Raw genomic sequence first — 72,089 nt, 5'->3', positions numbered from 1 at the left:
GTGTGTGTGTGTGTGTGTGTGTGTGTGTGTGTGTGTGTGTGTGTGTGGACTTGGAAGAGACTACCGGTACTGTGGAGATCTGTCATTTCGCTCGCTCTGATTCCAGTTGTCTGAGGTAACCCAGAGTAAACCACACATCTGAGAGGAAGGTGTGGGAGGAAGGACGTGACACTGGAGAATAGCCGATTGGGCCACGTATGACAGAAGACCTGAGACTTAGTTCATGCATCTGAACTTGGAATATTTTTTTTTTTTTTTCAACCAACTGCCCGTACGTAGCTCAGTGTCAGTATATGACAGTACTACGGATCCACATCCCTTCCATTGGACTTTTTCGTGACTGCCACCATATTCTAGTGCTAATCTCTTCTTACGGCTCAGTATTCAAGGTGAAGGGATGGCAGTTTGAGGTCGGGTTATACATGGACAACGTTTAGTAGGTCAGGGGAGGGTCTGAAGCAGGGAAGAAAAAAAATGATTAAAGAACAGAGTACATGAGGATGGGAGGAAGGAAAGCGTAAGGAAACAGTGGAAAACTTGAAGTGGAGAAAATGAACTATGGAAAAAAAGAATGATTAACCCCTTCAGTCCGATGACCTACTTCATATTTTGTTTTTGCTGTCCAGGTGATTTTATTTATTTTCGAAGATATTGTTGGGACTGTAGAGGTCAGACGTTGTCATTATTACCCCTACACCACTGAAGATCATCCTCAAGCTGAATCAGATACTCTAATGATGAGATTAAACTACTGAAGGTGCTAAAGGGAGGTATTAGGAATGAGGGAAGGGTAGTATCCTGTGGTGGTGGTGGTGGGACGTGACTGTGTGAAGGCTGTCCTACTACACCACGTCAGCCGTGTGTCCTCCCCTCACCCGACACCACCCTTCCCCTCCAGGCCTCCCATCTTCCTCCTCCCCCTCCAGGCCTCCCATCTTCCTCCTCTCCCTCCAGGCCTCCCATCTTCCTCCTCTCCCTCCAGGCCTCCCGTCTTCCTCCTCCTGTTGGACTTTTTCAATGATATACCGAACCTGTAGGACGAGACTAAATGTACTGATGTTGTCTGCCTTGTTTTTCAAAAGGCTTTTGACAAAGTTCCACACAAAAGACTCCTTCAGAAGCTAAAGGCACATGGTGGGTAGAAGACTGGCTCACTGGACGAGTTGTAATAAATGGAAAAGAGTCAGACCTGATAAACGTTACAAGTGGAGTGCCACAGGGTTCGATGTTAGGTCCTATTCATTTTTTAATATATATAAATGATACTGATGAAGGATTATATTGTAAGTTTTCAATATTGCTGATAATACTTTAATAGGTAACAGAGCATGTACAGCACTGCAGAGGCAGGCAGTTCAGAAGGATGTTGATCAACTGTTTAACTGGGCCCAAGCATGGCAAATGGATTTCGGTATTAATAAATGAATAGTGTTAAACATTGGCAGTCAAAATGTAAGAGCTACTTATAACTTGAACTATGCCCAACTTGATAGGATAAACCATGAAAATGATTTAGGAGTTATAATAACAAACGATTTGAAACCAAGCAAACATGGACAGAAGCTGTGAAAAAAGCCAGTAAATTTATTAGATTCGTAGGTTGAGCATTTGAATATAAATCCGGTAATAACATCCTCACTTTGTATAATTCCTTAGTACGCCTGCACTTGGAGTGTTGTGTTCAGTTTTGGTCACCGCATTATATAAAGGATATGGAGAAACTTGAAAGAATACAGTGAAGGATGAGAAAGATGATACCTAGCTTGAGAAATAAACCATACGAGGAACGTTTAGAAGCCCTGAATATCTTTACCCCAACTAAACGGAAGTTACGAGGGGATTTAATTCAAGTATTCACAATATTCAAAGGACTTGATAACATGGCTGTCGATAAATACTTCACAGTTGATCACGCAAATTATACTAGAGGCAATAGGCATAAAATAATTGGCAAACAATTCCAGTTGCATGAAGCTAAGCATTTCTTCTTTAATAGAGTTGTAAACATATGGAACAAATTGCCCTCCAGTAGTAAATTTTAATACAGTACTAACCTTTACAGGTCGCTTGGATGAGTATCTGTCGTCTGATCCCTAGCTTAATATGTTTACTTCGGAATAAGACACTTGTGTATACGTATACCCTGAGATGCGATGCATTACCCAGGCTTAGAGATGGGAGTGGAAATACCGCCATACCCCGCCTAACGATGCCCAGATCCCGGTTTAACGATGGGTTGTGATTTTTTGTTTTGTTTTACCGATTTTGATGATAATTAGACTTAAATTTTGTGTGTAGGCTGATTTATAAACTGTTTTTAGCAATACATCAACGTGATTTTGTCATGGGTGGGGTGAACATTGTCAGTTTACTAAGTCTGATTTTTTTCCAGACTTACAGTATATATGACAATTTTCAGATTTTTTTGGGGGGCTTTGGGTGAGTTATAAACTGCTTCTAGGCTTAGTTGAGCTTGTTTTAAAGCTATTTGGGGGTTTATGTTAGCTAGAAACTTGTTACTGGACTCATTTGGGTGGGTTGAAGACTTGGTTGGGGGGGAAATTTTAGGACTTGCTTGGGAGGGAAATCCATGGCTCAAAAATGCATCCCTATACTTTACATGTTAAATCTACCCTGAGATACAGTGCCCTGCCTGGCGATGGGATTTTCCTTAACCAGGTGTATCATTAAACCGGGGTATACCTGTATTATATATATTTTTTCAGAGCCTGGATCAGTTTATTAATTGCACATCTAGTATAAGCACAGACTAGGATATGTAGAGATAGCCCAGAGTTAACGGTCACTACTCTTACTTTCGACCTGTGATGGGCTGTGGATCACTGAGGGTCCCTGTTAATTAAGTGACCACCATCAGGTTTCTTTATTGTACCAGGGGTCACTGCCTCAGGAGGCAACTTGTGTACTTGTCCCGCATGGGAAAGTTCCTTGTCTCAGTGGAGTGAACGGAGCTGGGGCCTGATTGGCTGCTGCCTACTTTAAAAATACCAGGCAAGGCCGCCACACCACCCTTGAACATCCACACTGTGCACTGTGCAATTTTGATGCTGTGTCTACAGACGCCCCGTTAACTCAACGTAACCATACATAATGTCATGCGCTAGTTATTTATTTATTCGATCATTCATTTTACTTTACTACTTTCTCGTTCGTGTTATTCAAACGGGTAGCCTATCTATCTGTATATATTCCTAGGCTGCTTCCCCCAAAGAGAGGTAGCTTATAGATAAAGTAATATAGAATGTAACTGTTCCTGTTCAGTCTTTCCTATGAAATTTCCATGTCAGTTTTTCCATGCTGCATGGTGTTTTCTCACTTTTTCCTGCCAGCTTTAACTGGAGGGTTTGGAGGCGAGGGGAGCCTTCTTGTTTTATTATCCTTATCCTTTAGCATTTAGAATTAGATCTCGTAGTCATAGTCTACTCTGTAACAAACAGCCTCGAGAGAACTATAAGGTTTGTTGCTGTTTGCTTTCCTTTGTACTCCTTTGTACTCCCTTCCCAGGCTTTACATTTTTCCCCTCCCCCTCCAGGCCTCCCATGTTCCTCCCCTCCCTCCAGGCCTCCCATGTTCCTCCCCCCCCTCCAGGCCTCCCATGTTCCTCCCCTTCCTCCAGGCCTCCCATGTTCCTCACCTCACTCTAGGTCTCCCATCTCCCTGCCTCCCTCATTCATTCTCTCCCTCCTTCCCTCGTGCCTCCCTTTTCTCTTCCGTCCATTTTGCCTGCCATTTCACTCCATCTTTCCTTCTCTTTGTCCCTGCATCCATCCTGTCTACCTCCGTTCTCTGCATCCTTCCTTCCTGCTTCCATTCTCTCCCCCCTTTCCACCCTGCCTGCCTCGCTTCTCTTCTCCCTCCCTCCTTCCCGTCTGTGTCCCTCCTTTCTCCGCCTCCCTCTTTCCTGCTTCCTTTCTCTCCTTCCCCCATTCTTACCTCCATCCTTGTCTCCTTTCTTTCTTTCTTCCTTCCTGCCTCCATGTTCACTTTCTCTCCTTCATGCCTCATTTCTCTTCCCGCCTCCATTCTCTCCCATCTGCCAACATTATCTCTCCCTCCTTCTCTCTTTTCTGATTTCTTTCTCACTTTCCTTCCAGCCTGCCTCCTCCTGTGTTCCATTATCGCCTCATGTCATCCTCTCTCCCTTCCCCCCCTCCCTTCCTCCCGCCTTTTCTTTTTATGCTTTTTTCCCTCTTTCCCTTGGTCTTTCTCTGCCTCCACAGCTTTCCGTTTCTCAGGCCCCCTTCCGTGTCATTTTCTCTTCTCCCTCTCTTTTCTGCTGTTCTTCCATGCTTTTTTCACCTTCCTTTTCTTCTAGTCTTTTTCTTTCCTCTCCCCTCTCCCTGTGTCATCAGTATTGTCTTCGCACATCACGCGTACATCCATCTTTTCCCCACTTCCTTTCTTTCCATGTCTCCGTATCCCTTCTCACTCCTTTTTTGTTTTTTCTCTCTCTTTCTTACTCTCTCTCTTTCTCTCCCCTTTCCGTACCTCCCCTTTCTAAGTCTTTCTCCCCTCCTTCGTCCTTGATCTCTCCTTGCCTTCCATATTCCCTACCCTCAGACGGTATATCCCTACGTATAATATCTAGCATTCTTCCCCTGCTGTTTTCTTTTCCCACCTCAGTGTTTTCCATGCTCTGTTTAAAAAATTTCCCCTACTCGTTTTTTACATTTTTTTTTACCGTCTTTTCCTGTTAATCTTTTTATCGGTGTCGTCTTTCAACATGTCTTCCCTCCTTACCCATTGATTGAAACACCATGCAGTAGAATTGACTGGCAACACAAGTTAAGATTATTTTGGTTCTAGTACTGGGGAAATATATAACACATGTATTTAGAAATATGTATATAAATATATCAGTTTTGAAGAGTCTCTCCGAAAGATTCTAGGCTCCGTTAAAGTAATCACGGTAATGAATGTTAATCCATACCAATGGCAGATTCTTCAGGCTCAAAGTCAGGCCAGGGTAACCGAAGAGAAGCACTTTCAAGAGACCGGGATTGTTCGCAATCCGTTCTCAGATCCTCTGGCAGAGTTCATAGCGCTTGTTTTTGTTAGCCTGGCTTTGAACCTGAAGAATCTGCGCTTTGTATGGAAACAATTTCAGGTCACTATGAATGATTCTCATCAAAGAACTCCTGGAAATCCCTACTTCCTGTGACAGCCGTCTTGTGGACTTCCGTGGTGACCGTTCCAAACGAGTCCTAACGTCCTGTACGTGTGCTGGTGTTCTGGCAGTCAAATGTGCATCACTGTGGGTCATGTTGTTGTTAGCCACACTATCGATGTCTCTCAACTTCTGTATCAGGCTTTTGGTGGTGTTGCGATATAGGATTTTCTTCCTTGGAAATTCACGACGAAACTGCCTCTGGGTGAGAACTGATTTTGTTGCAAAGTACAGTTCACCGATTTTGGTCCGCTGCTGAACTGAGAGCTGTTTCTCAGTGTCGGTCTTGCTGTCAGATTAAACTTGTAGCATTACTCTATGCTCCATATGAAAAAGAAAAGAAACTGTTAAGTTTCTGGGAAATACAAGTTTTTAAAAAGTGTCAGTTTTTTCTGGACCATCCTGTAGTTTTTCTGTCATTTATCTCCATTCTTTATTGAATTCTTTTGTCCTCTTTTATTTTGTGTCTGCCTTCTCTCCTTGTCTTCGACTCTCCCTGTAGCTTCCCTTGTTTTATCGTACATATTATCCCTTCACCCCACCATTTTCGAGGTCCCTCAACCATTCTCCCTTATTCTCCAATGTCTAACCTCTTACCTTATGTCCGTTTCTACCTGTTATTCTTTATTGTTTTTCCTTCGCCATAACTTCACCTCGTTGTCACACTGTATTTCTCTTCACCGTACGTTTCTCATCTTCGTCGCCGTTGTGACCCCCTCTCCCACCGAAAGATGAGTACCATAGCATCCAGAAACAAAGAAAAAGAAGTTATAAAATTGGGAGAACCATCAATAGCATGTCAGGTGAAGGGAGAAACCTGTACTGAACACAGGAAAAATCATCTGGTAAATTACCAATATGCTGGGAATCGAACCAGGGACTCTCAGATGAGAGCCAGGCAGCATACCACTACACCACGACCAGGTAAAAGTTAACTCACGTTGTCACAATCTTGTAACCAACGTCCCTCCGCCCCCACTGTGGGCATCAAGAGGATGAGTTAACCCCCTGGCACTCGGGCAAGTAGATGCTTTTAATCTATCCCAAACACTTACGGCCCGAGTGCCAGGGGGTTAACTCATCCTCTTGATGCCCACAGTGGGGGCGGAGGGACGTTGGTTACAAGATTGTGACAACGTGAGTTAACTTTTACCTGGTCGTGGTGTAGTGGTATGCTGCCTGGCTCTCATCTGAGAGTCCCTGGTTCGATTCCCAGCATATTGGTAATTTACCAGATGTCAGGTGAATTGGGGCAGATTCACACATCATTCAAACCCCAGGAATCCTCGCTCCACGTCACAGCCCAAACCATTTGCAATTTTCTTTCGTCTTCTTCTTCATTTTGAGGGGGGAATTTCTTCATACTGTAGATTTGTTTCCCATACATCAGCCATATAGAGTCAGTTCGTCGACTTTTTGTGCCATATGCAGTGAATGTACATATACTTCCGTACTGTTCATCTTTTACTTCTTGCATCCATTTATTCGTCTGATTCCCCTCTCTTTTACTTTTAATTCTCCTCACTTTCACGGCTGCTTTTCTTGTCTGTTCGTCAGCTTCGTCTCCCTTCAACCCTCATATTCCTCACTGGCTTCCTTTGCCACACCGTTCATTTAATCTTCAGCTTCCTCTGTAGCTCTCCCTTCTCTTCCCATTACCTCCGCCAACGAAGTTGGAGGTGGCTATGTATTCACCTGTGTTTGTCTGTTTGTTTGTCTGGACGAGATCACCAAAAGTTCTCGATGAATTTCAATGAGATTTTGTGGAGGGATGGGCCATGGACCAAGGAAGAAATGATTAACTTTTGGGACGAATCCGGTTCCGGATCCGGAGTATCCCGCACAATATCTCAAAAAGTTCTCAATGAATTTCGGTAAAATTTTGTGGAAGGATGGGCATTGGCCAACAAAGAATTGATTAAATTTGGGGGCGGATCCGGATCCTTTTTAATGACATTGGCATTGGCGGAGGTATGCTCTGTCTGAGTGCTTTCTAGTTTTTTATGTGTTCTTTGTTCTGTGGATTCTCCTCTCCCCATTTTTCATGTAATTTCATCTCCACTTGCCCCTTCTCCCATGCTGCGTCTCTCCCACTCTCAGTTTTTGAACTCATTCTTTCCCTGTTATTGCCTTATTACTCTTGTCCCCCACTAAATCCCATGCGTTTATCAGGATGTATCCTTATCTTTTTCTAAACTCCGGTTATTCTTTCCTGCCTGCCGGTCATCTTGCTGCCGTAGTATACTTTATTATTGGCCTCTGTGTCTCTTCCCCCCACGTTCAATAATTCTTACTGTACAAGCTCTTACCGGCCATCTCTTCACATCTTCCCCTCGCTTTATTTTCTTTACCCCTTTGCATTTCTGTTCCCTGTTTTCGTTTCCCGTGGTGTTGATGCGTGTTGCTCTATACATCAATACTTAGGACTCATTTACACATCTTTGTTTTGGTTGGGTCTTGAGGTGCGTTAGTTTTCATGCCTTTTTCGTCTCTACTTGGGTTTGATCCCCCGTTCTGAGGCAGCTCGTCTTCTTTTTCTTTTTCTTCTTCTTCGTCTTCTCTTTTTTTTTTTTTTTTTTTTTGAGTTGTAATCGGATTTGCCTGCATCCTCTTTTCTCCCTCCATCCCCCATTTTCTTTCTCCATTCTTTCCTTAGTTTTTTCTTCTTTCCTTTTTAACTCTCTCTCTCTCTCTCTCTCTCTCTCTCTCTCTCACACACACACACACACACACACACACACACACACACACACACACACACACACACACACACACACACACACACACACACACACACGCATTGTCCTCTGTGTGCTATTTCTGTCGTTGCGTGAGATCCATTCGGACGAACGCTCCTTTAAGGCTCTGATTGATTTTTGTGTTGTATGACTGGCTTCAACAACACGCACCTCCTACTCTCTTGGCCGCCGTGTGTTGGCGTTGTCAGTGGCGTGGCTGTGTGTGCCGTGATTGACGCTGTTTTCAAGGTCGTGTCTTATGCGGTGCGTGGTGGAGGATGTCAGACTTGTGTGAGAGTCGTGGTTACTGACGTATTCTGTTACAGATATTGATGTTGTTGGTGATGTGTTGTTCAGTGGGAGAACTTTGGGTGTTGACGTCTTGTGTTGTAAAAAAATGCGTGTTGATGTTCCCGGTGACGTGTTGTTAAGTATGACGGATGTTGTGTTAGGTATTGTGGAGGAGAGTGTTGGTAATACTGCTTGGTTATCTGTGAGTGCATTGGTTACTGGCGTATTGCGTTTTGTAGGAGGGTGTTTGTATGGCTAATGAAGGCATTCTTTTTGGTGCTCTGTTTTGTGGGTGTTGCAGTTTTCAGTGTGGGGACATGCGTGGTTAAGTGTTGTGGTGGCGTGTTGTTATCTTGATATCGTGTATCGTGAGTGTTGAAGGGTGTTTACGTTGGCAGTCAGCCGATGATGGCGTTTCGTGAGATGTGTGTTGTGGCTGTTGATTTTTTTTTTTTATTTCACATTTGTGTGCTGAAAACTGATTTATGAAACTGTACTTTGTCTGGGGTATTACTGATTGTATTGGACCTGGTTTCTTGTAACTGCCCTAGGTTTGGAGTTTGTCCGCTAGTACTGAAACTTGCGTAGCTAATGTTGCGATGATCTGACCTTTTGAGTATCAAGTCAAATCACACAGGACGTGTGTAGTATTGTAGCGTGTTGGGAGTGTGTCGGCACTAGCATAGTGGTTACTGTGATTGCAATGAATGTTTGAGTGGAATTGTCTTTTCATCTTAGGGTTTACACACACACACACACACACACACACACACACACACACACACACACACACACACACACACACACACACACACACACACACACACACACACACACACACACACACACACACACACACACACACACACACGGTGGAAAGAGAGAGAGAGAGAGAGAGAGAGTCCTGATATCGTGTAGCAAATGCTGTTTACAATAAATTGCGACTTACAGGTGTGTGTGTGTGTGTGTGTGTGTGTGTGTGTGTGTGTGTGTGTATATATATATATATATATATATATATATATATATATATATATATATATATATATATATATATATATATATTATCTTCTCACGTTCTGCTGTTCCGTCTCTCCGTATTCTTCCTCCCTCCTTTACCAGTATTTTTTTTTTTCATCATGTTGCGTCATTTCCCATCTCATCACTTGTCATCCGTCTTCTCCATCTCGGTATGTCAGTCACCCTCGCATCCCCATTTCCATTATTTCAGCATAACTCGTCTCCACTTTGGTCCCAGTAGTCCAGTGACCCATTTTTACTTTAACCCCCCCCCCCTTTTTTTCACACGATTTTATTCAGCCGAGGAAAAACCTTATGTATAGAAGAGGTCCCAGAAGGTTATATCAAATTAATCCAGCTCGAAAACATCACCAGCTGAACAAAATTGTTTGTAGGTAACGACAGTAAAATGATGCTGGGTGTGCTCTAGCCGGAGTTGTTACATATCCCCTGGTTCCATCATTTCAGTCGTCCCCTATTTCCATCATCTCAGCAGCCCCCCCCCCCCACTTCCTCCCCAGCGTTCCCTGGGGTATGTAAATTCCGGGCGGGTCATGGAATTCATAAAAGGCAATTTCCCCCGGCCAGTCATGCAAATTTCTCGAAAAGTCTTGGAAGGTCATGAAATAATATTAAGATTTTTTGTTTCTTAGGGACAAAAATTAAGTTCTTTGACAGTAATAAGATTCTGTGTATACAATTTATTTGCGTCTGAGGATTGTAGACTTATCAGTGACTTAATTCATCTTATTGAAAAACCTCATGTATAGAAGGGTTCCCAGAAGGTTTTATCAGCGCCCTCTAGGGAGAGGGAGCAGCAGTACGTGGGAGAGATAAAATGACGGCGAAGCTGCCGGCCCTTTAGTGCCAGGGTTCGAATCCTGGTGCGGGCAGTTGGCGTCACTCGACTCAGGTGTCTGTCCACCATTTGTGATTTGTATGTGGAATTAATACCTAGGGTGACACCTAGGGGAGGTACCTGTCGTAACCTGGATGATGTAGGGGCCTTGTACCCCAGGATATCGGGTGAATAACTTGTCACAGGTTCAGTGGCTCATGTTAGGGAGATGAGCATCGTGGCTAAGCTTCTCATGGCGTCTGCCCCCACCCTTACCCTTTTACCACAGCCATTCATTTCAGGTTGCTTATACTCAGGTTTCCTGTTTTGTGCTCTTACTTATTGCCCATTGATTATGACCGAGCGAACAAAGCGAGCGAGCGATGTTTACTCACAGTTAAGTTTGTATATGAGCGGCCCGACCAGTCACTTTAATCAAAAGCTAATAACTTTACTCCAATCTGAAGTAGAGTTGAAATTCTTTCTGCTTGTGATACATTCATTCAGTAAGTTTTGTTATCAACAAAAAACTCAATCATAAACGCGTAGGAACCCCTTGGAATCTCGTGTTTTCCACGGGAGTGTGTGTGTTTGTTTCTGTATCTGTGTGGGTGTGTATGAGAAAATGTCTTTCTTTCCAGTATATTTTTGATTGTTCAGCTACCATCATGAAGAAGTAATGTCCATCCATCCTTCCATCATTCAGTCCTATGTTGCTCCATGAGTGTAGGACCCTGGGGCTAGGCAAGTTGGTCCTGACATTTAAAATGAGAGTTACCAGCCTCACTACTCTCTGAGTGGCATTACATAAGCAATAAACCCCAACCACCCCTTGGATATAACCCTACACAGGCTCAGTCTGACTGGAGCACATTAAGTGCCCACTGAACTACCAGGTGCCATAATTTGCTATATGGTTACCACCCAGCGTAGTTAATGGTTTCCTGGTGTACAGGAAACCATTTGGCTTATCACTCAGTGTAGAATCACCCATAGGCAGAAGGAAGAGGAAAGAATGAAGGAAAGAGAGACAGAAGAGGGAGTTTAATATCACCTGTAGGCAGAAGAAGAGGAAAGAATGAATGAAAGGCAGAAAGGGAAGGAAGAAAGAAAAAGTAGACACCCAACACAGCACTGCATCAAGTGGGTGGATGGTGAGCACCCCCACCTTTTAGTATGTTGGTATGTGTTTGCGAAGTCCTTAATAGAGAGATGTGTGGAGGAACTCGGTATGTATACATCATCATCATCCGGACCTCCTTTCCCACCCAAGGGCAGGGTGAGGAGGTATACACAAACGTTATTTGCGTTTGTACCTGTGTAGAATAATTATATATACACAAATGTTAAATGAACGTGCAGTTGATGAGTGTGCATGTGATTTGTTTATATGAATAGTATGCAGTATATATATATATATATATATATATATATATATATATATATATATATATATATATATATATATATATATGTGTGTGTGTGTGTGTGTGTGTGTGTGTGTGTGTGTGTGTGTGTGTGTATGTGTAAATGAGTTATTTGAGAGGAGCATGTGGAGTCACATGGAGAGACAGACTGACAAAATTAATGAGGATGCGAAGGAGCGTTGTAGTGTGGATGTGGATGTGATAGGAAGCGTTAGGAGAAAGACACTGAGGTGGTTTGGCCATGTGGAGAGGATGGAGAGTGAGAGACTGACGAGGAGAGTGTATGTGACTGAGGTGGAGAGGGAGAGAGGGAGGGGGAGGCCAAGGATGAGATGGAGGGATGGGGTGGAGAGGTATATGATAGAGAGGGGTGTCATAGGAGCAGGGCAGTGAAATGGCGGGGTGGGCGACATGGAGGCGATTTTTTTTTTTTTTTTTTGGGCACCCCTTACGGGATTAAGGCGTCTGGCAGTAGATAGATAGATAGATGTGTGTGTGTGTGTGTGTGTGTGTGTGTGTGTGTGTCTTATAATTTTTTCCATACGATGGTTGTGTAAGTTTGTGCGTGACTTGAATACATTAATGTGTACATGAGTCTAACAGCTCTTTGTTACTTAGTTTCTCTCTCTCTCTCTCTCTCTCTCTCTCTGTAATGGTGTTATCTTGCAGTTTTACTGTTATTCTTTATTCTTGGTGAGACATGCTGGATGTTACTGTGCCGCATAATGTCTGAATTATTGTAGTATAATATCCAATATTGTTGATGTTCAGTATTATTAATACCCTCGTTGGACAGGTGAAGCATATATATATATATCGTTCTATAGGGTGGTTAGGGAAAATACAGGTGAGAGGCTGGAGTTTATACTCTAACGTTTCGACCAGAGGCCATTATCAAAGCGAATGCTACATTCGGACTGACGTGAGCTGCTTAAGTACCTGTGGAATCACCTCTTCTTGCTGGCTGTCCCCTCCCCCCCACGACCTGACCTGACTTGGCCCCCCCCCCTCCTGATTGCTATTTCCGGGCTCGACCTCGCCCAGCACAGAAAGCCGTCACGATGGTTAGTTGTGCTACCCATGTTTGCATATATGTGAGCTCCTGCCATTGTCCTCCTTACACATGTATTTAAACCCTTGTGTATTACGTGTGCCTCCTCCCAGTTGGGCAAGTGATTTTACACATCAATGTGAACAACTAAAGACTGATGTTCTGTGACACTTTACATGGTTGTTATGCTCATATAATCTCTTATTCACCATACTATACGGAAGAACAGTTTCTACAAGGTATTGTATAGACCACACTATTCTCGATGTTATTCCTCTCCTTGTTTCTCATCTTCACGACATCACTTATTTTCTTTTCTGATGATGTTGCAATCCTTATCCCAGTTCCTCTGAAGAATGTCTCCAAACATGTCGACTCTATGGAGTTTGCATGGGACCACTATGTACAGTACCTTGTCTTTTCAAACTTGCTATCCTTGCATCTGGTCCTTCTGTTTATAGCTTTGCCTTTTTGAGCCTCATTAATAACCCTACTGGATAAACTTAATTCTGTGATTCTTTCAATGATATAGTGAAAGCCCTCTTCCAGAAACTCAGTGCTGCATATTCTTAACGCTATAGGAAAAAATCCGATCACAACACCTAACTTTGTTCTCAAACTTCGTGCCGATAGAAAATGGATGAAATCGTCCTTGTTTGTGGGTTTGCGGTGTACCGAGAAACTTACTTCCTGTTCTTTCCTCCATATCAGTGTATCTAGAAATGGTAATCTCTCGTTCATTTCCTCCTCCACTGTAAAGTCTATATGAGTACTGAGTTTAACATTCTCAGTTTATTCACGATTTTTGTTTTCTCGGGGACTAGTTCCAGGACATCATCCACATACCTATACCATTCACAGTTCCTGCCAATAATTTTCTTGTAGTGGTCTTGCTCCATGGTTTCCATGTACAGACACGCCATGACTGCACTGAGGGGCACAGGGCTATACCCCTATGTTGCATGTACTCCTCCCCGTTGAAAACAATAGCGCCGAACTTGACACACAACGATACGAGTTTCAGGAAATCACATTGTGGGACCGATAGTTCCTTGTCATTGACTCCATCCAAAGCTGTGCTAACAGCATGTATGGCTCCTCCCAATGGCACACTGGTAAACAGAGCCTTGACGTCGAAGTTCACTAGTTTCCTTTCATATTCACGTTTTTCACTTTATCTGTCAAGTCCGAAGAATTCCTCAGATGAGTATCACTTATAGAACCTAAGAGAACGGAGAATGGTGTGGCCGGACACTTAGCCAGTCGGTGTGGGGCACTCCCTATCCCTGATGCTACAGGACGCATGGGTATGCCCTGTTTGTGCGTCTTGGGTAGTCTTCTCATTCGCGATGGGCATGGGGCTTCTTCTAATAGACTGAACATGGGCTTCTTCTAATAGACTGAACAACTTCTTTCCCATCTCAAACCTTCGTAGTATTTTCCTCACTTCCCTTTCAAATCTTAAGCAGCTCACGTCAGTCCGAATGTAGCATTCTCTTTGATGAAGGCCTCTGGTCAAAACGTTAGAGAATAAACTCCAGCCTCTCACCTTTGTTTTTCTTAACCTCCCGATAGAATCCACTTGTCACTATGGAACATTCATATATATATATATATATATATATATATATATATATATATATATATATCCTTATTCTGACATAAATATCTTGCTGAGCTCCGTCATTCAAGTTGAACTGACGGTTGTTTTTGGTGAAGTAGTGTACAGTGCAATATTTCCACTGAACTTATTTCTGTTGTATATTTTTCTTTTTATCATGCCATTATAACATTGATGTTATCGTGGAGAATGTAAATAATTAAATAAACTGTTAGTTGGGACTATTTAGGTCATAGTTGGCAATGGTAATGTTGAAGACGTGGTATGAGGCAGACGTCGAGGATTACTTTAGTGAGCGACTTGACTGTACCAGTCTACCCCCAGTCAGGTGGCGCTGCACAGTGTTACGTCTGCCGCCTCACTAACAAGTTGCTACCCGAATCCCTCCTGCCTCTTGCTCAAATGTTGCCTGCGGAGCTGTGCTGCTGTATGAGCCACCGATGCCTACCATGGTTGATAAAGTGTGGTCCTCATGACAGCTGACCACCTGGTTTTAAAAATTAACTGGTATTCGAAGTTATTACAAAATTTGTGACAGTGGAAGTTATGTTTTTTGTTGAGTATTGAACAATTTTGAACTGTTATGTTTATGGTGGTTACCTGGGTTGTGATAAACTGACGATGTGATGTTGGCAGAACTTATGGTAGCCCTTTGGGGCGTGACGCTGATGATGGTAGTGATAATTGGTTTACTTAATTAGTGATACCGGTATTTAAAGGAAGCTGAATTCTGAGTGCAGTGGTATTACGGACATAGTGAACACCTAGTTCATCCACCTTAACGTGGCGGATATTTTCATCCTTGTGCAGCTTAATGTCGCCTAGCTGTGTCAGAATAAGTATGACAGTACGACAGCCCTGCATCATTTTCATAGCACATCGTCGTGGCTAACATATTTTATGTCAGTCACTTGTTACAACGCAGCATTTAGTGTGGAGAAATGGCAGATATACTCCATGTTAGTTAACAGGGGAGTGGCATCATTGTCGTTAAGCTTAGCCTGATGAGTTGTGACCGCCAACTGGGGCTCAGGCGATCGCGGCGGGCGTGGTCGACCTCTAGTGAAGATGAAGAGAGCTATGGTGGTGGTGCTGGGGTGGGAAGGGTAAGGGACTGGCATAGTACGCCCACTACTCCCACGTTACGACATTCTGCCATACCTCACGACCCGTCCCTGCTGAAAGTTGCCCTGAGGACGGCCATAGCGAAGGAGATGGAATTAAGCCAAGCAGATGCAAGCTTGCTGGCCACTTTCCCCACCTTTCATGGGATCTCAGTGGCTGCTGGCAGCCCCGTCCGTGACCGTAGATCTGCTAACCTCACCCCTTCTCAGCTTCAGCACACCAGTGATTACAGGGACTCTAATGGTTCCCTGGATTCGGGAGAAACTCAAGGACCAAAGAACTTTCGTGACTCAGATTGGATCCACAAGACTGGTATCTGCTACAACTGTCAGATCAGTGGCAGTGAGTGCAAGCACACGCACAGCGATGTCAGTGATGGAGGGGATACGTGCAGTGATAGTGGCGAGGAGCAGGATGACACCCCCAGCCCCAGTCACACACCTACACACACTCACTCACCCTCCATTACCCTCTCATCCACCCTTCAGCGCACCCCCTCCCTCACCCTCATACCCAGCACCCACAACACGTCACAAGAGGGATGTCTTAATTTACATGGAGAAGAGGTTATCTTTAGCAGAAGAAACAACACTGTAAAGGAAGATGAAAACGCTTCAGAAAGAAAACAATTAATACAAGGGAGTCAGTCTTTACCTTTAGTGAAGATGACGAATTATCCAAGAGGGAGGACTGTCAGGCCTAGTTCTCCCACAGCACTGAGGAAGTCATCACCGGCTCGGGGGGAGAACACTTATGAAACCAGAGGAGGAGGAATTGCATGTGGATTTAAACGGGGAGACTTTACATTAAGAGTGGGAGAATGGGGTCAGCCACTCGAAGGAAGGAAGAGCACTGAAGAAGAAAGGGGAGGTAAAATGAGGCTACAACCAGGGCGAAGTGACACTGAGGATGAAAATGCGACCTTGGAATCCGAAGAATATCTTTCAGAACAGAATATAGAAAAGGAAAATGACGTTGATGGGATAGAAAGGACAGTTGGGGGACAGATGACCTCAGAGAGGTCAGCCAGAAGCAGGAGATGGGGTAGTCCGACATGCAGGAAGAGAAGTATTCCTGGAGTGGAAGGCCAAGACATGACGGTCCTGCGGCAGACCTATTGTGACAAGGGTCAGCTGAAGGCAGATGCGTGTAACAGGAGGAGAAACAAGAAGGGAAGGAGATTGTGTTCAGGTGTTGTTGCTGGTAAAGATGCCAAGACTACAGGACATTCAAGCGCCAGCACCCGTATTCTGCTCAGCCTCATTCAGGAACTAGAGACGGAGATGATGTGCGATGCAGAGGCGAATGGAGAGGGTGATATGGGAAGTGGGAAGAGATTACTGACCTCCCATGGGTTGTGCCCCGGTGTCACGCACCATCATAATAGTCGTTTCCCCAATGCTGACCACTTAAGCCTTGACTCTGATGTATGGCGGGATGAAGATATTGCCACGCCCTCTGACTTTTTGACTGAACTTACTCAGATCCTGGACCTGAGGCTACGCCAGAGTGAGCCAGTCCAGCAGCCCCCGCCAGGGCGTCAGCAACTGGCCCAGCCTGGACGGCAGCTGTGGAAACTGGTTCGTTCTAGACAACTGGCGAATCCTTTGGTAGACCCACGATATTGTACCATAGCTCCTCACCTGTCCACACATCCGAGCCTTTATCCTTTCGCTCTGGCACTGGCGTCACCCTTTTTGGAAATGGAGGATGGCTGGCCAGAGTCGCGATGGCCTTTATGCCCAGAGGAACTAGCCAGAGAGACAGAGGGACTTCCTGCATGGCTTCAACAGGCATTGCATATCCTACCTCCAGGAGTCCACTGCTCCACGGTACGGTACATTTATACTCTGCACAACACTGCACCATCACATACTTATACGTACCAAACTAAATACTGTATTAAATTCCACAGGCGAAATGCATGAAACTTATGACAGAAGGTAAAATGACTGGGCATGTGAAGTGGTGCCAGGATTGCATAACGTTGAGTTATTTGTGAATGGCTGTGTGACAGTTTATCTGGGCATGCTGCTTAATAGTTCTGCTTTTTATTCCTTTCCTGGTTCCTGCCTCACCCCACGTTTTTTTTATAGGAAGTAGGTTTGGAATGATGAGTATTATAAAAAAATAGAAGTTGACAATGAATAACTGCTGAAACAAATCCTTTTCTCGTAACCACTTGGGCCATTGTCAGCCTCCAGCATAAGTAGCCTGCCATCTCGTTGTCAGTTTAAATTATCTTAAATACCATCCATTTTTATTTTTTTATGTAAGACAGAATTGCAAGATAAAATCGTATTTATATTTATCATTTATAGCCAGACGCCATAATCTCGTAAGGGGTGGCCGTTTTGCTTTTAGTTAGCTGTTTTACGGGGAGGGGCACTAACCCTCCGTCAACCCACTTGTTGACACGTAGGGAACACGTATGGGCTGGTTATATGGTTACCATCCGGCGCCATAAATGGTTTCCTGGCATACAGAACACCATTAGGCTTGTCACTCAATGTAAAGCTACCTGAAAAGGAAAGAAGTGTAATAAAAAATGACAGGAAAGATGGGAGAAATAGGAAAAGAGGAGTGCACACACAGAAAAAGAATGATAAAGGTGAAGGAAGACGTAGGCAGCACTTCATCACGTGAGTGGATGATGGTCGCCACCACCTACCACCATATACGATACATTATATTATATATAAGTGGTATATATAATGTGTGTGTGTTGTCGATTACGAAAGGGCTTTCGACTCAGTGGAGCACATAGCAATTGTAAATTCATTGCAAGAACAAGAAGTAAACGAGAACATTGTATAACTGCTGGATGACATATGCAAAGAGGGCACTGCTACAATTGAGTTACATAAAGACTAAAAAACAATAAGATTGAGAAATGCAGGGTCAGGAAGTTACGATTTCGCCAAAATTATTTACGGCGTGCAATGAAAACATGTTCAGAAAGCTAGAATGAAAGAACAAAGGAGTAAACATAGTTGAAGAGAAAACTAAAACCATTTTTGATTTGCAGGTGACGCTGCCCTAAATATCAGAAACGGCAGACATTTAAAAAAAAATGTTAGATGACCTAAATAGAGAATGTCTCAAGAGTACGGCTAAAGATGAACCGGAGCAACTCTGAAGTATTGGTTAATTCAAATACAACAAATATCGTCATCAGCATAAACGAAGAAAATCTTGAAGAAATAGAGGAGCACAGTTAGTTTGGGCAAGTACTAAAACTAACGAAAAATCATGATAGCATGATAGAAAGACGCATTACAATTGGATGGAAAAGTTTCGGCAAACATAGGGACATAGTGATAGATAGTTTACCTGTATATATGAAACAAAAAGGATACAAGTACACGTAATGTATAATCCCAGCTATTACGTACGGATGTGAGGCATGGAAACTGATAAAATCAGTGAAATAAACTAATCCTTTCTCGAAGGGCAATGGAAATGTCAGTGTTGGGAATATCTCTGAGAGACAAAGATGTTAGCCTGGGTGAGAGAGCAGACTAAAGTACATTATAGAAGTTATAAAAGAACAGAAATAGAGATGGGCAGGTCATCAAGCAAGAACAAGCGATAACCGATGGAGCAAGAGACGGAATGACTGGACTCGTAGCAGAAAAAGGCCAGACAGAAGGTGGAGAGAGGAGATAGAGAAGCTTGCAGGTAAAATCAAGTCTAGCAGACATTAGATCAGTCAACGAATTCGTGGAGAAGGATGGGGGAGACCTTTGTTCACCTGTGGAATGGAAATGGCTGATATTTATTTATACAGTTTGTTTATATACTGGTATATATACTCATATTTCATATGTATACGGTATATATTTTATATATATAATTTATTTATATAAACTCATGACTCCGTTGATATAGGTAAATGAGTGAGTAGTGCAGTTTAATGCTCTTCAGAAAGATAAGTATATGCTCATCGAAGAAGCTGCATTGGTTTCCCTGCACTGTGGTGGGGCAACTGTTTTGTTATCACTAAAATGATGTAAGTTAAGCTTACAGAATTGTGAAAAATATAGAGAAATGTGTTTGGGTGACACTGAGTTTGCGGATGGCTGTATTGCAATGTTGCCAGCACATCCAAAGCCTGTGTGTAGTGTGCATTGTGTGAGTGTGTGTTGGAGGAGGAGGAAGGGGGGAGGGGATAGAAGGATAGAGCCTTGAGCCAATGTGTGTGGTCCTTGTGGCGTTTGTGAACGTGTGGGTGTGCAGGCATGTATGCATCAGGGAGAAAAGAGCTTAGTTGAGTGCAGATGAAACCAACCCCCAATTTTTCTCTGTTTTGCAGGATATGTAGGTCTTGTAGGCAGGCGACGCGAGGCAGACTGCTTCCACGCTCGGGTTGGTAGGGTTATCAGGTATTGGTGTTGTGTGTTGTAGGAGTGTTGTATATGTCGAGTTTTGTGGTTTTGTATTATTAGAGTGTTGTGTCGCAGTGCAGTGTGTTCTGTCTCCTGGTTCAGTAGGGACTCTATCTCTAATTTCATGCCATACGTAGGAATACTTCTGAATCATAGTTTATGATTCTCCCTACTCCTTCCCCGTCCCTCGTTGTATGAGCTCCTCCAGGCCCGCTGCTTATGTTGTTGTTGGATTGTTGGTTTGTTTGTGTAGGACAGTATTGCCGGAAATTCCTGTGTTGTGTATTTTGCAGTAGTAAAAACTTGCCATTATCCAGTGCGACTTCACTTAACACTCCCACGCTTGTGTTAATGACTCACGGCTGAATAATATCATTTTACGTTATCTCAATCTTGAGGTAATACCAGTATGACTACTTAGGCTCCTGTGACTCACTCCTCTGAATCAGTGTTATTTGACATTACCGATGACAGAGTCGTATAACATATTATTCATCTGAAATATAAAAAATACATATGCAGTTTTTCAGATAGTTATATTTCAGATTGATTGGGACAGGTATTATCAATGGGTTACGAATAAGAGACTGGTGCAGCATCAGTATTACTGTACCGCGTATGTTCTTGCCTACCGTCCTTACCCAGACAGTTGGTACAGTGGTTCTTATACCAAGAAATAATTATAGTAGGTTATTTTATTAAAGTACCATATGGATATTACCTGCCAGTTTTGTTTTCATTTTGGTGCTAGCTAACTTATAAAGAGATATTATAGCATTGTTAAACATTCTAAGTTTGTAATGAACGTGGCTCACCATTTAACTGCGGTGACCTATTATCAGTAGTACTTCCCATTGTGCTTCCGAAAGACTCAACTAAATATACAGTAATGTATTTTAACTTACGCAGAGTGGTCATCTTAAGACCAAGGTCCAGTGCATCTCACCAACCCTTGCAGTAAAACTACATCAAAATGCAGCATGTCTTACACACACACACACACACACACACACACACACACACACACACACACACACACACACACACACACACACGATTTCGGTAATTATCACGTTGCATAGACATGATTTGTTGATGGTAAACCCACAGTATAGATTTATTCATCAAAGAGGCATTGAATGTAAGTGTAAAGTAACACATTTATAAGTAACTGCGTGTTTCTTGAATAAAACAAACATTGTATAATGTGGTACTATAGGTTAGTTACGGTATTTCCTTTTAGAGGTGTAGTACAGTACGAGGTAATAAATAAAATATGGTATAAAGTTGTACTTGCATCAGCAGGACGAATACTAAAATTGCAGCGGTGCCTAGCATGACCCCAATCGCGACTGATGTGTCATGTGTTTTGACCTGAAGTCCGCTGGGGGGCCACTCAGTTTTTTTTTTTAATTCATATATAATTAGAGAAAAGTCGACTTGATCACTTGGATAAACATTTGAAGGCTTAGGAATGGACCCGGTATTTGTACCTAAACTTCTTTCCTGGGGGGGAGGGGGAGGGGGGTATTCATAACTGTTAGATATCTGCTTCAATTTAATATATGGAGTATACCTCAGGCCTCACTGTAGTCCGAGGCTGGGTAGGCTGTTACATTTTCTATATATTAGGCTGCTGAATTTAAGACTTTTTCCCAGATAGTATTCGTGGTGTGGCAGTGTAGAAGTAGCGGTAGGTGTACTGTTATGTGAGTAATAGACCTACTTGTAGTAGAAGTACTGTAGTAGTAATAGTAGTATTGGTGGTGGTGGTAATAGTAGTAGTAGTAGCAGTAGTAGAATGTGAGTGCTTTCAAGTACTTGGGTAGTGTGATGAGTAAGGATGGAACTTTGGGGGATGAAGTGCGTGAAAGGGTACAGCAGGGAAGGAAGGTTGTTGGTTCACAGAAAGCAGTGACGAGAAATAGGGAGGTGAATATGGAAGTTAAGAAGTCACTGCATGATAGTATTGTGTTCCCTACTCTGACGTATGGAAGCGAAGCATGGACCTTGCAAGAGGGGAATAAGTCAAGAGTGAGAGCAGTGGAAATGGGTTACTTGAGAGGAGCATGTGGAGTGACGTGGAGGGACAGGTGGATGAATGAAGTGAAGGAATGATGTGGGGTGGATGTGGTTGAGAAAATTAAGAGAAATACACTGAGGTGGTTTGGACATGTGGAGAGAATGGAGAATGAAAGACGGACTAAGAGGATGTATGTAGGTGAGGTGGAGGGAGGGAGAGGGAGGGGTAGACCGAGGATGAGGTGGAGGGATGGAGTTGAGAGATATGAGGGAGGGGGGGGGGTGAGTTCGGGGGAGGGTAGTCAAATGGTGGGTGACAGAGCGACTTGGAGGCGTTTTGTCTGCAGCCACCCTTTGCGGGATTAGGGCATCGGGCTATACAGTAAATAGATAGATAGATGGAGAGAGCATTATAGCCGATAGTTGAATGAGAAGTTTGACTGGGACAGGGAAGGTTTGGAGCCAGCATATCCAGTGTTTGACCCTTGGCCTTTGAGTGATGCTGCTCCTGTGAGTGAGGCAATAGGCAGGATGTAGGTGGGGAAGGCAGCAGGTGTGTCTGGGTTGACTGCCGAAATGTTGAAGGCCTCAGGAAACATAGGGGTGAGGTTAGTCACTGACCTGATAAATATGATTATTTATGAGTGTGTTGTCCCAGATGATTGGCTGAAGAGTGTAATTGTAAATGTGTATAAAGGGAAGGGTGATGCCCTGGAAAGAGGAAATTATAGAGGTATAAAGCTTTTAGATCAGATAATGAAGGTAATGGAGAGAGTTTTAGAAGGTATGATTAGAGAAAGAGTGAATATTGATGAGATGCAGTATGGGTTTATGTCAGGTAGGGGGACCACTGATGCCATAGTCATTGTTCGACAGCTTCAGGAAAAATATATTGGTAAGAAATGGGATCAGTATTTTGTTTCTGTTGATTTGTAAAAGGCCTTTGACAGAGTCCCTAGAGAGGTGGTGAAGTGGGCAATGAGAAAGCTTGGCTTGAAGGAGTGTCTGGTTAGGGTGGTTATGGCTATGTATGTGGGTGCTCACACCCAGGTAAGAGTGATTGGAGATTTGAGTGATGAGTTTTCCGTGAATGTTTGGTGTGCATCAGGGGTCAGTTTTTAGTCCCATGTTGTTTATCATGATACTTGAAGCCCTGTCACGTGACTTCAGAAACGAACTCCTGTGGGAGACGTTGTATGCTGATGATTTGATGTTGATTGCAGAGAACAAAAGGAAGGCAGAGGAAAGGTTTAGGAAGTGGAGAGATGGTATGGGGCACAAGGGCTTATGGGTAAATGCAGATAAAACAAAAGTGATGATATCTAGGGTTGGTGGCGGTACTGTCAAAGACGAGGGAGAGTGGCCGTGTGCAGTTTGTCACAAGGGCATGGGAAGTAATTCCATCTTGTGCAGTGTTTGTGATAAATGGGTGCACAAGAGATGTAGTGGTATCAGAGGTACACTGCGAGATAATGCTGATTTTATGTGTACGGTGTGTCGGGGAGAGCAGGTGGAGATTGTCAGGCGTGAAAGGAATGAACTTTCTGGTGAATCTCGTGAGTGTGTGGAAGAATTTTGTTATTTGGGAGACATGTTGTGTGCTGGAGGTGGGGCTGGAGCTAGTTCTGTGGCTAGGATGAGAAGTGGTTGGAAGAAGTTCAGGGAGCTCTTGCCTCTCCTGACATTGAGAGGACTCTCTCTACATGCTAAGGGGTCTTTATATGCAGCATGTGTTAGGAGTGTATTGCTGTATGGTAGTGAGACTTAGGCAGTAAAGGAGGAGGATATTCGCAGGCTCAGACGTACAGAAATGACAATGATTAGGTGGATGTGTAGTGTGTCCCTGCATGCAAGGTCTGGGGGGGCTGGGTTTACAATGGAAGAGTTGAGAGGTAGGATGGGACTGGAGTGTATTGGTGTTGTGATGAGGAGAGGTAGATTGAGATGGTTTGGTCATGTGGAGAGGATGGGGGATGATAATTGGGTGAGGAAGGTGAGAAGTGTTAATATTGGGGGTGGGGTTATGAGGGGTAGACCGAGAAAGACATTGAACGAGGTCATTAAGTGTGACCTCAGAGTTAAGGGACTGAACAGGGAGGCTGCAATAAATCGTGCAGCATGGAGAGCCGCCATTAGGTGACCAAGGCCGACACATGCAAGCATGTTGGAGCCTTTAAAAACGAAACGAAACGAATATAGCCTTATTAGGGAATTAAATATATATATACTGTAAATAAATTTAATTTAGAAGTAGTAAATAGCTGACGTGAGACAGAGAGGTGTGTGTTGGTACTGGTTTGGCAGAGAGGTGGCTGCAGGATTTCCCGTGAGGGACAACGCCCAAATGATCTTGATATTTCAGAAGGACCATAAGGGGAAATTACTTGTCATCGAGGGAAGTGACTAACGGAGTTCCACAGGCCTCAGTGCTGGCACCAATTATGTTTTTAGTATATATAAATGACATAGACAGTAACATTGAAAATGGAAGCTGTCTAAATATGTTTGCGGGTGATGCAAAAATACAAAGGAAAATTTAGAACACAGATTCTTGCAAAGAGCTGCAAGTAGTATTAAATAAGCTTCATGAATGGAGAAATAAATGGCAAATGGAATTTAATGTGGACAAGTGTTATGTAATTAAGTTTGGTAAAAGTGCATAATAGACCAGATGGGATTATAAGTTAGGAAGATCAACCCTACACATATCAGAAAGGGAGAAGGACCTAGGAGTGATTATCAATAACAGACTATCTCCGGCTGACCACATCAGTGAGAAGGTACGCAGCATGTATACATTGCTTGCTGATATGAGAATAGCTTTCACATATACAGTATATAAATGAATGCACGCTGAAAAAGACAATAACATGATTCATCAGACCAACCGTGGAGTATGCATCAATAGTCTGGAATCCTCATTTCAAAAATCACATATATAAGATTGAAATAATACAAAGGGCAGCTACAAGATGGGTACCAAGCCTTAGGGATCTAAGCTATGAAGAAAGACTAGAAAAACTGAATCTACCAACACTACAGGAGAGAAGGAAAAGAGGAGACACGATTATGCTGTATTAATGCATCTCAGGGAAAGGAAAAATAGGCATAAATGAATATATAACCTACGGGGGAGCATCAGCAAGAGGACGCTGCAAAAAACTACATAAAAAGAGAGGTGATAAAGACATAGGGAGATTCCTAAATAGGGCAGTTGATCAGTGGAATGTAGTACCGAATGAAATAGCGTTTGCCAAAACTATTCATAAATCAAAGTATATGTACTGTATGATAAAAATGGTTTAATACACGGGACAGTATGAGCTTGACTCGTTCCTGTAAAGTTACAATTAGGTAAACACACACACACACACACACACACACACACACACACACACACACACACACACACACACACACACACACACACACACACACACACACACACACACACACACACACACACACACACACCTGGATTCTGTTGAATCCATAGCAGAATGAGGGCAGTTTGATTTTAAGGTGGAGAAGCTTTTTGCTGTTTATCGATATGTTTAGAAGTTGCACTGTTCCATTACAGTTTGTAGAGTTGGAAGTAAAATATGTGAGGCAGTGAAACAGTGTCAAAAGTATTCTCTGAATGCATGGAATGACAGGAATTAAACAGTTGTGAGTGGTTAAATGTGAGATGTGCTTATGACATGGTTTTTTCAGTGAAATTGATTCCTGTTTGTAACAGGATTATGATGTTTAAATATGAAAATATTAGAGATTTTAGAGGGTCAGAACTCCTTGGCCTTCTCTTTCCCAACACCCCACCTTTGTTGTGTTCCCTGACTGTCATCTTTCTGCCAATTACTGACTCATTTCCCTCATGCATTAACTTTCCCCAGCATTGATGAATAGCTTCTCCATGAATAGCTGACTATGAATTTAATTCCTCCAATTTACCCTAGATGGACTCGAGCACGTGCCTGGAGCTGGCGCTGGAGGGGGAACGGCTGTGCAAGGCTGGGGATTGCCGGGCAGGGGTTGCTTTCTTTGAGGCAGCCATACAGACAGGCACTGACGATCTCCGTACACTCTCTGCCATCTACTCTCAGCTGGGCAACGCCTACTTCTATCTTGGTGAATACGACAAGGCCATGGACTACCACAAGCTTGACCTTACTGTGGCAAGGTAGGCAGTGTTTCAGTCATAAACAATGTAGTTTTAGTACTGTTCAAATATAGTGAGAGGAAAGAAATTGTAAGAAGTATAGCAAGATGTGAGAGAGGGTGGGATATTACTTAACCTTTCGTCAGTAAGGTAGATCATGTGATAGATTTGGTTTATGTTCATATGTGTTGTAGTTGGGTGGATACCATAAACACTGGTAGGTACTATTATAAGAATGAACGATCTTGGATTTGGCTGTCTGTTATCTTGTTTTTATTTTTCTTTGAGGGAACAGTCTTGCAGACTTCAGGCCTTTGGTTCCTTCTTCCTTTCATTTAAAAAAAAAAAAAAAAAAAAAAAAAAAAAGCCAATTTCAGTTCTTAGCATGTATTGTGCTTCCATGTTATATCTTCTGATGTGTGCTTGTTAGAATACTGATATTCAAAACCCTGTCTTTTTAAGTATATCTACATCTGCCTGTAATAAATTTTGTAGTGTACAGTATGCCACCCTCAGGTCCTGGTTATGCACATACTGCTATATACTGTATCTTGTTATTCTATTTCATCTCATGTCAGTTGATTTTATTCAACTGAGAATAAGAAGAGGAGCCTGAGAGTGCAAACACAGTCACCATTAACCATCTCTGGCTTAGGACGGTTGTAGTATTCTCTTCCAGCTAACATTGGCTATTTTATTCAGCTGAGTGAGTCATAGGAACCTGAGAGTGTTAATACTTTGACCACCAGAACAATGGGTGACCGGCTTGGTGTGGCCAAGGCATCAGGGAACTTGGGCAACACTCTCAAGGTGATGGGAAAATTCAAGGAGGCCATCTGTTGCTGTGAGCGCCACCTCTCCATTTCACAGGAACTTCAGGACAAGGTGAGCCATTAAACAGGATGTAGCACTGGAATGTGCCACAGATATTTAACCTGTCAAGCCTGACAATATCATTAAACAGGTATTGCTCTATAGACATTGGAGATGGGTAGTAATAAGAATTAAGTAATATCAAATTATCCTATAATGAAGCAATTTCCCCCTTAAGATTCCTAAGAAATGGTGGGGATGCATTTCCAATCTCTCCTTCAGTGCTCATAAACTACTCAACCACCACAGAAAGGCATAAAAAGAACATTGTTAATGTAACTAATTAAAATTAATTGAAGTATATACAGTCAGACCCTCTTCTTCCACATTAGCTGATCCACAGCCAGTACCCTGAACCACATGTCCATTTTTTCTCATATTTCTCATAACTTCTGTACAGTAGGGCCTTGCAGTGAGTGATCTTAAGAGACTGATGAGACCTCACTAGTCATGAAACCGCTAGTTTGGAGGCAAACTTTATATAGCGAAAAATAAAAATAGACTAGAACATTCAGAAAGTTCGACTTTTTCCATTTTTGTCTACTTTTATCCACTAAATAGTCACATAATATACTTATTATAATTAATAGGATAAAGCAACAAAAAGTCACCATTAAATGCTCAGAATGCAGTTTACTGAAAAAAAAAAAAAAAAAAAGTTGGGAGTTGGAAGCGCGCATGCTTACTGGGAGTAAGCGCCACCGCCACCATCGCCACCCTCCTCTCCACCATTGCCACCCTCTCGAGCACCAGCCTTTCTCCTTATCTCGTGTAGTATCTCATCATTACTTCCAAACCCTTCATAGTTGTTGGGTTCACCACCATTTCTACCAACAGCCACAGAAGCCATGAGGCTAGTGAAAACAGTGAACAATGGGGGTAGCTAGTTACAGTAAAAGCTCGATTAACCGCAATGCATGGGGATTCTGCCATTCCGGATATGGAATTTTCTGGATAATCGAATGTTACTCTTAGAAATTTTCTGGGAGGTCAAACAAATGAAATAGTACCAAACTTAGGACTTTATTTCATAAAGTACATTATTCAGTATTAGATAAAGTACAGGTAAGATACAGTACAGGTACACTCACGCTCATTAATATCTGCCCAGGAGTGCCCCCTTCCTACCTCAGAATACCCAGGGAAGAGGGGAGGGGGGAACAAAATGAGCTCCACCCGCCACTACCCCAGTTCCCGACCATCCCCCCTACCCCTACCCAACCCCCCACCCCACCCGTCATTCTTAACTGGCAGTTACATCTCAAGCTGATTTCATGCTTAACACTCTTGGTCCCACTACTAATACAAACAAAGAACATTAGGATATGTTAAAAGAATATAACTATCAACATGTTGCAGCAAGAAATTAATGCATTATGATGACAGTAAAACAAAAATGTTAACAGCGACCACCTCAGGCTTCCTGTGTTGGGTGCACTGCTTTGCAAACACACACACACACACACACACACACACACACACACACACACACACACACACACACACACACACACACACTGAAAAACACAGACATAAACACACCCAAACTCGCAGGCACAGACACGGACACATGAAACACCCAACGCATGAGGCCTGGGTTGGCCGTTGTTAGCGTTTTTGTTTCATTATTCATCTCATCACCGCCTGTCTGCTTCAAAAAACCGTGTTAGTTTCATCAGTGGTCGTGTTAGAAGTGATATTGCCTCCTGAAAAATTGTACCATGTTAAACCATTTTCGTGTTAGGGAAAACCGTATTAGACGAGGATAGACCGTAATAGAGATGTTATTACATTGAGAGCAGAGCCATAGTCGAGGCTTCTGGCGGATGCATGTACACATCCTGTACATGTAGCAAAAATTAGTCATGTTCCTTGCATCATTGCTCATTGATGCAGCAACCTACTTTCATTCACAAGAAGAAGAGTTGGTGAGTAATATGGTCTTTAATTTGCTTCCTTAACTGCTACAGTTTTCAAGGTATTAAGGTTTGAAAACAAGCTATTTTGGGGAAAATTCCCGTAGTGAGTGAACAACGGCGCTGCAAATAGCCCAGCATGCGGGGGTTAAATACCCCAAAATAGGTATACTGTATTTTGCTTTTTTGCACTCGCATCATTCAGTCACAATTCGACAGTTAACTATCTGTGTTGCATATGTACCAAAATTACTTAACTTGGGGTAATGATTTTGTTATAACATAGGTGGAATTGCTGTGCCCGTTTGGTAAAGAATTACTTTATTGAGTCCGTAATAGTGGGCAACCTTGGCCTTCTTCTCAGTGCCATCAATCCTCCTGATTACATCTAACTTTTGGGTGTAAGTTAATGTTGGCTTCGTCTTCCCCTTCCTTGAAGAAGTTGTAGGCTTAAGAAGGTTACAATTGGCCATGGTAACGCTTCGCAGGTGGAGGAAGCACGGGGGGGGGGGGGGATCCTCTTACCACACTGGCACCACATGCTAACAACGGGGTGGAGCTAAGACACTGATCCGAGCCTGGGGACATCAAGTCCGCACTTCCTTCATGCTTGGCATGGGAGGGGAATGCTGTGATTGGCTTATAGTAAGTGCTGTGCTTGAATATAATTGGTTTAGTAATTGCCATGCTTGACTGCAATTGGTTTGCGCCCAGCTAGACACACGGGCGTGAGATAATGATGGTGCATATTACGTGAGGCATCAGAAAAGCATCATTTTTGAGGCTCCATTTGTGAATTTCGTGTACAGTAATTTCTATGCATTACTGATATTGCAAACTGTTGCATGATGTTGCTATGTATTATGAATCTACTATTTAGGATTGCGCGATTTAGGAGATTTCACTGTAGTAATACTGTACTAGTCATGAAGAAGTGCTATGATATGGATGTGAAATAAACTGCAAAAGGGTGAAATTATGGGCCAAGTAAGTGTAAATTGGTATACTGTATTTTATAATTTTACTACAAGAATATGCTATTGTACTTATTTATCTTCAAACAGGTGCTCAGATATAATGTACTGTTAGCTTTAACAGACATGGCTTTCCCCCAGTTGGTTCATTCATTATAGGGAGGGTCTTTTGTAGTTTGGATTAGGAGCGGTTGTAAGAGGTAGGACCAACTTACAAAGGTTATTGTAAAATACTTTGCCTATCAATAAATTAGTACAACTTCTCCATTCAGAATTTATTATATGCCAGATGATGATCAATGAGTGACCATGAATGTGTTTGGTGATAATGCAGGTTTAAAGTGGGCCATTACGGGGACTATAAAAATTTTTCATGATCTTCATTCCCTTAGCCATATTATAATGGGTTTTATGGTTCCATTTACGTGGTCTACATTTACACGGTTTGTCTACCCCCCCTCCCCCTCAATTAACCACGTAAACGGTGAGGCCACTGTAGTTAACAAACAATAATCTTATTTAATTATGATTCATGGCTTGTCTTGCATCATTATCTACAGTACTACCCTGTTCCTGAAGAGGTGAAAAATTTAAGTACAGTAAACTCTTGCTATAGCAGACCCTGATATAGCAGATAGGATTTAACAGACACCACAAGGCCCACTGAACTTTCATCAGCTATAATAAACCGTGTCCGTTCAGTGGGGCACAGTGGGTCACAATACATATGTTTCCTACCCTTTTTACTCCACCCTAGCCCAAAATTGCCCTCTCCCCATTGTGAGTGCCAAGTTGTAATAACAGACTATAGTAATACTGTATTGTATTAGTCATGAAGAAGTACTGTGGCAAGGATGTGAAATAAGCTGCAAATGGGTGAAGTGGTGTAAAATGGGTATAGTTTACATTTTAGTACTAGAATATGCTGTTGTACTTATGTATTTTCAAGCATGCATAAAGTTGCATATGGGGGAGGGGCTTGGATGTAATGAACTACAGTCAAGTTGCCTAATTCGCATATCTGTAAGCTGCGGATTTGTAACCCGTGGCACTTTGCCCGACTGGTTTCTGTTTTTTTTATTCCGCGGAAAAAAACTTGAAAAACGCAGTTCCTAGGTTCCAAAGTGGCTCATTTCCAAGGAGATTTATAATATCGGGTACCCATGATGTATTCTGTGCCTGCTAGCCAATCACAGACAACGTAGACCCAGCAGCCAGTCACAGCCCGGCCCTGGTGGCAAGTGTGCACACTACAGCCGCCATGTTTTTTTTTTACCTCGTCCTGTCGACCGCCAACTACGTGTGTTCCCCCGTAAGTTGTGAGCGTTACCTGGCCTTTTTGTGTCAAGATTACCTCTCCCTGGGCTCTGTTATGGACGGCCTCATCCCCCCAAGGCAACGATCGACCCAGCTGGGGTCCAAGAAGAAGGCTTCTCTCAGTTAACAGCAGTGTTTGGACATTATTCGTCGAGTGGAGAAAAGGGAGAAGTTGCACACTTGACCAGGGAGCACGGCCTGAACAAGTCAACAATTTGCATCATTTACAGGTGAAGCCCCTTACTTATTGTTTATTTCCATTAAATGCATGCATTGTGTCACAAATCAAATTCGCGACATTTTCCTTTTGTGAGAAACCATGAACTATTAGTGGAAAACTCACTGTGTAACGTTCAGTTAACTGTTTCTCTCTCCATTTCAGTGGTATTCTTTTCAAAACATTCGTCACTGTTTCAGAAGTAACCGATCTAATGCACATCATTAAGTGCTCTACTGAGCGATATTATTGTTTCTTTATTGTTCGCCCCTGCTTGCCTCAACCGTTGGCCACGCCTTCTTCTGCTGGCCTCTACAATATCCTACCACACGCATTGTTTTTGAATTCAGTCTTTTGTCTGTCGTGCCGGAGTGAGGTTCTGTGCTCCAGTAGTGAGAGTGAGAGAGGTCATCTAACACCCAGACTCCACTAGACTACAGTTCTCCAGGCTCCAGCCCTTCCTTGGTGATACGCCACATTGACCAGTATTTTCTTTTTGTTTTCCTAGACTTAAGAGTTTAGTTAAGTGTGCTGTTTCCTTACATGCCGGCCGGCTGCGCCGCATGTTGTTTTCCTAGGCGTAAGAATTTAGCTTTTGAGTGAGTGAGTGAGTGCGATCTCTTTATTTTGAATTCATTTTGAAATGTAACGTTAAATTTATTTCTTTGTGATCAATAAATTTAACAGTTCTTTTTCTTTGAGCTTAATGTAATGTAAACTCGTGTTTCATTTCTCCATAATTAAGCTTATTTCCCATATAGCTCCTAGCTTGCATAAACGCTTTGGTATTCATAACTGGTACTTAGGCCAGTCTTGTTGTATTAAGCTTAAAATTCGTTGTGCCTTCTAGGAGTTAACGCTCAGCAAGAACCTGATATTATTAATAGTATTAGTTATTTATTGTCAGGGGTGAAGTCACTTTCTCCACAGGCTAACAGTACTAATAAACAGCAATTGTGAGTAATTAGTCTCTGCTGTGTACCGTTGAGAAAGTTTATAAATTCTCGTTCTGAGAGAGTCGGCGAAGCAGGCCGGCATAAAGTAATCATTGCTTGATTATTAGCATGACAGTTCATTGTCCCTGCTCTTCAGTATTATTGAACATTATCATTTAATAATTGCTCTTAATTTAAGAACCCCGTGACACATTGAATTTTTCAAAGAGTGTCTGTTTGTGTTTGCTATTGGCTAGTTAGGTGTAGGTAGGGTGCTGTAGGGGGGTTCCATGAGGGTCCAGGCTAAATATCCTTTTTTCCCATTGGTTCTTAACTTTATAAACCGCAGAATTCGTAATCCGCGGGTAGGTACCAGTCTCTAATTCCTGCGGATCAGGCGACTTGACTGTATCAGCTCGAACGGACCCGGCTTTCTCCCAGCTAGTCCGTTATAGCGAGGGTCAACTGTACAATACTGTTGTAATGAAGGAGTTGTGATTTCAGTTACAGTATATCACAATTTTTGTACCCTGATAACCTGTAGAAGTATGTGGGTATGCATTTTTTTTTTTTTTTTTCTCTGTGAAATAATTTGTTTGGAATCTGGTTGTGTTTGCCCCTAAATTTTCAAAGTTTGTGATTTTTTAAGATAGCTGTTCAACTGGTTAGTTTTCTTCCCTTAAGAACAGAATCCTGACACTTACTGAGCACTGCGTAAATAGTGAATATTGTGTTGGTGTTGTCAGGTTGGTGAAGGCAGAGCACTATACAACCTGGGCAATGTCTACCATGCCCAGGGAAAGCACTTGGGGCGCATTGGACCTCAGGAGCCAGGGGGGTTCAGTGATGAGGTCAAGCATTGTTTGCAGAAAGCTGTTGAATACTATGCGTAAGTGATTTTTCATATTCTCTCCCTCGTTTACTTCTTTACCTTCCCTGCCAACCTATCCCATTGGTAAATTCTCCTTTCCTGTTGCATATTTTGAGCTTTCTTCACTGGATTTTAAAATTCATTCTCTCATCTTCTTTTTCCCCCTTTATCCAACTTTCATCTAACTGTGCCTCCTTTACCTTCTTCTGCATGGTGAATATATTTCCTTTATTCTGTAAGGTAAATTTAATGTAGTTGTAAATAATTTCAGAATATTTATATACAGTACATATAGTATAAATATATTGATGCGTATACAGTAGACCCTTCTTATCCGCGGAATTTGCATCCACCAGTTTAAGTTTCTGTGGATCAAACTAATTTTAATGCTGTACTATACACTGTAACTTAATTTGAAATTGGCGTGCAACTTGCACTTCATTTGTAGCTACAGTTAGCTTACCCGCACTCATGGGCATTCCCGCCACTCCGCCAGTCTTATTGTAAGCACCAATCAGTTTGTTACTTACCTTGTTGTCGCCTTTCTCGTGTTTACAACTCCACTGTACTTCATTGTGTAAGTGAAAAATGGCTCCCAAGAAACAAGTAAAGGATAAAGGCAATCCATCTAAGCCAAAGAGAGAGCATAAGGTGTTATCTGGCATCCTGTCAGAAGGGTCAGACTAGACTCACAGCTTACCTGCAGTGTCGCCACACATCTCGTCACCTCACCACACTGGCACTGTAGGAACTGCACTACAATCATTGTCGTCATCATACAGCAGTCATTGTTATCTATACAGCAATCATCATTGTCACACAGCAATCGTCATCATCACATGGTTATGAAGAGAACACACAGTCTTTTGGTGAGTGTTAATATGTACAGTAATCGCTCATTATACGATGGGGTTCCGTTCCTGAAAACCCTGTCATATAGCGAGCCATCGCATAGCAAGGCCATTATAACATGGAGTCAATGGGGATACGTTCCCAGACCTGCCTAAACTCCCACATACACACACCTTAGCACTCACATACATGAAATATCCTTATGTTTAAACGTTTAAAGTAACACATTAATAGTGAATAAAGAGGAAAAAACATGAAAACTATAGTATTCAGTAGTTCTTACCTTTACTGAAGCAAGTAGGGTTGTTGATGTGGTTCCTGAACAATTCACTGTGAAGTTGACAATTCGCCGTCAAAATATGGACGATTCCCCATCAGGACAATTCCCCGTCATTCTATAAATATACTCATTACTGATTAATTGATACTTTAGTAACTAATTTTCAGGGGGATCTGTCAGAGTCTATGTTCATTCAATAGCGTAGGCTTTGGATGTCATTCGTGAGTTGCACTTTTAGACAATAATAGTTTCTACCTCGCTGTAGTTGAATTTGAATTAAGTTCCAGCATTACCCATAGCTTCTTCATTAATTTCCATTGGTACTACAACATCCTGGGTATATTTTAAAATGACTTTGAAGAGGTTCAAGTACAGTATTCAGAAACTAGTGTACAGTACTTGCTAAATAAATCTATCTATTTATCTATCTATAGCCCGATGCCCTAATCCCGCAAAGGATGGCCTCAGACAAAACGCCTCCAAGTCGCTCTGTCACCCACCATTTGACTACCCTCCCCCCAGCTCACTCCCCCCTCTCTCATATACATCTCAACAACTCCATCCCTCTGCCTCATCCTCGGTCAACATCTCCCTCTCTCTCCCTCCACCTCACCCACATACACCCTCTTAGTCAGTCTTTCATTCTCTATTCTCTCCACATGTCCAAACCACCTCAGTGTATTTCTCTTTATCTTCTCAACCACATCCACATCCACCCTACAACATTCCTTCACTTCTTCACTCGTCAACCTGTCCCTCCATGTCACTCCACATGCTTCTCTCAAGTAACTCATTTCCACTGCTCTCACGCTTGACTTGTTCCCCTCTTGCAAGGTCCATGCCTCGCTTCCATACGTATGGGTAGGGATCACAATACAGTACCCTCGCGTCCAACACGCGTTAGTCCAGCACGATTCAGGTCCAGCACAGAGAGCAAATAATTAGTATTATTTAATACGATTTAATTACTGACGAGTGTGTTAGCATAACACGCACAGAGCTCCGAGAAGTGGGTGAAATCCGCAGAGTTCAACTCTAGCACGATCACCTCCGGTCCAACACGGTCATACTGGACATTCCCATGATGATGATAGCCAATGAAAACTTCTGATCAAGTAGCCTTCCCCGCCCGCTATCGTGACGTGATCGTTATGCCGCCCAATTAAAAACGCTTCTGGTGTCACGTGATGTTTTGTTTAAATTTCTCCCGCCACAGTGCCACTCAGTCACATAATTGCATTGGAAAGTGCTTTTTTCTTGCTGCATTTACTGCCCTTGTTACTGCATTGTACCCTGCTCACGATGCCTAGGAAGCCTTCTGAGAACCCCAAGAAGCGTCGGCACCTCCCTCAGGCCACCAAGCTAGAAAGCATCGAGAGGAAGAAGAAAGGGGAGAGGAAAGTTGACATTGCCAGGGCCTACGACATGAATGAAGCCAACGTGAGGACCATAATAAAAAAACCAAGACAAGATCCTGGCAGCCGAAGGCTATCACACGGCACTTCATACCAGGTTTGCCGAGGATACGATGGTAAATCGGAACGGTAACGTGGTAAAATTGCCGACGATACCACGGGCATTTGTAATTCATCTGGATGGATTCCTGCCGAGGATACGACGGGCAAAACAGTGTGACCAAAACCCAGGCGACTCGACAGAGAATGTATCGTACTACAGCATTGAACATTTAGCCTGACACTGAATACATATTAATATTTTAGAATAAATATCAATCGTTTTGAAACCCTTCTCATCGGCGTGCGTACCAGTTTATAAACAAAGTTGCTTCTCCTTATTCTCTACCGAGTCAGCGACAGCGATCACTTTCCACAGTCACGAGACGGGGCTTTGGCAACAGTGTGAGAAGCATGCACTTTGCCGAGGATTACAGAGTGCTAGGACAGGCAGAAGCAGGACCTTCCATGGCTGTGGACGAAGATAGTGATTCTGAGTGTGATTTCGAAGGATTCATGAGGGAGGTTGAGGAGGAGCAACAGCCATTACCCGCTAGAGACGCCGACAGCCATCCTCCAGGGACCCAGTAGGACTACCTACAGCCTTGGATACCACCTTCCATTCCCAGCAAGCCCACCAACACTATCCTAAAAGGTTAGTTATCATTCATAGCACAGTACCATTTATTATAATCACAATAGTACCAATATATGTATAGGTGTGTGGTAGGTATTTAGGGTGACTTTTCTAGGGTTGCTGACATAATTCATTTTTCCCCATAAGCTCTGTTGTTAGTCCAACACGTTTTTGGTCCAACACGTGACCCATGCATGACAATATAACCGTGCTGGACGCGAGGGTACTGTACAGGTAATCCCCTTAATTCAAGCGAACTTTTTTCACGTGATTTCGGTTATCCACGAATTTTTCGTACAGTAATTAAAACATAAAATTATAATATTCAAATAAGTAATTTCAATATACAAAAGAAATAAATAAAATATAAAAAATGCCTACCTGCTGCCCTTGTGCATGCATATATGTATGTGTGTGTGTGTGTATGTGTGTGTGGGAGGTTGGTCTACCATGCACCACACAGTCTGTTTGAATCCAACGGTCGAATCATGCGTGACTCGAGAATCGTTATTTGTGGCTTATTTTTCTGCCTTCCAGTGATTGCTTGCCTTGTCTGCCAACATGGGGCCTAAGCGTAGTGCTAGTGATGCATGTGGTAACACACCAAAGTGGGCTGGTAAAGTGGTGTCACTGACAAAGTTAAAGTATTGGACAAACTTCAGGGAGGAATGTCGGCGACAATTCTCCGTCAGGACGATTCCCCGTCATTTATTTACATGTTTATTTAGCAAGTACAGTACATTAGTTTTTTACTTATATGAGTTATAAAATCCCCCTGAAAATTAGTTATTAAAGTATTAATTAATCAATAATAAGTATATTAATAGAATGATGGGGAATTGTCCATGTTTGACGGTGAATTGACTTGATGGTGAATTGTCTTAGAACCGTATGTTTGGGGTGAGTCAACTGTTCATACAATAAAGAAGGCAGAACGTAGGCTATGGGAGACAGTGAGGGCTAGTGCACCAGACTGTGCTAAAGTGTCTCCACCTGCGCCTGTGAATTGTCTTGGAACCGCATGTTTGGGGTGAATGAGTCAACTGTTCATACATTAAAGAAGGCAGAATGTAGCATACGGGAGGCAGTGAGGGCTAGTGCACCAGACTGCTGAAGTGTCTCCACCTACGCCTGTGCTTGTCAGGTTTCAGTTTTAAATTTCGTACATTTTTGTTGTTTTTAATACTTTATGCTAGTTTATAAGGTGTACGTACTGCATAAACAGTATTATTCAGATGTAATATACTTGTAGATATGCGTAATTATGTGCACACAAGGGCAGAACATATACGCGAATTTACCACATACGCGAAGGGTCTGGGAACCTAACCCTCACGTGAATTAAGGGCTTACCTGTATATATATATATATATATATATATATATATATGTATGTATAGATATATAGATGTATGGTTGTCAGTGTTGTGGTCTGATCAGGCAACTTTTACCGTTACCTGTAATTGAGGATCGCGCGTGTACCGGCACAGAGGTAGTGACATGCTTGACCCCCATTAAATGGAGAGCACAGTTAAACACCCTGATTCACTAATGGTATGGGGTTGTTTTTCTGGGAAGGGTTTGGGGAAGCTTGTTGTGCTTCCCAAGAACTGCTGAGTGAATCAGGACGTTTCCCTGGAGCTGCTTTGTGATCATTTACTTGAGTCCTTCGAGCTCACAAGTACATGAGTGTTTCAGCAGGACGGTGCACCTGCTCATAAAGCCAAATCTGTCACCAACTGGCTTCGTGACTGCGAGGTCTCTTTCATGAAAGACTGGCCAGGCAATAGCCCAGACATCAACCCGATAGAAAACCTCTGGTACCTCGTAAAAAAAAATCTCCAAGGGAAGGACGTGAGCTCTCTGCCTAAGCTGGAAGCAGCCATTCGTGATTCCTGGGCAAGTATATCACCCCAGCACCTGAGGAACCTCGCCCTTTCACTTCCACGACGTCTCAGGTCCATGAAGAAATGCAAAGGATACCCTGCCAAGCATTAAAGGAAATTATAATGCATTATTTACATGTTTTTCCATAGTTGAAAGGTTTGTTTCGTAGGAGGGGCGCAGGCCATGGAGTACTTTTGTCGAGCACTGTATATATATATATATATATACAGTATATATATATACAGTACTAGCATTGAGAGCGAATCTGTCACTTTTACTTTCACTTTCATAACTCCCAGTATTCATACATGCTAGAGTGAAACTTTCACTTTCATTACTCCTAGTATGTATACTCATATTCTTATATTACTACTCATTTACATTTCTGTTTACATTCTTTATTTTATTTACATTATTTACATTTCTATTTTTTTTACTCTGTGTTATGCACTGTCACTTGCAGTAACTTATAAAACTGTTTTCCACTGTTCACTTATATTTACATTCATTGCTTTCACTTTCTGTTTACACATTATTTACATTTCCACTTGCACTGTTTTACTCACCAGAAAGATCGTAGTCACTATCCATAATTTTCATTGATAAATTAGCCAGTTCACATTCCACAGCAGTCACTTAGCCCTTTACCCCTTTTCACACGAGGTTTAGTAGGGGGTAGGGGTCACAGGGCCCTTTGCATGGGGCTAAAAAACAGCGGAATTGAACAGGCGTGAATCCGACGTGGTTTCACCTTGAAAGACGACAGTACTCTGAATACAGTGTGGTGGCCTAGGGGGAGTGCAATGCTGCCAATGTCAGCGTGGTGACAGCTCCTAATATATACACTATGAAATGATTGGCAGGAAATCTAGACAATGCATAATAAATTAGGTAGTTCCAGGCGAATGTAAATATCACTTAGGCTTCTCCCTTCCTTTCTTATATATATTTTTATTACAAGAATAGATTATAGGGCATATTTCAAGGGGAAATAAACAGGGAAAATTAGCAAACGAGTGCACGTGAGGTGTTCTTAGGTGATAATTAGCCATTTCCAGGCGTATGGCACTATCACATACCTTATTTCTTTTTTGTATATATTATTTGGTATAAGAATAGGGCATAGGGCTTATTTCGATGGATGAAATCAGTGGAAAATTCCAGATAGGATTTACTTAGCACAGCACGGCTGGGCAGGCGAGAGGAGAGGGTAATGGAGGGGAGGTAGGGAGGAGAGTCAAGAACGGGGAGAAATGGCTAAATTGTCAACAATGCATGGGAGTACAGATGAGATTAGGAGTGCTGACTAGTGTTGGACATTGGCAGTACTGATAGATGATACAAGCCACTACTTGAAAGCCCGGGTGAATTCAAAATAACACAGAATCACGAAAGTGACACCCTACGGTATGATCTCTTGCTCCCAAGCGTCACGAAAGTGATGCCCCGCGATTAAGGGGTTAAGGATGAGGCCCGATATATTATGCAATTGATTTCATTTGTGCATAATTTCAGCTGAAAATCACAATTCCAAAGTGGCTAATTCTGATTAACACTATTTTTAAAAATTTCTCTTAGTCAGTGACTCTCATGGAGAAATAAAGTGAGGGTTGCTGGCACACAGAATATGGCAACACCCCCAAAATGGCATTTTCTTTAGTTTTGACATGTTTATCAATGCTTAGTACCTACACTTTTTTTGAATTGTAGATTTTTTTTTTTTTTTTTAACTCCACCCTATTCATCACACCCCAGAAATGTTGTATTCCCCCCCTCCTTCAAAAAAAAAAGGGAGAAAAAAAAAAAGCACTTCAACATCCTCGTCCTCCACCCTACACTACATGTCACAAATATATACATAAGCACACCGTATAGCCTCCACAGCCATTTTAAACATAACAGTAAATAGCATCTGCCAGGCAGTCACCTCACAGAAATTGTTTGCATATAGCCATACTGTGATGTGGACATCATCCTTCCATGGTCCAATACACACTGAATACAACTTGCAAACAGTCCACTATGCCCTCACAGTAATGAAGTCGTTCTCACTACAGCACACATGCTTTCCTCATGTACCTCACTCACAGTTCAGGCTCCTTTAACATTGCTTCAACAAAAGATCTCTGGGAGCTTCTAGCTGAAGTGGCTGGTTTCCTACAGTCCATATGATACTGAGGCCACGGCAACAGTACCAGCATACTCCATTTGTTAGTGATGATAATGGTTGCAAAAATTATTCATTTGCAGATGATATGACAAAGAGGTATTATTTGCACACTTAATATAATTCACTAATCATTCATTTTTATAGCATGGTTTGAGTTGTGATAGCATTCTACAGCCTCACTTTGCATTTATGTATGCTTATTGATGGCTGTATCTATGATCAGGGCTAACCTACGATTAATGGAGGAATTGAATGATCGATCAGCGCAGGGACGGGCATGTGGCAACCTGGGTAACACCCACTATCTCCTTGGCAACTTCACACAAGCCATCAACTATCACAGTGAGGTCAGTACTGGATTTTGTTCCATTGCCTTTGAAAAAATTTTGATACTCAACATCTTTTGGATGTGTCTCTTTGTTCAGTAGCTTTCTGTCTGCTTTACCCATTATGCCTAAAGTGAGGAAACGTTGCAGTGAGAGTACTGTTGCCTTGTTTCATCCTCAGAATATGAGAAATAAAAAGTTACTCATATATTTCTTGTGTGTCATATAATACAGCTAAAAGATGCATAATTGGAGAGATAGCCAAAAATTTCTTACTTGTGTTGCTTGTTGAAGCAATGATGTAAGTGGCCTTGTAGCTTCTGTGATAGGGGGTAGGACTTCCTCTCCTTTCAGTCATGTTTCAGTGGAGACTAGAGAACCATATGTTGAACCTCCTTACCCTGTGTTTACAAGGAAAGCAGGGTTAGGATAAATGAGTATTGGTAAATTATAATAGTCTTTTTGGACACACACCAAATCAGGTCTAACACCAATTGTCAGGCATTGGATGGTCTGGCACCTCTTTTAAACCAGACAAAATTATGAGAGGGCACTTGAAGTTCCCACACCTGCCAGATAGTTTGTTGGGCGGCCTCAGATAGTGTTTAGTGAAGTGTGTGATCACTTGGATTTCATACGCTGTATATCTTGGTGATGATCCATGTATTTTGTCTGATTCTTAAAACCATTTTACCTACATTTAACTTTTGCTGTGGCTTCTAAGAAAGAAGCAAGGGTTAGTGGTGGTGTCAGGCATAAATACCAGTGTGTTCAAATGCAGTCAAACCTCCATGATCATGGTTAATTGGTCTGCCATACTTCCACGATGACTAAATCCTTCAAAAACCAAGTAAAGCAGCAAATAAGTATTAATTAGTTCAGGGTCCACAAATTTACATTCACCTTCTTTTGCTTTGCACATGAATAATACCTGATAGTCCCAAAAATGACTGGAGGGACTGGATCAGCAGTGTTTGCACCAGTTCTGCTACTCTCGATTGTGAACCAGACAACCCATTTCGTTCATGTTTCTCCTAATTGACTTTGTGAGCCAGTATTGTTAACAAGGTATTTTGTGTCTGTGAATATGAAAGGAGTGAATGATGAATAGAAAGAGAGAGAGATTGTTCAGGTGCTTGAGGATGCAAGATTGGATATATGTGGATTGACTGAAACTAAATGGAAAGGTGAAAGGGTGAGAGAATGGGAATATGGTTTAGGTATATGTCCAGGAGTTAATGAGGATGAGAGGGCAAGAGAGGGAGTATATCTGATTATAAGCAAGAAGTGGAAGGAGAATAAAAGAGAGTATGGAACAGTGGGTGCAAGGATTGTATGGGTGAGGATGAAAGTAGGTATACCAGCGTGGACAATTGTATGTGTGTATGCTCCGACAGAGGACCGAGTGGCAAGAGTGAAAGATGAGTTTTGGGTGAGAGTAGAAGCATGTATGGACAAATTTGAGAGGAGTGAGAGAGTGCTTTTGATTGGAGACATGATTGGCAAAGTTGGGAATGTACGAGTGGATGGAGTGGTTGGTCAGTGGGGTGTGCCAGCTGAAGTAGATGGGAATGGTAGTGCTTTGGTGGACATCTGTGCTGGTAAGGGCTTGGCAATAGCCAACACCTACTTTCGGCATAAGATGATCCACAGGTATACGTGGAGAGTAATGAGGAGGATGGATGGTGAACTTTTTGAACGAAAGGCAATGATCTGCATAAGAAGAGAGGTGATAAAGACGTAAGGAAATTCAGTTTCCCAAACAGAGCAATTGATCAATGGAATGCACTACCGAATGAAATAGTGTGTGCCAAAACAATTCACAAATTTAAGGATATGTACGATAAATATGGTTTAAGACACAGGACAGTACGAGCTTGACTCATTCCTGTAAAGATACAATTAGGTAAGAACACACACACACACACACACACACACAGCTAGTGCTATAGTACAGTATATTAGATGGAGGATTACGGGGATAGGAAGCCAGTCTGGCAAAAATTGAGGCCACTAATGTGCAGTCCTCATCTCACTTTCTCTCCACCCAAACCCAAGTAGTCTTTATCAGATGCGTTAATGTCCCATTTTCCCCTATTTTTCTTTTTAATTTTGTACATACCATACTTTGCATGAGTTTTGTTCTGCTTATGTCTGCCCACATGTCTGTGGCTTTCTGTCTGCCCTTCAGCCTGTCTGTCTTGTCAGCCTGTATCTTTACCTGTGTGCATCCCCCCCCCCCTCTGTCTGTGTCTGTCCGTCCGTCCGTCCGTCTCTCTCTCTCTCTCTCTCTCTCTCTCAACTTGTCCCCAGTTCTTAGAGACATAAATCTCCCCCTCCTTTTTTTTTGAGCTGTGTATATTTTTGTCTCCATCTGTCTTCATATCTCTGCCTATCAGTCTGCCTGTCTGTCTGTGCCTGTGTGCCTACCAGTTTTCAATCTCTCTCTGTCTCAAGATGGGTGTCTATTTTATTTTCCTTCTGTACACCAGGAAACTATTTACTATGCTGGGTGGTAACCATACTGTATAGCCAAACTATGGCGCCTGGTGGTTTAATGGGTAATTAAGGTGCTACCACTGAATTGTGCCTGTGTGGGTTCATATCCAAGGGGTAGTTGGCGTTCTATTGCTCATGTCATGCCACTCAGGGATGAGTAAGGGTGGTTGCTCTCAAATGACCAACTTGCCTAACAAGACTCCTATGCTCCTCACGGGGGAGCACAGGTTTAGATGATGGATGCATGGATGGATATTTGTTTCCATATTTATTCTTTAATTTGTGTTAAACCCCTGTGCTCCTCTCCCCAAATCATTCATCCTGTTTAAGTTAACTTAGAGACTGAGCTGTTGAAACTGAATAGTACAACAGTTTTTCTGAGGAGTGAAGATTTTGTCCATCTGGAAGTGGTGTATTTGCATGTACAGTAACACTGGCTGGGGTAAACCAAACTCCTTCTGCCCTGTTGGGAACAGTACTGAAAATACCTTAGGTGACAAAGAAGTGGTATATTTCTCTTACAGTTGTTGAAGATGATTCAAAGATAGGGGAGTGTGCAATGGACATGCTGTAAATATGGCGGGGATGTTGGTGTAGTATTTGATGTTATCATCCCTCTGTGAGGTGGGACCAATGAAATCAAGCTACTATATTGTGAGCCAAATTCACTGGTTCAGGTTTTTTCATTGTAACAATCTTATATTAATATTTGCTCTTCCCAAGAACATGCAAGTGGGTTTGCTGTGGGAAACATTAAGGGTTGAAGAATATCTGACTCAGAAGAGACAAAACCTGACGTTGAACCTTCAGACTTACAATGTAATGGACTTTAGTCATTCAGACACCAGTTATATCTACGCACCCATATCATGGATGTGGGCCAATCTTGTTAGAAGAGTGGGCTGAACTCATTAAGTGATGAACACTGTAAGAAATGTCAGCACTGTCATACTTTATCTGTCTATTTATATATACCCAGATTCCTGAATTCTGTAATGGGTGGCCACAAACAGATTGCCTCCCTGTTGCCCCGTTCTCTGCCATTTCATTGCCCTCACCAAACTCACAGCCCCTCTCTCAAATATCTCTGCTCCATCCTTCCATCTCATCCTTGGTCACCACCTCACTCACATACATACTCTTAGTTAGTCTGTTACTCATCATCATCTCCACATGGCCAAACCACTTCAGTGAATCTCTCCTAATGCTTTCTGTCATTCTATCACATCCACTTCCTTACCACAGTGCTACTTCACTTCCTTATATGTCAGTCTCTACATATAACTCCACGTTCTTCCTCTCAAATAACTCATTTTCTCTCCTGTCACTCTTGCTTTACTTGTGTCCTCCCAGTGAGGCCCAAGCTTCGTCTCTATACGTTAGAGTGGAAATCACAGTACTGTCATGCAGAGACGTTTTTACTACTTTGTTCACTCTCCTATTTCTTGTCACTGCTTTCAGTAACCAGCAACCTTTCTTCCATGCTGTACCCTTTAAAGTATTTCAGCCTCCAAACTTCCATCCTTACTTATCACACTACCAAGGTACATAAATGTTTTCATATTTTCCATCTCCTCGCTATCCAGTTTCACTGTGCATTCAGTGACTTCATTTCTCTCGAAGGCCACAGCAATACTCTTTCCGACAATCGCTTTTCGATTCCATTGCTTACTGTCCCAGACTCATTCACCAAGCCTTGCAGTTCCTCTTCGTCTTCACATAACAATACAGTATCATATGCAAGCAACAGAACATGAAGTTCCCAGATACTGCCCTTTTTCATTAGGGGTGCTTCAAGATCCACTGTCCTGCCTTGTATCTGTCTTATAACTCCATCCATATACAATTCGAACAGCCATGGAGACATGACACATCCCTGTATCAACCCAGCATTTGGATTGACAAATGTATTCAATTCACCATCCACACACATTGCAACCCTAGCACATTCAGCAGCTTCCCTTGTACTCCATATACTTTTGCTATTTTCCACATTCCTTGTCTGTCCACTTGGTCATATGCTTTCTTCAAATCCAGAAGGCAGCATAGACCTTTCCTTTCTGTAGAAACTTCTCCATTAAACACCTTAGGATGACAATCTAATGTACTCAGCCTCTTCCCTTCCTGAAACGTCCCTGTTCTTTTCCAACTGATTCCACTGTTATATCTATAACTCTGTCAGTAAGTATCCTACCATACAGGTATACTTGTCCTATTAAACTAAGAAGACAGATGTTCCGATGTTTACTATACACTTTTTTCCCCCCCTTTTCCTTCATATTGGGTAATAATTATACCTGACTTCCAATCCTCTGGGACCCTATGATTCCTCTGTTATTTTTATAACTCTGTCAGTAAGTATCCTACCCTATACTTTTCCTGTTAAACTAAGAAGACAAATGTTTCGATGCATACCATACACTTTTTTTCCTCCCCGTTTCCTTCATATTGGAGAATAATTATACCTGACTTCCAATCCTCCAGGACCCTGCCTTCCTCCCGGACCTTTCTGCATATTTCCATATCCATTCCGTTATAATCTCTCCCCCATGCTTCATCATTTCACCACACACTCCGTCGATTCTTGGGGCTTTCCCCATTTTGACTTTCATTATTGATTCCACTACTTTAATACAACTGATTCCTCCCTTCTCATCTCTCTCCTTCTCCCAGCCATTCCTCAGTGACTCATACTAATGTTACTTTCATTCTCTGTGGCAAATAATTCCTTCAAGTGTTCTCTCCACATGCACATTTTTTCTCCCTTCTCCACCAGCAATGTGCCATTTTTATCTTTTACTCCCTTACTACCCTCTTTATCGTCATCTTACTCTCTTATTTTTTGCATTTTCTCAGTATGCATTAATACATGGTGTCAGCCAGCCCATACTACTACAGATAGAGTTTTTATATTCAGTATTTTGGCAGCTAGCGATATATTTCCCATTCCCAAGCCTTAGAGTGAGTGAAAACACAGTCATTTGGCATCGAGGCAAACCCATGCTTATTGTATGTCATATATCCAATGCTTCATGGACATTCTACAAGTCTGTCCAGATGCATGAATGGCCACAACAGGATTTGCTATTGATCACTGTACTCTAAATAATTGTAGCTGCTGATGCTGAACCTGTAAATGTTAGGGGGATCACTATATTTTCAGCAAACACAATCTGTAAAATGCACCATACTGTAATAGTTGATGTCAGTGTCATCATCTGTAATGAGTCTTGTAAATGAAGATTGCTCATATGCCATTTTTATGTTCATTTTTGTTTTTTAAATTTGCTTATATTACTAACAGCTCATGAATGTCATCACTGTTTTAAAATCTTTTCTTCCAGAGGTTAGCCATTGCCAAGGAATTTGGAGATAAGGCAGCAGAGAGGAGAGCACACAGTAACTTAGGAAATGCTCATATATTTCTGGGAGAATTTGAAACAGCTGCTGAGCACTACAAGTAAGAATTACAGATATGGTTTCATGCATGTTGATATTGAAGGTCCAGATTTACTAAAAATATTGCAAACTGCTTTCCTCTTGTGTAAGCACAGTTGCTCAGTTGTGTCTCACTTGTTATGTAACCACCAAAGTATTGAAAGACTTTTTATTTATTATTTTCAACTTGGAGTAGTCCACAAACATTTTTGGGTTGGGAGTTGCTGTAAGATGAATCAGTGATTGCACTTGACCTTCCATAACTTATATCAGCACAGTTATACAGTAAACTCTCAGTTATCCATCGTCGCAGTATCCGGCACTGCTGGCTTGGCTTAATTAAAGCAATATCTGGCACCAAAATGGGATGTGAGTAGCAATTCTGTGTGACACCCAGCATCGAAGTTTATCTATCGGCTCATAAACGGTAGCCAGCTGATGCTGTATTACTTTATCACTGTACTGTATTGTATCATTACTTTATTGTATTTTATGCTTAAATTTTCATCTTTTACTCATGGGAAAGGTTTTAGGATAGAGTGTCAAGACGGATAGTAATGCAATATCTGTCCTGATGCCGAGTATTTGACCGATAGGGAGTACTATGCAATATCCGGCATTTCACATTATTCAGCTTAGAGATTGGCTGAATTTTGCCAGGTAACTGAGAGTTTACTATCTATCTATGTATCTATCTATTGCAAGATGCCAAAATCCTGTAAGGGGTGGCCAGTTGACTTTGAGTTATTTGTTTTACGGGGAGGGGCACTAACCCTCCACCAATCCACTTGTTGACACGTAGGGAGCACGTATGGTTTTATATGGTTGCCACCCAGCGTTGTAAATGGTTTCTTGGCTTACAGGAAACCATTTGGCTTGTCACTCAATGTAAAGCCACCTGTAAGGGAAAGAAAAGCATTAAGAAGTGACAGGAAAGACGAGAGAAATAGGAAGAAAGGAGGGCAGGCACAGAAAAAGAATGATAAAGGCTAAGGAAGAAGTAGGCAGCACTACATCAAGTGAGTGGATGATGGTTGCCACCACCTTCCACTAGAGTTTACTCAATGTGCAATATTGTCATCATCATAATCAGCTTTAAATTTCATTTAAGACATAGGGTTATCGTTTCATTTCATTTATAAAAGCTCCAACATGCTTGCTAGTGTCAGCCTTAGTCACCTAATGGTGGCTGTCCATGCAGCATGATCTCTGACAGCCTCCCTATTCAGTCCTTTATCCCTGAGGCTTTTTTTTTATCTGCCCTTCACAGCCCCACCCCCAACATTCACACTTTTCACTTTGTGCACCCATTTGTCATCCCCCATCCTCTCCACATGCCCAAACCATCTCAACCTACCCCACCTCCATCCCTCCTCTTAACACTTCCATCATAAACCTAGCCCTTCCAGGCCTTGTGTTCAAGGATGCACTGCATATTAACCTATAGTCGGACTCGCGCCCGTTTGCGGCTGTGGTGTGGCCCGCACCTGTGTACAGTGTTGCCACGTTTTCTATACCGTTATCTCTCTCTCTCTCTCTCTCTCTCTCCTGGCGGGAGATGTGAGCCACCCTGAGTACTTTTGATTCTTTTATAAGTTGTTTATAATTGTGCTTTCATTTGTTATTTTGGTTTTGTTATATTTAGTGATATTTATCATTTTTTGTATACGGCGACACATGACCCGTTATTGCAGTACCATGATTGATTTTCATTCATTCATTCTCTTTCCCCTTCCTCCATCTCTCTCTCTCCACACCACCCCTGAGGTCAAGGCCACCGACTGGGTGTGGAAGTGTTGCCGCTCGCGAGTGAATAATGTTTTTTTTTTTTTACTTCGGTATTGGCATATGCCTACTATTTTGTCCTACATATTAGCTTATGATTATAAATATGATTATTCCTCGCCCTTAAAATTATGGTAAAAGCCAGTAAATGTGAGCATTTTTCCCTAGCAACACCTGTACAAGCTATCCTTGTGTCTACGGAGGGGTACGTACTTTATCTTAAGCCAGACTGGGTGTGTCAGTGCTGCCACTCACAAGAATTATATGAATTATTTCTTTTACTTTGGATATTGGCATATTTCTTCTTTTTTCAGGCTCATTCTCTTATATCCATAACTGTAATATTATTACCCACCCTAAAACTACGCTAAAAAACATTAAAAGTGACTACAATTTCTTTTAGCAACACTGTACAATATGTATGCCATGTTTCTGTGTTACTGTATAAATATTTTATGCATAATAAGATTACTGTTGATTCATCCATCAAAATACACAAGTGTAAGTTTTATTCATCTGAATTTATCGAATTTGTGATGCCTTGTACATAAATAGCTTCCGTTTCACATCGCAAATTGGGGAAACGTGGCACCATTGTACACAGGTGCGGGCCACACCACAGCCGCGAACGGGCGCGAGTCCGACTATAGCCATTGTCATTTCAGTATGTTTGAGCTTACGAATATCCTCTTTCACTACCATACAGCATTACACTCCTAACATGTCACATACAAAGATTCATTGTCACAGAGGGATTTCTGTCTCAGTGTCAGGAGAGACAACAGCTCCCTGAACTTTTTCCAAGCACTCCTCACTCCAGCCCCACCTCCAGCACATAACATGTCTCCCAAGTAACAAAACTCTTCCACATGAAGAAACTCACTAGCAAAATCACACTTGATACCTGACAGTCTCTACATGCTCTACCCAACACACCACAGACATGATATCAGAATCATCTCACAGTCTCCCTCTAATACCACTGTATCTTCTATGCATCTACTTATCACAAACACTGCACAAGATGGAATTTCATCCCATGTCCTTGTGGTGGCAAACTGCACGTGGTCACTCTCCCTCTTCTTTGAAGTACTGCCACCAACCCTAGATACCATAATTTTGGTTTTTATCGGCATTTCAAGGGTTAAAATTTATCTCCAATGGTCTCCAACGAATGGGTGGGACACTACATGATGCAGTTCAAATGAGGAAACCACCCTTCTTGTGGAGGATGAAGAAGTTGATGTGTTAGCAAACAGTAATGTAACTTGGGATGAAAATTATATATATATATATATATATATATATATATATGTATTTTATTTATTTTTTTTTTTCAGGAAAACACTGCAGCTGGCACAGGAACTAGGAGATCGAGCAGTGGAGGCCCAGGCATGTTACTCATTGGGTAACACCTACACACTGCTGAGGGACTACCCCACTGCAATACACTATCACCTTCGCCACTTAGCCATTGCAGAAGAGCTTGCTGACAAGGTTGGGGAAGGACGTGCCTGCTGGAGCCTTGGTAATGCGTATTCTGCCACCAACAACAATGATAAAGCCCTGCACTATGCTACCAGGCACCTGCATATATCAAAAGAAGTTAGTCTCTTTATCATTTCCTTTCTTAACATCATGTGTGATGTCTATCTTCATCTCTTGAGATCTAATTCATTATATATTTTTTGGTGTGTCAGTGGTTGCAAAAAAAAAATAAATAAATAAATAAGTGAAAATAACTTTTAGGTGAGTGTTACATTGTGGCATGGAGGATATCCTTATTAAGAATAAAGATTATAAGTGGTTTAAATCATTGAATGATCAGATGTGGATTTATTGAAATATAATCATCCCATGTATTATTTACCATACATTTAATGAAACTCAGGTTGGGAAAAAATTGCAACAAAATTGTACATGGATAAAATTATATCCTTGCTAAACTGTTACCTTCTAACAACTTCGATTCCTTTTCACCTCTACCACTCCATTCTGCACAGGGTCACTTCTTTCACTGTAAAGATATTCTTTCACCTACTGTGGCCTCACATGTATGTATTGTACTGTAATAGCCATCTTGCACATATTGCACCTGACGTGGATGGGCGGCTGTACTATACTGTACACATTCTAACCATAGAAGGGCAGCCGACCTTTAGAGTCAAGGAGCACCATGGTTTGTCACTGGAGAAGTGACCTGTGCCCAACTGGCAAATCAAGCATGGATATTGGTGTAGAAGGCTTTTGAAGTGTACTAGGTGCTATCCAGTGTTTTCCAGACTATTGCTGTATAAAACTGAAAACTCACCATAGCTCCTATTGGCTGCCATCATCTTCCAAGTAGTTCCCTTGTGCATTGATACACTGGTCCCTGCATTCCCTCCATTTCTGGAACACTCCCTGGAAGTGCCTTTTGACGAAAGTGTAGAGCACCGCTGGCTATTCCTTCTGGATGTCCTCATTGGTATCAAAATGATGTCCTTTAAGTGTGATCTTCATTTTTGGGATCAGATGGAAGTCACAGGGGATCCAGTCTGGTGATTAAGAAGGGTGGGGGTTGATAGTCATGTTGTTCTTGGCCAAAAACTGCTTAGCGTTGAGTGCACTGTGAGCTGGGGTGTTGTCATGGTGAGGCAGCCAGTTGTTGTCTCACCAAAGGGTGGAGAATTGCCTTCTCACATCTTCATGCAGTTGCTGCAAAGCATCACAGTAGAAGTTGGAATTGACACTTTGGCCAGCTAGGATGAATTCCTTGTGCCCAATCCTCTTGATGTCAGTTAAAATTATCAGCATGCTCTTGACATTGCATTTTGCCTGTCAGGCTGTTTTGCGTCTTGGTGAGGCTGTCTGACCAAGAGATTACTCACCAAACACTTGTTGAATCATTGCCAGGGTCTCTGGTGCATTTTTCCCGAGATTCACATAAAATATGATGCAAATTTGCTGTTCCTCTTTTATGTCCATCTCGAAAATCATCAGACAACACATGCACAACAGCAACCAAATGAACATCGCAAGTCCCCATGGCCACTTAGCTCTGTGCTGCATGGCACACTGACTCACAGTGCTTGTTAATACTGCCACCTATAGGTGCATCGCACTACTACAAGCTGTTTAGAAGTCGCGATCTCAGTCTGGAAAATTTTTCATAGCACCTTGTAGATGAAGAACGGCATGTGAAAACTGTGTTATAGTGGCTGTGTTCGTAAGTGAGCTCTCATATGTCATCGTGGGAACTTCATCTGGGTTCATACATATGCAGTCACATGAAAGGACATACAGCTGCATTCTCTTAACCTCTAAAGACCATATTTTTCTGAAACTATACTCCACCCCAGCCGCAATTCGGGGGTCGATTTTTCAGCTTTTACCAAGGTAAAAAAATTTTCTTACTGCTCCTCTCTCTCTCCTGGTCCACCTCACTCCTCTGAGCTTGATCTTTCATACCACAATCATGTAATCTGACAGAGCTCCACGTCGTCCTCTCACAGCCCACGTACTGGCAACCATTCCCATCATAACCTTTCAGAAAATATGTAATCATCAGGCTCCTTTCAACACAATTCCCATTTCCTCTACACCATGTATATTTATTTGCATCCTGGTGTTTGAAATACATGTTTACAAATGCACAACCTCCTTTCCTGGCACATATCCTTCAGTTGCTTCCCATTATCATTTTCTCCTGGTACTCCATTACAACCCAGATAAGTCATCCTCAGGACCAGTGCCTACTCTTCCATCCATATCCCCCATTATCCTAATATTATATGATTAAAATTGTGTTGAAAATTAGAATAAAGGGATTAATACTTACAGGAAAGTGTTAAATGAGAGAGGAGTGCCTTCACATATTGGCACTGACATAACTGGGCAACTCACCTTTATGGTTATAGAGACATTCCTCAGAGAGGAGGATGGTGGACTGCAGAAGAAGGGAAGTTTCAGCATGCAGTCCACCAGGTTTCAAGTCCAGATGAGTTCGGGACCAAAGCAATAATAACAACAGGAAGATGTTTACAATTTTTCATAAATACAGTAAGTGACCTCCACTTACAGATTGGTGACAAGACTGGGCAGGCAGCAGCACAAATGAACCTCAGTGATATCCGGAAGGTTTTGGGTCTACCTCCAACTCCCCTTGACTCAGACTCTCCTGATGATGCCAAGTCCCGAACACGCCGCAAGTCCATGGAAAATATGGATCTCCTTAAGGTCAGACTCCATTTTCAGATGGTTAGTTTTATTATACGATGGATGGTACTGTACTGTGTTTGATGAGCTTGCTTTCACTGCATATAAAGGCACTTGCATTTTTTTTTTATTTTACAGTTAAATGGCCTGACTTGTATTTTCTTAGTTTGCTTTTCTGGAGCTTATTTGTCAGGCTGTCTTTAGTTCTGCCAGATATTTAGTTGGCTTTCCAAACACTTGAGTTGAATAACTAGTGTCATGTTAGCATTTACATAATGCGGTATTAATGATGAATGCTCTTAAACTTTAAAATAGAGGAGGGTGGTGATGGTTCGGACTGTGGGATAGCTCAGACGTTGATATTCTTGGAAAACATATAAGTACCATGCTCGCAATATTTTGCTTGAACATGCAAGAGTCGGTCACCATAAAGCTGGCAGAAGTTGATGACAGTGACAGTCACACTAGCTGATGGAGCTCAGGCTTTTTTCATAATTTCTTAACTGACTGTCGTAAGCTTTGTCGCCATGAATATCTATGGATTCATGTGTAAAATATATTATGTGAAAACATCATCATTTGTAGAAGATATGGTATAGTGATGTGAAACTTCCTTGTGTTAGACTTAAATGCCTTCAGCGGTTATGCTATAGCTTCAGGGTGGTTTGTTCAGTAGAGCAGGGGGATGTTTTATCAGAGGCCAGATCATCAGTCCGATGGTGAGTAAGATGTTTTTGTCAGGCCATATATTTGTACAGTATAATTATGTATTTCATGTAGTTTAGCTATATATAACTAAATGCTTACATACAGTATAACTAAAAGCTTGCATAGAGAGAAAGGCGGGTACTATTTAGGTGTGGCCAGTTGCGGCCCAGGGTAGCCAGCACAGAGCGAGGAGACAGAAGTGTTGACTCCGGCACTGTGTGTGTGTGTGTGTGTGTGTGTGTGTGTGTGTGTGTGTGTATTTACCTAATTGTGATATACAGGAAATGAGCTACACTCGTGGGGTCCCATCTCTGTTTCTCAATAAGTCAAATTTAGCTTTAAACTCGTTTAAGTTTTTAGACTGGACGATCTCTTTGCCTAGGCTATTCCACAGGTCTATACATCTGTAAAGAAAACCATATTTCTTGATATCCTTCAAGCAGCTCGGCTTCTTCAGTTTCATTCCATGTCCTCTTGTTACTCTCTTATCCCATACAAACAGATCTTTTTTGTCAATTTGTTTACTCCCATCATGATCATGAACACTGCAATCGTGTCGCCCCTCTTTCTCCTTTCCTCTAAGGAAGGCAAATCCAGTTTTTCCAGCCTCTCTCTGTATGACAGATCTGCCAGACTGGGGACCATCTTGGTTCCTGTTCTTTGTATTCTCTCAATCTTGTTTATATTTTTCTTTTTGTGTGGGGACCACAGTACTGCTGCATATTCTAACCTGGGATGGATCATGGCCACTATCAATTTTTTCATCACATCCTTATCCATGTAATGAAATGCTACTCATATGTTAGTCAAGAGTTTATACGTCTCTCTAACTATCTTGTTAATATGTTTTTCAGGTGACAAACTATCCTGGACCAGCACTCCCAAATCTTTCTCTTTTCTCACTTTTGTGATTGGTTCATTACCCATCAAATAATTCAGTGATTGCCTCTTCGTACTTTTACCCATTTCCAATATTTTACATTTCTTTGCATTCAGTTTCATTTCCCACATCCGACTCCAATCGTGTATCCTATCCAGATCCTCCTGCAGCATTTTACAATCCTCCTCAACCTCTACCTTCCTCAAGATTTTTGCATCATCAGCAAACAGACTTGAATAACTACTCGCTCCATCTACCATATCATTTACGTAAATCAGGAACATTACTAGTGCCAACACCAAGCCCTGTGGGACCCCACTTGTTACTTCCCTCCATCCAGACATCCTATCTCTTATTACTGTCCTCATTTGTCTGTCTCTTAAAAAGTCTCTCATCCATTGCGGGAGGTTCCCCTTCAGTCCTCCTATATGCTCTAGTTTCCGCATAAGCCTCTTATGGGGTACCTTGTCAAAGGCCTTCTACAAATCTAAATACACACAACCATCTCTCTCCTGTAGCATGTCAATTGCTCTAGAGTAAAAGCTCAATAGGTTAGAAACACATGACCTTCCACTTCTGAATCTAAACTGACTTTCAGTCAAAATATTCATCTCTTCCAGATATTTTATCCATCTATCTTTCAGAATTCTCTCGCACAATTTTTCGACCATGCTGGTTTGGGACACTGGTCTATAATTCAGGGGTTCTTCCCTGTTTCCTGCCTTATATATTGGTATCACATTTCCCTCTTCCATTCCCGAGGCACTTTTCCCTCTTCCAGAGAACACACAATTAGACCGTGAATCTTATCTGCCAGTTGTTCTCTGCATTCCTTCAGTGCCCAATTAGAGATTCCATCAGGTTCTTGGGCATTTCTTAAATCTTGAGTTTCCAGTAATTTATACACTTCCTGTACCTCCAATTTTATATCTTTTATCACTACATTTGTAGTCACTCCCTCCCCTTCCACAAACTCCTTTTCTTTAGTGAAAACTGATTGGAAACATTTGTTCATTATTTCAGCTTGCATTGCCACATCTTTATAGACCTCTCCTTCTACTTTCAGTTTGGTGATTCCTTCCTTTTGTTTCAGTTTGCCTTCGACAAATCTATAAAACAGTTTGGGTTCATCCTTGCGTTTGTCTATTATACCTTTTTCAAAATTCCTATCTTCCTCTGTGCATGTTCTTGTGTATTCATTTCTAGTTCTTTCATATTCTTCCTTTGTTCTGTTGTTACCTCTCTTTCTCCAGTTGTTCCTCGCCGTGTCTCTCTCTCTTTTTTTTGCTGTCATACATCTTCTATTAAACCACTCCATTTTCCTGTTTTCTTTCCCCCTTACTCTTGGCTCAAATTTTTCCACTCCCGAATTATAGAAGCCTGGAAAAATATCCCACTTCCTCTGTATCTCTCTTGTTTCTCTGAATTTTCTCCAGTCCGCATTTCAAAAAATTTTCTCAATCCTGCAAAGTTTGCTTTCCTAAAGTTGTATCTTCTCTGCCTATAAGCTCGTCTCTTGGCTCTACCTTCCCTATTATCATCTGGAACTCAGTGACCACATGATCACTTTTTCCTATAGGACACATATATTTCAAAGAATCTATTACATCGGGTTCTTTGGTAAACAGTAAATCTAATCTTGCTGGTGTGTCCTCACCTCAGAACCGTGTCTCTTCTTTGACCTATTGCGTCATCACATTGTTCATTATTATATTTAACAATATAGTGCCCCACGAATCTTCGCTGTCTGCTGAGTCCCATTCCTCCCAGTTCACCTCTTTACAGTTGAAGTCACTCATTAAAATTATATTGCTGCTTTTCTCAGTCATTTCTGTAAATAACTAACCATGTCTGACAACATTTCCTGGTATTCATCATCATTCCATGCTCGTGTCTTAGAGGGAACATACTCTACCACCATATCTCTCTTAACATTCTCTCCAGTTTCTAATTTCATATTTATCACTTCAGCCCTGCCTTCTCCCATTTCCACGGTATCTACATTTATGTTGTTCTTCGCTGCTATCATCACTCCTCCTCCCGTTTTTTCTCTTCTGTCTCTTCTCCACAGTTTGTATTTACCATCTCCCTTATGAACATCAATATCTTCTCTTAAATTGGTCCCTACAAAGCACATAACATCAGGTTCTTGAACCCTCAAAAAATCATTGATTTCTAGCCTTGCCAATATTAAACCATCAGCATTAGTATATGTCACCTTCCAATTCTTTTTGATGTTTTTTATACCCTCTTTTCTCCTGCTCTCCGCCGATACCACTTCCTTAATTTCTGATCCATAACTCTTCAATAAAACATTGTCTTCTCTTTCTCCATTCTCTGTTTGTTTTTTACCTTTGCTTCCTGTACTAACTCCTTTATCTTAGCTCTTTCTTCCTCCTTTGCATCTCTCCTTATCCAAACATTTTTTAACCTTTCCTTGTCTGATAATTTCCATGTTCTACTGATAATTTCATTTACTGTTGCTTGGGACTTAAACTTTACCCTGAATGTGTGTGTGTGTGTGTGTGTGTGTGTGTGAGAGAGAGAGAGAGAGAGAGAGAGAGAGAGAGAGAGAATTGGTAATTCATAAAATTAGTTACAATACCAAGTTTTTCCCCCATTCAAAAGTAAAAACAGTTAAGCAATCAAGGATGTCAAGTGTATTATATGAAGCAGTATTTTTGTGTTATATACAATGAAATATGTTTAATGATCAAGTTCTTGCTTAAGAATTTATCTGTATCATATTTTTATATGATCTAGACAAATATATGTTGCTGAACAATCCCACTGTTGTGGCCAAACTATCCCAACAGTGTGGGATGGTTCGGATGTTTAGATACCTCTCTTCTTTCACATCCTCATTGAAAACTTGAAGAGCTAAAGCTTTGAATATTGAGCACTATATTTTGGCCCTGAGAAATTTGTAGTTGCTATTAATTTGTATTTTTTGGCAAATGAAGTGCCCGAACCATCACCGCTCTCCCCTACCTAGTGTCATAGTTGCAAGTCATGTTTACTACAAGTTATTTATGGTGTGGCTGTTACTCTGAACCTCATTGTAGTGTGTTGAGCATTACTTAAGCAGTTCCATAAAATTGTATGTATTAGGATGTGTAGATGCCCTAGAATGAAATGTGACATACGAGTATCCTTTTCATAATGTTTCATCAAGCCTTTTTTATTTCATTGAGTGATTATTTTCTTAAAACACTTCAAAATTATAATAATATACGAAATTGAAAAGTGTCAGTATAGGAAATTACACTAATAATGGAAATAAAGTAGACAGTGAGTGATGAGGATTCAGTGGGCAGTATGAAGGAGAGAGTGTAAGTTTAAATGAAGGAACAAAGTGGATGGTTTCTTTGGGCAGGATATAGTACTGTACATTATCTTATATATAATAAAGCAATTGATGTAAGTTAATATATTATTGATATGTATTTTGCATCATTATTTTTTATTGCAATTTTCAAAAGTCCCAGAATATCCCTGCATTTTTCTTAGTTCATTGTGTGTCCCAAGTAGTGTGGATTTCACATTTGTCAGAGTGATGTTGCATTGTTCTGAAATAGCTTGGCAGGGCTGCAATGTATTTGAGCCAGAAAAATATATCTTCATAAAGAAAATGTGACAGTATAATACTGACAGATGACTAGGTGCTGTAGCTGCCATTCTATTTACAAGGAAAGGAGAAAAATTCAGTAAATAATTTTGACATAACCAGTTAATGCAATGGGGTTATTGCAGTACCTTTATAGTTATACTTTAGTTACACATATCTTGCAAGACTTTGTTGCCCTCCAGCTTGCCAGTTCCAACAATGTCATTCATGTAGCATGTTTGTTGTAAAACCGTGGGAGCCTGATGAAGTTATTCCTCCTCCTGTTTAAGGCTGGTGCTTGCCAACATTTCAGATGACGCCAGATGCTAAAGGTGTACTTCGGAAATACCAGAGTGAGGATGCCGGTATTGGCTCCCTGTCCTCAGATGACTCCCACCCTGTTAATGGCCCATACACCAGTAGTTCTCATGTGGACTTAAACGTGCGTGTGTTGTTGTGTGTGTATGTATGTATGTGTAGCTCAGCCTAACCCAGCACCTGACATTTGCTAGTGCAGAGTCTTCACCTCCTCTGCCTCTTTCTAACAGATCTAGTGCTCTTCCTGCCAGTGTACATGTCAGGGCATAATATACATATGTTTGTCATTCATTAATAACTTTTGCTTTTTCTACTTTTGAGTCTTGAGGCAAATTAATATATTTTTACATACAGTATATTGTTACCTTTGCTATGATGTAACTTTGCATTACTAAGAGTTGTTCCTATATATGAATATAAATTTTGTGTACCAAAATATTGTACTCTGTGTCTAATTTGTTATGTGTTGCTTGTTTATGAGTGAGTAATGAAGAACACTGAAATATAACTTTGCATAAAACCAGTGAATCTGTCCCGAAACTGATCATCATGATCATCCTGACTTTTTTTTTTTCTTTTCCCCACCGAAGGATTGAGTGAAGTCGAATCAAGGAACATATATAGAGGGACGACAAAAAGTGGGAGAACTATCAAAAGCATTCACACACCATTTAGATCCTCAGAATCATTCCTCCACTCCATAGGTTTAACTCACTTGTTCAAAATTAACAAGTATCAAAACATACCAGATTTATTTATTTATTTATTTATTTATTTATTTTTATTTATTTATTTTTTTTTCAGCCCGCTACCTTGTATGGATATACAGTATATGAAAATTTACTTGTACCTGTGAAGTGTTTCCAGTACAACTGAAAAGGTTATGCAGCAATTTCAGTACATATACATATACATATACAGTGTATATATATATATATATATATATATATATATATATATATATATATATATATATATATACAGTATAGGGATGTGTTTTTGAGCCTTGGGTTTCCCCCCCAGCCAAGTCCTAAACTCACCCAAATGAGTCCAAAACAAGTTTAAAGCCAATCTAAATGGCCTGACAGCTGTAAATGAAGCTAACATAAGACTAACACCTGTAAATAACTCACTAAAACCAACAAATAAAATCTGAAAATCATCAAATATATCTGGAAAAAAATCAAGCTTAGTAAACTTTACCCCAAAATGACAATGTTCACCCCATCTGTAGCAAAAACACATTAATCTACGTCTAAAAACAGTTTGTAAATCAAACTAAACACACATTTTTAGTCTGAAATATCATCAAAATCAGTTAAAAATCAAAACCCATTGTTAAACCAGGGTTTGGCCATCGTTAGGCAGGGTATGGTGGTATTTCTACCCCCATTGTTAAGCCAGGGTATCGCTTCTGGGGGTATCAGGGTATACCTGTAATGTGCAGTATCCAAAATTATATAAAGTATGGGCCAGGGGACCGGGCGACTTGGAGGCGATTTGTTTGTGGCCACCCCAAACGGGATTGAGAGTAGATAGATGGGCCAGGGCCTCAAAGGTGTTAATTTTTTTTTAATTGTCTTTGGCCCTTTTTAATTAAAAATATGGACTTCTACTGTACTTATATTTTCATTATGTTAAAGAATGGTATATTAAGGCATGTCCAGTGTGTTCATCCATCATGCTTGTGAGATAATAATGCACTATATGTAAGTTTAATTTTGATATTTAATTAATAATTGACTTAGACTTTACATTTTTTCCAGTACTGGTTTTATAATAAGGTATTTATGATGAATAATTTTTTATTTTTTTTTTAAAGCAGAGAGATGTGCCATTGAAATAGCAAACCATTTAAACTTTACATAAACTCTTCACCCTTCCAGAAATCTGTCAATGAGGAATCAAGCATGGATGACGACAGTTTCTTTGAGCTGTTGTCACGGTTCCAGAGCAAACGAATGGATGACCAGCGGTGTACTCTTTCCCTGGACAGCCACAAGGAGAGCAACAATACGCAAATGGAACACAAGCCACAGCCACAGCCACCTCCACACAGGGGACCTGCTGGCTCACTGTCTTCAGCTGGCTCCACCAATGGAACCTCCACACCCTCAGACACTGGTGCTAGTGAGTTGAATTGGATGACTGTGTGTGGTTGACTGTGTAATAGTAATGTTCCTGTAGTGTTTACCATCTCATTTTGATAATAAGAGAATATATCTTTGGTGTTTCATTTCTGTTCTTGAGATCATCTGCCGTGTTTATTTTGTGGGCTATTAGGAACTTGAGCATGAAGAGCACGGCCCAGATTTAGCAGGCATATTCAGAAAATATAAACTGCTAAAGCTAGTTAAGCTGAGTCGGCTACCTCCCTTTCCTTGGGGGAAGCAGCCTAGGTATATAGATAGATAGATAGAGTTATCTATCTATTGTCAGATGCCTTAATCCCATATGGGGTGGCCACAGACAAATCGCCTCCATGTCGCCCTGTCCCTCGCCATTTCACTGTCCTTCTCCCAACTCACACCCCCCTCTCTCATATACCTCTCCACTCCATCTCTCCATCTCATCCTCGGCCTCCCTCTCCCTCTTCCCCTCTCCACCTCACTCACATACACTCTCCTCGTCAGTCCATCCTCTCCACATGGCCAAACCACCTCAGTGTGTTCCTCCTAATGCTTCCTATCACATCCACATCCACACCACAATGCTCCTTTATATCCTAATTTGTCAGCGTGTCTCTCCATATGACCCCACAGGATCCTCTTAAATAACTCATTTCCACTGCTCTCATTCTTGACTTGTGTCCTTCCAGCAACATCCAAGCTTCACTTCCATACGTTAGAGTTGGTATCACAATACTGTCATGTAGTAACTTTTCCACTTCCATGCTCACTTCCCTGTTTCTTATCACTACATTCAAGGAACCAGCAACCTTTCTTCCATGTTGTACCCTTTCAAGCACTTCACCCTCCAAACCTCCATCCTTACTCATCACACTCCCCAAGTACTTAAATGTACTCACATTTTCCATTTCCTCCCCATCCAACCTCACTGTACATTCACTGACTTCGCCACTCTCAGAGACCATCACTTTACTGTTCCCTACATTCACCTTTAGATTCCATTTCTTACACACTCTCCCAAACTCATCCATCAAGCCTTGCAGCTCCCCTTTGTCTTCACTCAACAACACAGTATCATCTGCAAACAACAGTACATGGAGTTTCCAAACACTACCCTCTCTCACCAGGGCCACTCCAACATCCACTACCCTACCTTGTATCTCTTATTACCCCATCCATGTAGAGATTGAACAACCATGGAGACATGACACATTCCTGTTTCAACCCAACCATCAAATTGTAAAACACACTCAGTTCACTATCCACACGCACCGCAGCCTTAGCACCATCATATGTACTCTTCACAGCATTCAACAACTTCCCATCTACTCCATATATTCTTAATACTTTCGACAATCCTTGTCTATCCACCCTGTCATATGCTTTCTCTAAATCCATGAAGGCTGCATACAACTTCTTTCCCTCCTCTAGAAACTTTTCCACTAAAGATCAAAGAATGAATATCTGATCTACACAACCTCTTCCCTTCCTAAAGCCTCCCTGTTCTTCTCCAACTGATTCCTCTGTTCTTTCCCGAGCTCTGTCAGTAAGTATCCTTCCATACACTTTTCCTGTTGCACTAAGAAGACAAATGCCCCTATGATTACCACACACTTCTTTTTCCCTTTTTCCATTGTGCAAGGGAATGATTATACCTGACTTCCAATCCTCCGGGACTCTACCTTCCTCCCAGGCTAATCTGCACATTTCCACATCCATTCTACTACAATCTCTCTCCCATGCTTCAGCATTTCACTGCACACTCCATCAATTCCTGGGGCTTTCCCCAATTTGACTTTCTTCATTGGTTCCACAACTTCTGTCTTACTGATTTCTTCCTGTCCTCTCACCTTCCTCCGTCTCCCAGCCATTCCCCAGCCACTTATACTCGCATTACTTCCATTCTCTGTGTTCAACAATTCCTTAAAGTGTTCTCTCCATCTGTTCACTTTTTCTCCCTTTTTGACTTTCTTCATTGGTTCCACAACTTCTGTCCTACTGATTTCTTCCTGTCTTCTCACCTCCCTCCGTCTCCCAGCCATTCCCCAGCCACTTATACTCGCATTACTTCCATTCTCTATGTTCAGCAATTCCTTAAAGTGTTCTTTCCATCTGTTCACTTTTTCTCCCTTTCCCACTAGTAATCTACCATTTTTATCTTTCACTCCCCTATTAACTTCATTGCCACCCTGTCTTACTCTCTTCATCTCTTTCCAGAACATTTTCTTACAGTCCCTCTGCTTTACACGCAAATTCCTTCCAAATTCCTCATTCACTCTCTTCTTACTCTCTCTTCTTAATCTTTTCACCTCTCTTTTTCTTTCTACATACAACTCTCTCTTCCACCTCTCAACTTCTTCCACGCCTCTATTTCTCATGCACTCGATTGTGAAGAAGGCATTATCTTGATGAAATCATAAAAAAATGCATGAAAATGCACTTGTGGCATTTATGGCAATTTCTGGGCTATAATTATTATTATCATTTCTCCTATCATTCTTGGCACTACTTAATGCTTTTCTTTCCATTACAGGTGGCTTTACATTGAGTGACAAGCCAAATGGTTTCCTGTAAGCCAAGAAACCATTTACAACGCTGGGTGGTAACCATATAACCAAACCATACGTGCTCCCTATGTGTCAAGTGGGTTGGTGGAGGGTTAGTGCCCCTCCCTGTAAAACAAACAACTCAGAGTCAAATGGCCACCCCATACGGGATTATGGCATCTGGCAATAGATAGATAGATAGAATAGATCTTGACTGGTACGCAAAATGGACGATCAGGTTAGACTGTGGAACCAAGGATGCCAGAAACTTGATGATGTATCTATTTTTGAGGTTTCGTTTTTTCATCATTTTTAAAAATGTGGTTGATTCATCCATTTACGGTACAGTATATTAATGTTGTGGTGGACAGTTTATGTTCTAAATATGTAATAACTGCATTGCTTGACATTTTTACTATGCTAATAATTTTCCATATTGTATATAATCAATAATAGACAGTGAATCAGAGTTATGCAAAAAGTTTTACAGGCATGGATTTGGGAAAGGGGGCATAAGGGTGTACACCCTCTGTTATCAGCAACCAGTGATTTCCCTCTGTTTTCAACAACCAGTGATTGTTTACACTAAAAGAACAGTGTTATTTACAAGAAATTATGCAGTGAATATCATGCATAAATATTGTCACAGAATCTTTTCAACAAAAATGAATTTGGTAATAAATTTTGAGGAATTTGATGGTGAGTCAGCATGAATTCAGATCTATGGTATTTCCAGCAAGAATCACACCCCTTTTTACAAAGTGCTGGGTCCAGTCCTGGCTTTAGATACCCCAAGGAACAACAGTTGAAGAGCCCAAATTTAACAATTTGATATGTTTGCCAACCATGTGTTCCATCCCTATTGCTTGATGATACAAGCATCTGATATTATATGTACTTTTCCTTTCATAATAAGAGATCATGGCTTGCCTACTTTTACATAACGTTTCAGATTATCTTTGACGTTAGGAATCATGACATAAAGCCGTGCTTTACCTAATATATTAAAAATTGATAGTATATGTGTAATTTTTAAGTGTAATAATTTTGTTATGCCTTACTCATGCTTCACTCAGGAGTGGAACTCCCCTCTCAAGTACCAAAATTAACCCTTGGTAAGACATAGTATCATAGTAGTATGCTAATGAAAAAAATCAGGTAGCATAAAATTATCTAAGTGAGTGCCGCTTTGTCTTTCAGTGTCATATATTAATAATATATTAGCATAGTAAACCCTGTATTAGCAGAGAGTTGTCACAGCTCTCACAGGTGTTGGGTGACTCCTTAAAACCATTTTACTATAAATGCTAATGAAAAGTAACCCAGAGACTTTATAATTTAAATGACTCTCAGATTTTATTGACATTCTCAGTTAGCCTAATGTCTTCTAGAACTGGAGCCATGATTGTCAAGCTGATGAAGGGTTTACATTTCCTAATGTTATGCTCTACTGTAAATCATTACATGTAGGGATGGAAATATTAAGAATATTGTGCCCCCAGACCACTGTGGAGTGCTGGAGGAACTGATGGAGAGTATTGCTGGGATGCAGAGCAGAAGGATGGATGAACAACGTGCCTCCCTGCCGCAGCTACCAGGCCTCACCAACCAGCATGCTATCCTCCAGCGTTTATCAGTGGCCACTGCTGATACTACCCCACTGCCAGATGACAACTTTTTTGACATGCTTATGAGGTGTCAGGTGAGACCCCGTATTCCTGTCATTTGGTGACCCGTTCTTGAAAAGAAGTTATACAGTCACATCTAAGAGGCAGAAGAAAGATATAGGAGGTGGAGAGATGGTATGGGGCACAAGGACTTAAGAGTAAATGCAGATAAAACAAAAGTGATGATATCTAGCGCTGGTGGCGGCACTGTCAGAGAAGAGGGAGAGTGGCCATGTGCAATTTGCCACAAGGACATGGGAAGTAATTCCATCTTGTGCAGTGTTTGTGGTAAGTGGGTGCATAAGAGATGTAGCGATATTAAAGGTAGACTGCGAGATAATGCTGATTTCATGTATGCAGTGTGTCGGAGAGAGCATTTAGAGAATGTCACACGTGAAAGGATTGATCTCGCTGGTGAGTTCCTTGAACATGTGGAAGAGTTTTGTTATTTGAGAGACATGGTATTTTTGAGGTGGCTAGAGTGAGGAGTGGTTGGAAGAAGTTCAGGGAGCTGTTCCCTCTCCTGACATCCCCCTCCATGCTAAGGGAGCTTTGTATGTGGCATGTGTTAGGAGTGTAATGCTGTATGGTAGTGAGACCTGGGCTGTAAAGGAAGAGTATATTTACAGGCTCAAAAGTATAGATGTGACAGTGATTATGTGGATGTGCAGTGTGCCCTTGAATGCGAGGCCTGGGGGGGCTAAGTTTACAGTGGAAGAGTTGAGAGGTATAATGAGACTGGAGTTATTGGTGTTGTGATGAGGAGAGGTAGATTGAGATGGTTTGGGCATATGGAGAGGATGGGGGATGATAATTAGGTGCAGAAAGTGAGAAGTGTTAATGTTAAGGGTAGGGTTGCAAGAGATAGACTGAAAAAGACCTGGGACAAGGTCATTGAGTGTGACCTCAGGAATAAGGGACTGAATAGGAAAGCTGCCAGAGATCGTTCAGCATGGAGAGCCGCCATTAGGTGACCAAGGCCAATGCTTGGAGGTATGTTGGAAGGAAACAAACTCTCTATGACAAGGTTACATCAAGTGAAATCCTATCGCATAACGACATCGTATAATGAGATTGGTATAACGTGGGTTCATTGGAGATGGGGAGGGTTCCCATGACCACAGAACCTAAAATCTAAAAGAAACTCACCCTTCAGTAACACCATGGTTTCCACTAGAGGTAGCATCCTTGCCAGACACAATTTCCAAGTCACAAGTTTCAGTATTTTACACACAAAACGTTATAACTTCATCTAATACAGTAGAATGTCGATTTGACATGAATCAGTTGTAAATTACAGGTATCAGTAAAACCAAAACATACAGTTACGTACATATTTTCAGTTTAAATGAAATTCTTCCAGTTTTACGCGAGTTACATTTGGTGCGTGAATGTATACAAGTATGGTGCCTAATTTCCTGCCAGACACTTCACTGGACGTTCCTCATGCATCCAGGCCCATGCTCCATCATGCATCACAAAACTGTTGCCATTTCGTGGAATTTCATCTGCTTAGGCATATGTCGAAAAACAAATGAGTGAAAAGCAAATGAACGCTGGAGATGGACATGGACAGGTGGACGCCATTCCACACTATTGTGGAATTTTGTTCCACACTATTCATTCATGTTATTCATCCATCCGTCATCCAATCCTGCATTGCCCCATGAGGTACATAGGAGCCCAGGGCAAGGCAAGTTGGTCCTGACATTTAAGATGAGAGTTACCAGCCTCACTCATCCCTGGGTAGTATTACATGAGCAATAAACCTCAACTGCCCCTTGGATATAAACCTTCACCAGCTGAATCCAATTGGAGTACTTTAATTACCCACTAAACCACTAGGCGCCAAAATGTAGTTACTATATGGTTACCACCCAGCGTAGTAAATGGTTTCCTGGTGTACAGGAAACCATTTGGCTTGTCATTCAGTGTAGAGTCACTCATAGGCAGAAGGAAGAGGAAGGAATAAAGGAAAGAAACACAGAAGAAGGAGCGTAAAGTCACCCGTAGGCAGAAGTACGAGGAAAGATTGAAGGAAAGAAAGACAGGAGAGGATGAAAGGTAAGAAGGATGGGGGAGAGGAGAAGGCAGACACCCGAGAGCAGCACTACAGTACATGTGACTCATGGGTGTGTTGAACTTTGCTTCTTGAGTCATATGGGGGCATGTGTCAGAATTTAGCTCATGTGAGAGCCAGAAATGGTTGGATAAATTTTAAAGAGCTGTTGTCTCTGTTGACAAAAAATGGCTTGCTGTGTTTGAAAGTTAGATTTTTGTTCTTCAAGTCATAGATGTGTGTTGATCTTGATCCATGGTAATGAAGTACAGGCAGTTAAGAAGAGATGATACAGATCTGAGTGAAGTGAACTGGGAAATAATGCAGTACTGAAGGATGGATCAGTGTTGTGTAGAATTAAAGAGGACATTGTGCACTGAAAGTGTTAGTGAGGTGATGCATATAGGCAAGTTGAGGTGGTTTGACCACGGAGAGAAAATGTGTGTGCTGTACAGATGAGAATGTGGAAAGAAACCATGGGATCAGGTTTTGAGAAGGGACCATAAGGTTGAGATAGTGTTAGAATGCTGCAGGAAACCATGCAACATATAGTTATTAAATGTTATTTAATGTTGGTAACAGGGATGATATGATTCAGTTTTAGCGATAATGGGATAATTGTTTTAATTTTAGTGATAACATGTCAGAGTGCTAGGATACAAGGCACTTACTACAAACAGGGAACTACTAATTGCTCAGCATGGCAGGGATGTACTTTTCTGGGAATCCTCCCAGTTTTTTACGATTCATTCACTCGTTTTCTGTGGCTTTTATGTTGAGGTTATTTTTCTGAATTCTACTGCCTCACTTTCTCATCCACACCTGTACCTATGCTTTCCAGTTATTGATACAGAGACATTTTTGCACAGCTCATTCTCCCAGTTATTTTCCTGGCTACCCAGTCACCCTGTTTCACCATTCATTCCACTCTCTCCACTGTACTCCCCTTAACAGGGCTCAAGAATTGAAGATCAGCGTAGCTCCCTACCGAATGAAGGGAGTCTTACACACTCCGCCCCAACAGTTCCAGATGATGACTTCTTTTCTCTCATCATGCGGTTCCAATCTGGTAGGCTTGAGGACCAGCGCTCCACCATGCCTCCTGACACTCCTGGTCCCCGTCCTGCTCATCCAGACACTCCATCAACACCTGCCCATCCTGCCTCACCTCCACAGTCTGCTGCACCAATGAAAGATGGTCTGGTTAGCAGATTGGTTAAGAGTAGAAAGTGAGGTCAAGAAGAAGCTATATATTATATCAGTAGTCACTAACAAATACCATTAGTTTATAATGTTCATGCAGAACAGATATCTCAAAATATTTTTTTATGTTTTAGGGATTGTATTTCAACTATCGAGGTGCAAATTTATATGGTCTTTAATTATTAAGAGTTTCTTTAGTTATATTCAATTTAAGCCTATGTATGTAGAGTGCTAACATCTTTTAGTTTTGATTGTATGAAAAATGTAACAGAAGTTGAATCAACTTGCTACTTTTCTTGATGATAGTAGGCCCATTTTAAAGTTTTAATGAACTCAGCTGTAAGTGAATATGTGAAATGGATAATACTGTGTAGAGAAAAGCAGTCATGGCAAGCAAGTATTACAGTAGTCACTCCTTATTCATGGGGGATATGTAACAGACACCCCTTCAGATGGCAAAATCTATGAATAATTGGCCCCCCCTCCCCTCTGACCACCACCACCACCACCACCACCACCAAAAAAAAAAAAAAAAGTTGTAATTTAGGTACTATATGCAATTGCCTTAAATTCCCATGCATTGCCCCAAAATATCATCAGACATTATAATCCATTTCTTTATATACACTTAGACGTGTATTTTGAGATGGTTTGCTAACCTACGAATAACCAAAGCTGCAAATACCTAAGCCATGAGTAAGGAGGGCTGACTGTAGAAATATTATGTATGTGTATTTCTTTTAAGCTGCATAGATTTAGATTAAAAAGCTTCATACTATATGTAGCTAATCAATTTGTTTGCTTTCTAGCACGGTATATAGAAGTTTTATGTTAACCCATTGCATCCAGCATATATTTCCACTGACCCTTCTCCCAGCCAGGCATTTCAGAGAAAATCACCTTTTTTATACCTTAATATCTCAGGTAATACTTAACCAGAAACAAAAAAACTAGGTGTCATAATACCCACCAGTCCTTCAACTTCAAGCTGATTGCCTCAGATTGTCCATTAAGTGCATTTAGTCAGAGAGAGTGAGTGGGGAAAGAGGGAACTTTTGTTGTTTTTTGCCCGTGTCCGTATGCGTGGCTGAGGTGCAGCGGCACAGCTAAGGTTTATACTAGTCCTCCACAATAGTAACACTTCCAGAAGACCGCAGTCTACCACAAACATTTCCATGTAGGTGAGATAGGTTGTGAGTGAGGTTACTATAGCAATGACCTTGAGGCAGGCTGGCTCAGCCCACCTACAAGCCCGTGCATCTTCTCATCTCACCACTGCCCCACTATGCCTCCACCAGCACCTTTTACCACACGCACGCATGCATGCATGTGTGCTTGCGCACACACACACACACACACACGCACATCCATTACATGGATGAGGAAATGATGAAAAAATTGATAGTGGCTATGATCTGCCCTAGGTTGGAATATGCAGCAGTAGTGTGGTCCCCTCACAAGAAGAAAGATATAAATAAGATCGAGACAGTACAAAGAACACAACCAAGATGGTCCCCAGCCTGGCAGATCTGTCTTACGGAGAGAGGCTGGAAAAGCTGGACCTGCCTTCCCCAGAAGAGAGGAGAGAGAGGGGTGACATGATTGCAGTGTTCAGGGCCATGATGGGACTAGATAAAATTGATAAAAATGATCTATTTGTATAGGATGAGAGAGTAACAAGAGGACATGGAATGAAACTGAAAAAGCCAATATGTTTGAAGGATATCAAGAAATACAGCTTTCCATATAGATGCATAGACCTGTGGAACAGCCTGGACAAAGAGATCGTCCAGTCTAAAAACTTAAACGAGTTCAAAACAAAATTTGACTTAATAAGAAAAAGAGATGGGACTCCATGAATGTAGCTCATTTCCTGTATATCACAACTAGGTAAACACACACACACACACACACACACACACACACACACACACACACACACACACACACACACACACACACACACACACACACACGGAGATGTATGTTTGGCTTGCATTGTTGCTCAGTTCTAGCACAGCTGTGCCACTAGAAGTCTGAGAATTACTACAGATTCTACTACTACTACTACTTCTGCTACTACTACAGTGGGCTCGCACGATATGTGTGATCACAGTGTGCGAATTGCATAGTACACGAGTGACCAAAAACCATAACCATAAAACTTTGGATGCTCTGGTTTAACCCACAGTACACGGGGCAGAGACAAGGAGTGACCCAAAACCGCAATTTTCCCAGACTACATAAGCCCCCTCCCCGCACAATGTGCCCATCATGACTTAGAGGCTCGTGGGGAAGGTGCTGAAGAGGAGTCTGTAGTAAGATCTCACCAGTAACGACTTCGACAATAACGTTTCCGGCAATAATGTTAAGTTAGAATAGATAACCAGTTTTTATAATAACATTTGGATTCACTTGAATAACAGTTATTTCGTGAATGCCAAGTTGTTGTATTGGAAATACGTCCATAACAAGATGAGGAATGAAACAAACAAGAAGAGATGAAGGATATTGCTGAAAGTGTGAGCAGTAGTGAGGAGGAGATGGAGGATCCTCCCCACACCACCTCCCCTGACTCACCTGTTGCCGTCCCGTCCACCTCCACAGCCCCGCCTGACTCACTAGCCACCTCCCCCTCCACCTAGACAGTCCCACCTGCTTCACCTGGTACCTGCAGTCCCCACCATAATGACTGTTGTTGATTCTGGAAGAAATATAACATTTGACATGCCGTAAATTTCTTTGTCAAAGCCTGGAATAATATAACACTGTCTACCATTAAACATGCATGATGCGGCGGGGGCACTCTAAGTGTGTTTCCGCGCCTCGGGACCCCTACTATTAAAGTCCATCAGGCTTGTCGTCTGCTGTTTTTAAGATGACAGTCCATATTTTTGTTATTTTAGCTGTATCTTTAGTATATATCTTAAAAATTTTCCCTTTATTATACCTCTAAGATTTAAAAAATATCAAGGTTTGAGGGGGTCCCGCCCGTGTTATTTTTCCCATAAGATTATGTACTCACAGTACGCGAAATCATGGTGCGTGACGTTGTGGACTGCCCATCCACTGACGAACTGTGTGAGCCCACTGTACTACTACTACTACTACTACTACTACATAAAACCTAAATAATAGTATCGTGAACAAAATAGCTATCCACGTACTGTCAGTAATCCACTATATTTTCCACTATAACAGAATTCTTTTCTTGTGATTTATACTTTTTCATCAGCAAATACAGCATGTACACACACGAAAACTCTCAGTAAAAAATAAGCCACTGATTTCATCATGAAACAAACTTTCTACTTCCAATATTCACATAAATTTACACAGTGCTGGTGCGAGGCTTGCCCTACTGCACTTCCTCCTCCCTCCTTCCTCCACCTCCTCCCTTTCTCCACTCTCTACCTCCTCATCCATGCCAATATCTTCCTCATCAAGATCATCAATACCCTCAGAATCATTCCCATCATCAGAAATAGCAGATGAACGTACAGAGGGAAATGATGGGTGCACAGTGGAGAACTCATGTGATCCACCCTCCTCATCCGACGCATAAATATTGACACTCGTCATGGTTGTCGCTTTCCTCAGAGGAAAAATCATTTTCTCCACTCACAATTGGCAATAATGTCACTTCGAGTTCTCTCCCTATTGCACTGTCACTAAGGCCTTGTCTTTTCTGGCCTTTAGACTTCATTGGTATTGAAGTCGGCAGCTGTGAGCACTCAGCTGAGGATCCAGACACAGGGAAAAGTTTTTGTGTAGGTCTATCCAATACAGAGGTGTGCAGGTAACTGGAATGTGACTCGGATGCATGCAGGAGGGTTGCCAGTGACTGCATGTGGTGGAAGTAACCCATGTAATATTCATACAATATTGCAAAACACTGGACCATGTATACGTGCCACCCGGATGTCCCAGGGCTGTAACATATACATGATACCCAGACGCCATGGGTTAAAGATTAAGATAGAATTGAAAATGAAATAATCATATTTAACTCAGCAAACCATAGCAAAATCAACATCTGCCCTTCCATTGTCAATATTCACTTAACTGAAGTTTCATTCCAGAGTTTTCTCTTTCCAGAGTTTTATATACCTGTGCTGACATTTCTGTCTTGTTGGCTAGAAATATGGAAAAATCCAATATTCACTATGTGCAATATATTGTGTTTCATAGCTTGGACATTTTTAATGCATGCACTATACATGGAAAACAACTTTATGTTAAGAAACAGAGATTGATGAGAGAGAAATAAAAAACAACTAATTTTGCCCTCTGTTTAAAGAAGAAAGCAAAATATACAGTACTTTATTCTCCATTATTATTAAGGTACAGTAATCTCCCATTTATCCACTTAATTCAATCAAACCCCTGCCAGATATTGCATCCTGATGGGTATTGCTGTAGTACCCCCTCCTTTTTGTTTTTATTTAAAGGTGCGGAGTGAGGAAGTCTGTGGACA

At 41.6% G+C, this 72,089-nt stretch overlaps 1 protein-coding gene across 1 annotated transcript; it reads left to right on the top strand.

The window, feature by feature from the left end:
- Positions 1 to 25,662: 25,662 nt before the first annotated feature.
- pins (G-protein-signaling modulator pins) lies at positions 25,663 to 68,545 on the top strand. Its single transcript, XM_080272456.1, has 12 exons — positions 25,663 to 25,889; positions 26,618 to 26,753; positions 32,847 to 32,989; positions 40,474 to 40,597; positions 46,420 to 46,535; positions 49,639 to 49,903; positions 52,361 to 52,516; positions 58,004 to 58,132; positions 59,895 to 60,138; positions 63,760 to 63,798; positions 64,186 to 64,385; positions 67,364 to 68,545. Exons 1-12 carry the CDS (start codon positions 25,666 to 25,668, stop codon positions 67,640 to 67,642), a joined length of 2,055 nt encoding a protein of 684 aa, XP_080128582.1. The 5' UTR covers positions 25,663 to 25,665; the 3' UTR covers positions 67,643 to 68,545.
- Positions 68,546 to 72,089: the final 3,544 nt, after the last annotated feature.

Source organism: Coenobita brevimanus, chromosome 51, assembly GCF_032717465.1.
Source record: "Coenobita brevimanus isolate Jiangsu-jjx chromosome 51, ASM3271746v2, whole genome shotgun sequence".
NCBI classification, from domain to species: domain Eukaryota; kingdom Metazoa; phylum Arthropoda; class Malacostraca; order Decapoda; family Coenobitidae; genus Coenobita; species Coenobita brevimanus.
The sequence above is the reverse complement of the archived record's forward strand: the minus strand, read 5'-3'. Positions and strand labels throughout refer to the sequence as shown.

Excerpts from the sequence above, each read along its gene's own strand:
- pins (XM_080272456.1), top strand. The coding sequence starts at position 25,666 with ATGGACTCGAGCACGTGCCTGGAGCTGGCGCTGGAGGGGGAACGGCTG. Across the intron at positions 60,139-63,759 it reads ACCCTCAGACACTGGTGCTA|GAGTGGAACTCCCCTCTCAA; the intron begins GTGAGTTGAATT and ends TGCTTCACTCAG. Across the intron at positions 63,799-64,185 it reads AGTACCAAAATTAACCCTTG|ACCACTGTGGAGTGCTGGAG; the intron begins GTAAGACATAGT and ends TTGTGCCCCCAG.